This window comes from Bombina bombina, chromosome 7, assembly GCF_027579735.1.
Source record: "Bombina bombina isolate aBomBom1 chromosome 7, aBomBom1.pri, whole genome shotgun sequence".
Lineage (NCBI taxonomy): Eukaryota > Metazoa > Chordata > Amphibia > Anura > Bombinatoridae > Bombina > Bombina bombina.
In genome coordinates this window covers 294,337,110-294,409,198 of record NC_069505.1, presented here as the reverse complement: position 1 = coordinate 294,409,198, position 72,089 = coordinate 294,337,110, and positions in this window count along the sequence as shown.

The window sequence follows — 72,089 nt, the reverse complement described above, 5'->3', positions numbered from 1 at the left end:
AAACTTATGTTATTTTTATTTACAAAATTGAAAGGATGCTAAAGGGATATATTGGTCAAAACTGAAAAGTAAAAAAGTTTAAGCACTCACTCCCAAAATATATTATTACCATTAAATACCCCAAGCATGAACACATCCCTTTAAGAGTTTTCTTTTTGTGACTGGTAAGAGAGATATCTGAGAAGATATTGCTGATGGCCTGACCCAAACAGTTTTAATAATTGCACAATATCTCACTGTGGGCCGATGAAAGGTCTCTGGGCTAGCGAGATTCTTTAAGAATGCTCGACAGTACTTCTATTTCCCTGATGGAATTATCTAAACTCACTTTTTACATTGAAAACACTAAGGTAGAGGGCCCAGGCTACTGCTGCTCAGTTAAAGGGCGGCTTGCGTTTTGTGCCACCTCTCGTTATGAAAGGCATGCCAGGGTAGACTCTTTGTAACACTAGTTGATGAGTATGACCTTTGTGACCTCAGTCAGTGGCCATAAAAGCTCACAGCCATGAGCACAACAGACAGCACCTCCACCCTCAGAGAAGGACACTTGTCATTTGCTGCAAGACAGGGTAAACTCTGGCTTATAACATTTGCTGGGGATGGGGACTTTGTGACATCACTCAGTGATGATAATAAGAGACAGCTCTGGCCAGAGAAAAGTGCTGTGCTACACTTAGAAAGGCCTCTTGCCCTTCTAATGCATCACAATGCTAGGAGGTGATTTTTTTTACACCAGACAGTGATAGTCACCTTGGTGACATCTGTAAGGGGTCATAAAGGCCGCAGTTAGGGGCTTGGTAAACTGTCATGCCGCTATTGATGGGCTCTCCTTTTGCCTCCCCACCACCCAGCAGCAATGTTATATACTCAGAAAGCCAGTTTGAAACTATGGCCTAACTCTCCATCAATGCACCCTCTTAAACTTCACAAATTCCCCTTTTCCTCTTTCTGACCTCCATCTTCTCACTTGTTACATCACAGCACTTCCTACTATTCTCCCTCCTTCTAACCCTCACACCAAACTCCACAGAAGAATTAAGTCACTTGATCGGCAACACCAAACTCTCTCAAACCTGTGCTCTTTTAAATCATCTCCTTTTCCTGCCCTGACCAATCTATTTGTCACTATAATGCCACTCTTACAGCAGTCCTTGACAATTCGGCACCTCCTACCACAGCTCAAAAGTCATGCACTCATCCTCAGCCCTGGCATACTCCTCTGACAAGCTACAAACGTAGATGTTCCCGACTCCGCACTGCTGAGTGACATTGGAGAAAATCCTTGTGTTCAGCTGACTTTCTTCATTACAACTTCTCTACTCTGCCCTTAACCTCTACTCTTTCTTCAAACACAAAACGTCTGTTCTCCACTTTTAACACCCTTCTCCGCCCACCCCACCTCCTATTTCCACTTCTCTCTCAGCTCAAGATTTTGCCAACCACTTCACCAGCAAAATAGATTCCATCAGGAACTAAATCATCTCTCAACACACTACGAGTCTCCAACCCCCTCAACCATTCACTGATGTCCAAAACCAACAAAACCACAGATTCAGCTTTTTTGCTCCTGCTACTAAGGAAGAATTTTCTGCTCTTATATCCTCCTCTCACCTCATTACCTGTCCCCTTGATCCCATCCCCTCACAACTACTGCCCTCCCTCTCTCCTACTCTTACTCCAATCCTCACACATATTTTAATCTCTCCCTCAGCACCAGTATATTTCCCTCATCTCTAAAGGGATACTAAACCCAAATGTTTTCCTATTATCAGTTTTTCTTCGTTCTCTTGGTATCTGTATTTGAAAAAGCAAGAATGTAAGTTTAGGAACTGGCCCATTTTAGGTTCAGCACCATGGATAGTGCTTGCTTATTGGTGACTACATTCATCCAACCAATAAGCAAGCGAAACCCAGGTTCTGAACCAAAAATGGGCCAGCTCTTAAGCTTTACATTCCTGCAATTAAATAAAGATAGCAAGAGAATGAATAAAAATGGACAATAGGAGTAAATTAGAAAGTTGCTTAAAATTGCATGCTCTATCTGAATCATTAAAGAAAAGATTTGGGTTTAGTATCCCTTTAAACATGCACTAATAACACCTATCCTCAAGAAAACTTCTCTCGATCCATCATCCCCATCCAACTACCACCCTATTTCCCTACTCCCCTTGTCTCAAAACTTCTGGAAAAGCTTGTATATACACGTTTATCACATTTCCTCACATTAAACTTCCTCCTTGGTCCACTGCAATCTGGATTTCACCCTCAACACTCCACAGAAACTGCAATCATCAAGGTTACTAATGACCTAATTACAGCAAAATCAAAATGCCACTTTTCTCTGTTAATCCTTCTTCACCTGTCTGCAGCCATTGACACTGTTGACCACACTCTTGCTCCAAACCCTCCAATCCTTCGGCATCTGTGACATAACCTTTGTGTGGTTCTCCTTCTACCTGTCTAACCAGACCTTTAGTGTAACCTTCTCTGACACATACTCTGACCCTTTACCACTTTCTGTTGGGGTACCACAAGGCTCTGTCCTTGGTTCCCTTCTCTTCTCAATGTATACATCATCCTTAGGATCCTTAAAGGGACAGTCAACCCCAGATCAGATTTTTGTTGTTTTATAAGATAGATAGTCCCTTAATTACCCATTCCCCAGTTTTGCATAACCAGCAAAGTTATAATAATACACATTATACCTCTGTGATTACCTTGTATCTAAGCCTCTGCAGACTGCTCGTTTATTTCAGTTTTTTTTTACAGACTTGCATTTTAGCCAATCAGTGCTCACTTCTCGGTAAATTCACGTGCATGAGCTCAATGTTATCTATATGAAACACATGAACTAACGCTCCCTCTAGTTGTGAAAAATGTCACAATGCATTAAGATTAGAGGTGGCTTTCAAGGTCTAAGAAATTAGCATATGAACCTCCTAGGTTTAGCTTTCAACTAAGAATACCAAGGGAACAAAGCAAAATTGGTGATACAAGTAAATTGGAAAGTTATTTAAAATTACATTCCCTATTTAAATCATGAAAGTTTTGTTTTTACTTGACTATCCCTTTAACTGTCCTAATATTTCATCCTGGATGTCCTCTCACTCCCTTTAGCTCAATCTCTCCAAAACTGAGCTCCTTATTTCCCCCCTTCTTCCAAAATTTCTACCCCAACTTTTTCTAACTTTTTGATAATAACATTATTACCCCAACCCTGCATGCCCAATGTTTTGGGGGTCACACTTTACTCAGATCTCTCCCTCCCCACATCCAGTCTTTAGCCAATTCTTGCCGCCTCCACCTTAAAAACATCTCCAAAATTTGCCACTTCCTCACACAAGACACAACTAGGACTTTAATCCACTCTCTCATTATTTCCCGCCTTGACTATTGCAACTCAATCCTCTCCGGCCTCCCTAGCTGCCGTCTTCCTTACAATCCATTTTTTTTTTTTTTTTTAATATTTATTTTGAAACCCGTACAGTGTACAATCAATAACATCAAACCTTTTCTGCCTCACAGGGCAAGGTCAAACAAAATACAAAATAGAAACATAATATAGTACAAGACATGTTGTTATGTTAGGTGCAAGTATTTGATATCCTTAACTGTAGGACCACTCAGTCTCACACCAAACCTTTAGGTTCATTAGATGTAATCAAGAACCTAGTTTTTGCTCATAGATCTGAGGGTCACTGCTGCATGGATGCAGAGTGAAAGAATTGAGAATTAAAGGTATATTATCCCGATTGCAATAGCAGTTTGCAATATGCAGATAATTATGCAGAGAGGAGGAAATGAGATTTAAAGGTATATTATCCCGATTGCAATAGCAGTTTGCAATATGCAGATAATTATAGAGATAGTAGATAAAAGAAAGATAAATATAAGATTAAGTGTTAGTAGGTGAATGTCAGCCTCAAATAACACAGGTTGCAACCAGGAGGTGTTTCTATATAAATTAGGCAGGAGAGCTCTATAACAGGTTATGTTGTTTTTAGTTAACAGGCAGTCCTTAGTTAGTATATAACGTTGTTAGTATTCATGTAAACAGCAGGCAGTCCTTCACAACCAACAGTATGATATTTGATAAGGCACATAGAATATTTAAGCACAGTTCGTCAAGCTGAATCGATAGATATTACAAGCAATCAGATAGTTAAAGGTAGCTGTATTTGCATAAGCGTCACACTGTAAAACATGCAGGAAAGTCCTTTAAAGTAGTAAGTGAATTAAGGTATAATACGTTACCACCTTCAGAGAGTAAGAAATAGTAACGGTTACCGCAGCTTCAAGGTGAGTTGCTATTAAGCACAGGAGTTGGTTGTTTGCAGCCAGAGTGAGAGAGAGCTCCAGAGACTTATGGTGAGGTCAGACGCCGATACACGGCTTCAATGTAAAAGCCGGAAGAAACAGAATTAACAAGTAAAAGATACTTTGAGGATTCCGGTCAAAACAAGGAAACCTGAAATATGACGATCCAAAGTTGAAAAGCACACAGCAATTGTAGTTACTAAGAGTAAATTCCTTGGTTAGGAATATCAGCAAGGTGTCTTCGTTGTTGCTCAGCTTATAGCTAAGTGAATACAAATTACCAAGCATAGGTAGACTGGAGGAGGGGCCTTATACAGGAATGTGAATACTTGAACATCCTGATTTAAAGGGACAGGAACATAACAGGACGCCCCCCTAAAAAGAGCCGCTCCGCGGATCAAGGCTTGGGTCGGTCGGGATGTCTTCGATGAAAAATTGAAAGAAGACGGGGTGCCGACAAATTAGAGTATGGTTCCCAGGAGTCCTCATCAGCCCCAAAACCTTTCCATCGTACCAGGTACTGGAGTTGATTGCGGTATAAACGAGAGTCCAAAATAGAATCCACCTCATACTCAACATCATCCACAACTGGAGGGTTAGTCAACGAAGGATGAGGGGGATCCCTTATCGGAGAGAAAGGTTTCAGGAGGGACACATGGAATGTAGGATGTATCCTGAGAGAGGGAGGCAGCTGAAGAGTCACAGCATTTGGATTAACAACCTTAACTATGTCATAGGGACCTATGAAGAGACTTCCAAGCTTTTTACTTGGAATACAGAGTTTCAGGTGTTTGGTACTTAGCCAAACCTTATCCCCAGGTTTATAAGGAGGGGGTTTTGAGCGTCTTAAATCATAATGATGTTTCTGTGAAGCTTGAGCTTCTTGTAAGGTTGTTTTGAGAACAGAAAACCCCTCAGCAATAGTATTAACTGTCTGATCAACCGTAGGTAGCAAGGAATCGGTTCTGTGGAAAAGATGATATGAAGGGTGAAAACCATAATTAATATAGAATGGCGAAGTTTTTGTGGATGCGTTGGTCATGTTATTATGTGCAAATTCTGCAGTAGGCAGCAGAGCGAACCAGTTATCCTGTTGGTTGGTACAATAGCATCTCAGATACTGTTCAAGAGACTGGTTAGTCCTTTCGCACTGACCATTAGTCTGGGGATGATAAGCAGTACTTAATCTCCTAGTAATCTTGAGAATAGAACATAACTGAGTCCAGAACTTAAAGGTGAATTGAGATCCTCTATCAGACGTGATGGAGTCGGGTAGTCCATGTAACTTTACAACATGATTCAAGAACAGTATGGCTGTTTCGGATGCGGTTGGTAAACCCATATGTGGGATAAAGTGTGCCATTTTAGAAAACAGATCAACAATGACTAAAATTGTGTTATGGTTGGAGGATGGGGGTAGCTCCACTATATAGTCCATTGCTATGTCCTTCCAGGGTCTTTCAGGAACTGGTAATGAAAGTAGAAGTCCATAAGGACGAGTTCTAGTATGTTTGCAAGTAGCGCAGACAGAACAGGATCGAATGTAAGAAGAGACAGAACTTTTCATATTGGGCCACCAATAGTCTCTTTGAAGTATGCGTAGTGTTTTATGAAGTCCAGGATGTCCTGAAAGGAGAGAATCATGTGCAGAATGCATCAATTCATTACGTAGAGGTTCTGGAATGTATATCTGGTTTCCATGGTAATACAGATTATTACCATGTTTTTGTAGATCTGCTAATGGGAGTTTTGGATCTGCTCTCTGATACTCTTTTATAGAGGTTTCAGTGATTGAAGTCAATCCAATGAACTTATTTTGTGGAATGATAGAATCTGGAGGTATATAATGTTGAGGTTTTGGATCCTTCCTTGAAAGCGCATCTGCTTTTGTATTTTTGGAACCTGGGCGGTAAGTGATGGTAAAATCAAATCTTGAAAAGAAGAGGCTCCATCTAACTTGTCTAGATGTTAACGTTTTGCTGGTTTTTAAATATTCAAGGTTTCTATGATCCGTAAGTATAAGAATAGTATGTTTAGTACCCTCAAGGAGGTGTCTCCAAAACTCTAGTGCTGATTTTATAGCGAGAAGCTCTTTTTCACCAATAGCATAATTTAGCTCGGCTGAGCTCATTACCCTAGAGTAATATGATATTGGATGTAGTGCTTCCTTGGGTGAAACTCTTTGTGAGAGTACAGCTCCAAGAGCGTACTCAGAAGCATCAACCTCAAGCGTGTACTGTAAACTGGGATCTGGGAATTTGAGTATCGGTGCTGTTACAAACCTCTCCTTTAATATTTTAAATGCGTTCTCAGCATGTATATTCCAAGAGAAACCAGGTTTTTTCTGAGTTAATTTAGTCAAGGGTCTAGCAATCTAAGAAAAGCCCTTGATAAACTTCCTATAGAAGTTTGCAAACCCAAGAAAACTCTGAACATCTTTTTTTGTACGGGGGGTGCTCCAGTTAGTAATAGCTTCCACTTTGTTTGCTTCCATGGCGATACCAGAAGGGGAAACCTGGTATCCTAAGAAGGAGATAGTAGTGGTATTAAAAATGCATTTCTCTAACTTGGCATAGAGATGGTGTGTACGAAGTCTGGACAAAACAAGCTTGACATGGGTGTGATGGTTTGTTATATTGTCAGAATAGATTAAAATGTCATCTAAATAAATGACCATACAGACATCAAGTAAGTCATGAAATACGTCATTTATAAAACACTGGAACGTTGCAGGAGCGTTGCACAGCCCAAAAGGCATTACTGTATATTCATACAGTCCATAACGTGTGCGGAAAGCTGTTAGCCACTCATCGCCTTTCCTCATTCTTATCAAGTTATAAGCTCCTCTAAGATCTAATTTTGTGTAAATTTTAGCTCCTTGCAACCGTTCTATAAGTTCAGGGATAAGTGGGAGTGGGTACCTGTTTTTCTTGGTACATTTGTTAAGTTGTCTGTAGTCGATAATAGGACGAAGTGATCCGTCCTTATTTTTAACAAAAAACATTGCAGCACCCGCTGGAGAGGTGGAAGGTCTTATAAAACCTTTCTTAAGGTTATCCTCTAAGTACTGTTTCAAATGAACCAATTCAGGTTCTGACATAGGGTATATATGACCAAAGGGAATGGAACTGCCCGGTAGTAAGTCTATAGGACAGTCATATGACCTATGGGGGGGTAAGTTCTGAGCTTCTACTTTGTCAAACACATCAGAATATTCTTTATAACATTCAGGTAAAACATGATCAGTCATACAACACACAGAAGCTTTGGGAAAACAGACTTCCTTACAGTAAGTGGAATTAAAATTCACAACACCTTGCTTCCAAGAAATATCAGGATCATGCTTTATCAACCAATTGATACCAAAAATTAACGGGTATAAACTAGAGGGCAAAATGTCAAATGTACATGTCTCAGTATGGCCCTTCTGTGTGATAACTTGTAAGGGTGTAGTGTGATGGGTGATAGGCCCTGTATTCATAAGAAAACCATCAACCAATCTTATGGCTTGTGCACTATCTTTTTTTATTGTGGGTATTTTATGTTTTGTTACAAATGCTTGGTCAATGAAATTCCCAGATGCACCAGAGTCAATAACGGCCTGGGTTTTTGTCTTCTGTAGACGCCACTGCAAAAGAACAGAAATTGGTAAATGAGTGGTAAGCGCAGACAATTTATTAAGGCAATTTTGGTGTTGAAGATTCTTACCCCTCTTCTGTCGGATAAGCACAGGACAGTCTCTAACAGCATGGTCCTTTGCTGCGCAATATAAACACAAGTTATGTAGCTTCCTTCTGGCTTTTTCCTCTGGTTTTAGAGGACCCCTCATGACAGCAACTTCCATAGGTTCATCATTTGATTTAGATGGTGCAGGGACCACAGGATGGTATACCGGGATTTTCTTGACAACAGGATCAGATAGTGCCCTTTCAGATCTACGTTCTCTTATCCTTCTATCAACAGTGATACATAAGGTCATAAGATTCTCTAATTCCACAGGAACTGCACCACGGGCTAATTCATCTTTTAATGTTTCAGAAAGACCTGTTCTGAACTGATTTCTCAGAGCAGGTTCATTCCATTGGGTGTCTGGTGCCCATCTTTTAAAGTCCGTGATATATTCTTCTACTGCTCTTTTACCTTGTCGTAGGTTCCTAAGAGCAGTCTCAGCAGTATTCTGCTTATGATGGTCTTCATATAATAGGGACATGGCAGAGAAAAAGGCATCTAAGGAGTCCAATATGGGGTCATTGTTCTCATAGAAGGCGTTAGCCCATGATTTAGCCTCTCCTCTGAGATATGAGATGACCGTTAGAACTTTGACTCGATCAGATGCATAGGTTCGGGGTTTTAAAGAAAAATACAAAGTACAGGAGTTTTTAAATTCTCTAAACTGAGTCCTGTCACCAAAGAATTTTTCAGGTGGAGATACAATTGGTTCAGGTATTAAATCAATAGGAGCAGGTTTATCAGATAAATGCTCATTAATAAACTTCCTAATGTGATCATTTTCAATTTTAATTTCTCTGAGGCCTTGTAGCATATGGTCCATGCTTTGTGCAAGGGAACCAACACGGTTTGTAAGTTCACTGATATCCATGCTGTAGGATATATGTTTGGCTTGGTAATATGTTATGTTAGGTGCAAGTATTTGATATCCTTAACTGCAGGACCACTCAGTCTCACACCAAACCTTTAGGTTCATTAGATGTAATCAAGAACCTAGTTTTTGCTCATAGATCTGAGGGTCACTGCTGCATGGATGCAGAGTGAAAGAATTGAGAATTAAAGGTATATTATCCCGATTGCAATAGCAGTTTGCAATATGCAGATAATTATGCAGAGAGGAGGAAATGAGATTTAAAGGTATATTATCCCGATTGCAATAGCAGTTTGCAATATGCAGATAATTATAGAGATAGTAGATAAAAGAAAGATAAATATAAGATTAAGTGTTAGTAGGTGAATGTCAGCCTCAAATAACACAGGTTGCAACCAGGAGGTGTTTCTATATAAATTAGGCAGGAGAGCTCTATAACAGGTTATGTTGTTTTTAGTTAACAGGCAGTCCTTAGTTAGTATATAACGTTGTTAGTATTCATGTAAACAGCAGGCAGTCCTTCACAACCAACAGTATGATATTTGATAAGGCACATAGAATATTTAAGCACAGTTCGTCAAGCTGAATCGATAGATATTACAAGCAATCAGATAGTTAAAGGTAGCTGTATTTGCATAAGCGTCACACTGTAAAACATGCAGGAAAGTCCTTTAAAGTAGTAAGTGAATTAAGGTATAATACGTTACCACCTTCAGAGAGTAAGAAATAGTAACGGTTACCGCAGCTTCAAGGTGAGTTGCTATTAAGCACAGGAGTTGGTTGTTTGCAGCCAGAGTGAGAGAGAGCTCCAGAGACTTATGGTGAGGTCAGACGCCGATACACGGCTTCAATGTAAAAGCCGGAAGAAACAGAATTAACAAGTAAAAGATACTTTGAGGATTCCGGTCAAAACAAGGAAACCTGAAATATGACGATCCAAAGTTGAAAAGCACACAGCAATTGTAGTTACTAAGAGTAAATTCCTTGGTTAGGAATATCAGCAAGGTGTCTTCGTTGTTGCTCAGCTTATAGCTAAGTGAATACAAATTACCAAGCATAGGTAGACTGGAGGAGGGGCCTTATATAGGAATGTGAATACTTGAACATCCTGATTTAAAGGGACAGGAACATAACACATGTATACATTGTCACGTTTGATTCATCATCTCAATACGAACAAGACTTGTACACTGAGCTGGGTATTTTCCAATTTTCATACATCAGCAGAAAAAAGAAAAAGAAGAAAAAAGAAAAGAGAGAAAAAAAAAAAAAAAAAATTATTAATCTTCCCACTTCACCCCCTATCTCTGGACCAAAATTAATATTACATTTCTGTACTATTAGAAATCCATGTATGTGGAAAGAGATTTAATATGACCATTTCAGCGAAGCTTATTGAGGATGTAAAGGGCACTAAAATCTGTTTTTGTATAGGCCTGGGAAAGGAGTTAATAATGGGGTACCACCCTAGTAGAAACTTTTTAATTCTAACTTCAGAGGCCTCTTGTAAATGATATGATTCAAAAATAATTTGATCTTGAATGACATGAAAGATCTCAGATAGTACCGGGCCTTTTTTTACTTTCCATTTTTTAAAAATGCTTTGTCTAACAGCTAATATGGAGATATTTAGGGAACAGGTCCAATGCCGGTCCGCACCAGTCGCTGGAACAACCAGCAGGATAATGTCCCGAAACGTGAGAGAGACAGTAACACCATATAAATTATTAAACCAATATATAAATTTCAGCCAAAGCTGATTTATCTTAGGACAAGTCCATAACATATGTAGTAGGTCCGCTTCCTTATACATACACCTAGGGCAATGAGCAGATCTAGATGGATAGAATCAAGCTAATTTCGCTGGATAGAAATAAAAATTGTTTATTAATTTCATATGGGATTCTTTCCATGTTGAGGGCACTTTACAAATTTCCAAAGATTTAAAGCTTTGTGTAATTCTCTCAGGCTCTGTATCTCCGATTAACCTACTCCAGTGATCGCTGATTCTGCTGCGAAGACCTTGCGTTTGTTTAGAAAGCATTATGTCATACATTAGTGAAATCGAGGTGACTCCTGCCAAAACTTTCTGTATTAAACCTCTGATATCGGACCATGCAACCGATAAAGGGAACCTCCAACCCTGTGACCCAATAAAATGACGTACCTGAAAGAACGCAAATAGATCCGATCTTGGTAATTGAAAAAGGGAAAACAAGGTTTCACCTTCTTGTACTTTCTCATCTGCGCCAATTAATTGTAAGATTTTGTTTAGCCCTTTTTCAGCCCAATTTTTAAAAGTTTTCTGACGTAAACCGGGGGGGAAAAGCGGATTACCCCTAATTGGGAGAAACTCCGAAATTGAAAAATCTATTTCCAAAAATCTACAAAATTTATGCCATGCCAAGACTATATTTTTGATTGTAATTAATGAGGAAACATTGGACGGCAGTTGACCTGATTTACAGTGCAAAATCGCAGGTAATGCGAAAGGGTAAATCAGCAAGGACTCCTGTGCTAGAGAAACAAATGTATTTGTATTTGCCAGCCAATCAATGGCGATTTTTACCATCGCTGCAATATTATAAAGATTAATATTGGGCAATGATAGGCCACCAGCCCGTGGTTTCTGCATTAATCTAGCCGATGAGATGCGAGGTTTTTTATTTTGCCAGATAAATTTAGAGACAGAGGTATATAGGCTTCTACAATCCCTATTTGTTATGAACAAGGGCAAGTTTTGTATGGGGTAGAGAAGACGAGGGAATATGATAGTTTTGATTAGATTTACTCTGGCAGTGAGAGAGATCGGGAAAGAAATCCATAGCTTCAGATCTAGTTTAATTTTTTGAAATAATGAGAGATAATTATCTATATACCAAAATTTAGGGTTTTTATGTAGCGTAAGACCCAGATATTTAATAGAATCTACCACTTTAAACGGGTTACCCAAGTAGTTTGTAGCTATATTCCCAATATACATTAATTCACTTTTTTCTGTATTTACTTTGTAACCTGAGAAAGAACTAAATTCCTCCAATATCTGTCTCAAAATTGGAATGGCTTGTTGTGTATTTTCTAGAAAAACTAGGATATCATCAGCATATAATAATGTAGTTAGACGTAGAGAACCCATTGTGATCCCTGCTAGATTATTTCTTAGTCTTATTGCTAATGGTTCCAAAGCCACGTTGAAAAGCAGGGGAGACAACGGACATCCTTGCCTAGTGCCTCGCTGCAGAATTATTTTAGGCGAGATCATTCCGTTTACCAATATGTATGAAGTTGGCTTCGCATAGATTCTATATATAAATTGTAAGAAGTTTCCCTGTATCCCGAATTGTCGGAGTGAGGTAAAAAGATGATCCCATACAATAGAATCAAACGCTTTAACAGCGTCCAGGGTAAGGACTGCCCTGTCTTTATACATATCTGTACTGGGTTTTTGCTCCGTGTTCCACGCGTAGTCTATTAACGTGATTAGCTTGCGAATGTTTTTAGAGGAATTCCTTTTAAGCATAAAGCCTGTCTGATCTTCATGTATAAGTTTCTGTAAAACGAGAGAGAAACGATTAGCGATGATTGAAGCTAAGATCTTATAATCACAGTTTAAGACTGATATCGGCCTATACGATCCTGGATCCTCTGGATCCTTGCCCTTTTTCAATACCAGCGTGACATTAGCCATAGAAAAATAGGATGATATAGGGATATCTGAATTGTAATACTCATTAAAAAGTTTTTCCAGTACCGGTACTAGATCATCTTTGAGACATTTATAATATTCCGCGGGCAGTCCATCTGGACCAGGAGCTTTATTAGGTTTCAGTTTATCAATGGCCTTACTAATTTCAGATCTAGTTATTTGCTCATTTAGCAGTGTTAATTCATCCGACTGGATTTTGGGTACTACAATCTTAGACCAGAACCTCTCTTGCGCGTCAAGATTAATTTTAACTGAAGAGTAAACATCTTGATAATATGAGGCAAAAACCCCACATATCTCTGTGGTCTCAAAGTATCTGGACTTATTCTTTTTGATGACTGGTATTATATTCTTTCTTTTTCTAATTTTAGTAAGTTTGGCCAAATATTTAGCAGAGGAACCATGAAAGCCCTTATAATGCCTATTTATTCTTATCTCCTCAATTTGGGCTTGTTCTTTAAGAAAAAGATCTCTTTCCTTCCTGATCAGAAAATAATCATCCCAGTTCTCTAGTGATGGGGTATTTTGTACTAAAATAAAAGCCTGCTTCACTCTCTCAGCCAAAGTAACCTCCCGTAGTTTAATCTTTTTCCGACGTATATTAAGATAGGCTATAATGTCCCCTCTTAAGACCGTTTTGGAGGCCTCCCAAAAAATTTCAACTTTATTTCCAGATTCCCTATTATTAGAGACATATTCCGACCATTTGGATTGTAGCCACAAGCGAAACCTAGGATTAGAGCATAGATACCTGGGAAAACCGAATACTGGTCTCTGGCTCCTGTCCTCTTTACCTGATAAAAAAGATAATTCAATTATTGCATGATCCGATATCAAGATTTCCCCTATCGTCGTGTTATATTGTCGAGCAGACAGTGACTCAGAGATCAGGAATAGGTCAATCCTTGAAAATGTTTTATGACCTTTAGATTCACAGGAGAATGTCACACTATCGGGATTTTGCATCCTCCAGATATCTATTAGTTTTAATTTATGGCAAAGCCTCTGAAAATGTTTTGCACTTTGTCTGTTACTCACTATATTTTTACTTGAGAATCTATCAATTAAGGGATCGAGCGTCATATTGAAGTCTCCACACAAAATTAGGTTGTTCCCACTAAGAGGGAACAACATCTTCTGGATATTATCCCAGAAACAACGTGAAAATTTATTGGGCGCATAAATACTACAAATTATAAATTTTGTGTTTTTTATCATTATATGTAATAAAATAAATCTGGCCTCACTATCAATCTCAGTTTTTATAATCTTATAGTCTAATTGTTTGTGTAAGAGTATTGCAACTCCACATTTTTTATTAGAGCCATTAGTGGAGATTACTTCCCCAACCCATTTCATCTTAAGTTTAACTGCTTCTGATGCCCTAAGGTGAGTTTCTTGGAGACAGACCAAATCAGGGTGCCTCTGAGCTAATGTTCTAAGAATCAATTTACGTTTCATGGGTGAACTAATGCCTCCCACGTTCCAGGAGAACATCCTAATTTCTGCTGTCATTTCTTAAAAGGGGTCAGAGTCACAAAAGGGGGAAGGGACAACTAGAGAGAAGGGGGGAAGCGAGAGAACAAAAAAAAAAAAGAAAAAAAAAAAAAAGGAAAGAATGAATCCATTGACATGTTAAAGAACATTTTGGATATAACATTTTAAACAATACGCATCGCTATAATAATATTATCCTGTTTCCTTTAAAAATTTAATTACCTCAGATGTTTCACTAAAGACCTGCCTCTCACCATTCTTATTCACCATTCTTATTAATTATAATTCTTGCCGGGTAACTCAGCCAAGCATTAATACCTCTGTTTATTAATTGCGTGCAATACGGGGCCATAACTTTTCTTTTGGCGGATGTCTCACTAGAAAAATCTTGAAACAACATAATTTTGTTGTTCCCCATAAGTAATGGTTCCTTTCTCTTTTTATAGTGACTAAGGATCTCAGTCTTATCCTGAAATCTCAGGAGCTTGAGGATGACCATCCTAGGTCTGGTAGCCTGACTAGTGTTAGGCTTCTTGGGTCCCACTCTATGGACTCTCTCTATTACTAGTGGTATCATTTGTGTGGGAATGCCCAGAGCCTGTGGCAGAGTGGTTGATGCAAATCCCATCAGGTCCTCAAACTCCGGAGACTCCGCTAGACCAATAATTCTAATATTATTGCGCCTGGATCGATCTTCGAGATCCTCCAGACGCAATTGGATACTTTTTATTTTAGACTCATGTTCATGCAAGACAGTGTGTTGTGAATTTGCCTGATCTTCCAGTGTGGATATCCTATCTTCGGCTTCAGAGAGTCTAACTGCAAACTGTTTTATTTCTGACGAGAGTGTCCCTATGTCAGCTGAGATGACCCCTAGTTCTGTTTTTATAGAATCAAATTGAGGTGTAAATAAAACTACTAGCTGACTTGTAAGGGCCTGAGTATCAATTGTTAAGGGTGAAATTTCAGTTATATTTTCTGTACTATTGTCTGCCAGTTTGGCCTTTTTATCTTTTGCTTTGGCTGGCATTTTAGGGGAATTAACTTTGGTTTGTGTAACAAATTTTTCCATTTATATTGTGGGAAAAGAGTGAGAAAATCCAACAACAATGTGGTAAAAAGAGGGGAAAGCGGACGTGTAGTGAGGGGAAAGAAAGAAGGGGAAGGGAAAAGAAAAAAAAGGAAAAAAGAGTGTCAAGACAAACTAAATGCCAAAGAAAACCAAGCTAAGGGTTTCTAATGGAGGGCAGTGAAAGACAGTGATGAGTGTGAAAAATGGGAGTTCTTAATTAAGAATTAAAAGGTGTATCCTGTTAAGGAAAGAGTGAGAGTGTAAGTGAAATTAGTGTTTTGAAGTGAGTTCAGAGGAAAATAACTAAAAACTCCAATGCACTTAGTTAAATCCCTGCGGTAAGCCTATCCAATTTGTGCTACCTAATAAGAGTGGGCCTAGCCACTGTGATATAGCGGTGCTTCACCTGTAAAGACTTATGGTCTCAAATTATTCTAACACTTTGGATGTACAATGACTATAGTAACAAATTTTAAACACTCTTTGCACAATACAAAAGGTTTATCAGGCTTCCCTACTATTTCCAGAAAAAAACACTTGAGCTAGACACTTCCTAAGAATTTATATAACACTTGTATTAGGCCTGATGTATTAAGATTGCTAAACTGATGCATATAAATAGTATTTGAACAGACATAATTTTCAACCCAGATTACAGATCTGATCTGAAAAACAGGCAAGTATATCAAAGGGAAAAGCACATAGAATTATGTCTTATTACTTCAAATTTATACTTCTCGACCACAGAATATCCAGGTTCACTCTGTCTACAGGCCACTTGCTTAACTGCTACAGTATTTTTTAGTAGCCACCGGTCGCCCAAACTTAAATGATTCTAACTTGTGCCTATTCTTAAGCAGCAAATAAGAGATAAATACAGCGAAAATTTTAGTCAGTTCCTTGCACAAAGTATAAAGTAAGTCTGACTCGCCTGCTTTATTATATCTAACTTACTTAGGCCAAATGATTCCTAGTGCTTTTATTTTTATTTTATTTTTTTTAAATAATATTTTTATTGAAGAAGAAGAAAATGAAAGCACTACAATGTTGCTGCTTAAACAGCCAATAAAAAGCAAATAATAAAAATACAAATGTTCATTAGGATTACAGCATTGTAAGATGTTCAAATTATAGTAGTGCACATATAACAAAATATTGCTAAACAGCCTCAATTTTTCTAAACTTTAACAAATAAATTTAACCATCCATAAAGCTAAAGAAAAAAAAATACCAGATATAATATGCAGTGTAGGATGTAATGAATTCTGTGTAATATAGTAGGATAAGATATGAACTCCTCTAGTGGTAGGTAGGATCCATAGTATAGCCTTCAAACTAACAAATAGAGGCACATACAGGCTTTGCTCTATTCTCTGTGATCTTAAAGGAGGCCCCTGAAAAATGATTTAGTAATGGGAGCTTAGATGGTAAGTACTGTTGATCAGACCTGCTAATCCGAGTAAAAAGGATGGATCCCAGACTGTGGCGTTATGTAAAAAAGATTAAGTACTAAGGGAGTAGTAAAAGTTGCGGTATGGGCGAGAGAAACCGCATATTTAGTTCTCCTATTACTAGGGGACTCATTACTTTGGGGGGAGGAGGGGCTTTATATTAGTTGTGGTAATTTGTAGGGATAAAAGGAGGCATGGGCTAATTTTGCAGCTAGGGTAGGGTAAGACTTACTTGAGATTGAACTTATCAGTGTAACATACGCTTGAAGAGGAAGAGATACAGTTTTACAGGGCTGAGGTCCCACTCAAACAAAAGATACTGGTGGGTTTGTTGTATTATATCTGTGTACAGATTAATAAAATCATAATATGTATAATATCAGGAAATAATATAGGGCTAGAGTTTCCTTAGTACAAGGTTGTGTTGCCTCAATATAAAAAAACTTTGGTAGTCATCTCCACGACAGCCAATTTTTATTTTCTGTTGTAAAACAAGAGGGTGGGTTTGTTGTGTCCTATCTGCGGGCAGATTAATAAAACCAAAATATGTGTAATTTCAAGATGTAATATAGGACTAAAGCTCCCTCAAAACAGGGTAGTATTGTCTCAATATGAATTTGTTGGACCTGCTGTCAGGGTACGGGCCCTATACCCCACAACAGGTGCCTGTTCTAAACAGTAAGAGAGTGTTATTATGAGGGGCAACACTTAGGACACTTAGCCGAATAGCAATCCTCTAATTAAACCATAACACCTATAGTTGTGTTTATAACGTTAGGTAAATAGTTAAGAGTCCTAGGTATGCATAAGTAAATAAAATATAGGAGAACATAATATAGATCTATACTCTCTGTAATATAGCTAACTTAATATCCAAGGCAAGAAATGCTGCATGTAATTAGCACTCCAAAGCTCTCACATAAAACCTTAATAATGCATTAGGCAAAGGGTAGCATTAAAATAATAAAGCTGTGTATAGCTTGGTCTAACTAAAACTAACAATATAGGTGGTATAACAGTATGTTCAGCAAACATTCAATAGTGAGAGCCTAGGTATAATGTAATAAAATATAGGAGAACATAATATAGATCTATACTCTCTGAAATATAGCTAACTTAATATCCAAGGCAAAAAATGCTGCATGCAATTAGCACTCCAAAGCTCTCACATAAAACCTTAATAATGCATTAGGCAAAGGGTAGCATTAATATAATAAAGCTATGTATAGCTTGGTCTAACTAAAACTAACAATATAGGTGGTATAAAAGTATGTTAAGCTAACTTCTTTGTAAACATAAAAAAACTGTAAAAACATTTCAAACAAGTAGTGACTATACAACACAGTAAAGATCAAAAACAAGTTAGATGGCTTATATTGAGCTGCAGTCATACAATTGTCAAACTCATATCTCTAATACTTAACCGACTCCAGATCTATAGATCATAATGGTTAAATAGTAATTGGTCAGCCAAAAGTCATAGACGAGGTATGAGAACTCTCCACAATTCTCCACGTAGTAATAGTGTGCAAACACAGGTAAACAGGCCATAGACGATTGTTGCAGTTCTGTTTCTCCATGCTTAACACTGATCTGTCCACAAGCATGTTGCTTCAAGAAGATCCTATCCAGTGTACAGTCCGTTTCCACTTTGTGCTGCCACACAGGATTAAAAAACTTCTCCGGTCTAAGGCTCCTATCCGTGTTGTCAGAGGCAACAGGTTCCAGACCGGCCACAACCTCACCCAGTGGAATGGTAGCTGCCAGGCAGTAGGACTCCGACAGGGAAGAGCCGGGAAATCTCCGTGACTGAAGGTCCGGTAAGAAAAAAGATGGCGGCCGCTGGGGTCCCAAACCATCGCTCACATGGGGTTCACCGATATCGCCGTCTTTGGTAATCTTGGAAGGGAGGGTAGTAACGGATAAATAGTCTACTGATGTGAGCGATGATGTGAAGGCCTCTTGATACTGCTGTAACAGGGAGCCTATCTCCCGCAGCAATGCGATGGGTTCCATGATGCACATTAACCACCGGATCTAGATAGGAACAGATCAGTATCTTAGGGATCCAGCAGCTAGGTCTCCACTCACTGTGCTTGCCTTCCTACGTGCGATATAGGAAGCTAATGTTCAGGTTCCATAAATCCGAGCAAAAGCTTTGTGGATATGAAGGTTTATGTGCTCAGTCGCCTCGTGGCTTCAGAAAGTCACAAAAGTAATGGCTGTAATCTTAATCTAGTTTTAGAGCTCGGCAGAGCATGTCATAGACCGGTTTCTTCCGTTACATTAGGTATAATCTTAGGATAGTACACTTCTTTTATATGAAAAGCCTTAAAATCTGGAAAGTTTAGCAGGAGCTCTTACTCCATGCAACCTATCCCTTCCACGGTCAGCTCCGCCCCCTTCCTAGTGCTTTTATAAGGCCAATACTAGGCCAATTATAAAGATATTTCTAAGCTGTAATACACAGATAACCTTTTATCAGATACATACTCCTATCCCTATTGCATGTAGGATTGGAAAACTGTATAAAACAACATGAGGAGTAACAGCGAGTACTATATCTTATTGCTCCAAAATTATATGACTATTTACATTGCCATTATCCTTTAAGTAAACATTATTTAGCACAGAGTCACTATTACAGTTCTTTTCTTTCCTTTTATTTTCCTTTACAAGCCGGGCAATAATATCACATAACCGGAATTTGTATAACTTGACCAGTCTGCTTGAATAGATATTCTCCCAGCTGTGAATGATATGTAATACCCAAGAAAAGACTGTAATTGTTGCAAAAGAAGAGAGCCTTACAAAGGGCTTAAACAACAAAGAGTATACTTGCGGCAGGAATAGTCTGTTTTGTTACTTCATTAACGGCACAGATCCTCTCGATAAATGCGGTGGGGCTATCTGCCCTCTGCTTAATAGTCACCGGTTTTCTCCCAAGATGCCATTTCAAAGGTAGTTACTGCTGCATCAAACTCCAAAGCTTTTTGGGATACAATCCGGAGTCTCCTGACCGGGCACCGCGGATCTCCGGTACCCGACACTGCACTCGATCCGATCTCTAGCCGGGGCTCTCACGCTGTACGCCAACAGGCTGTGTACCACCTTCCGGCTCCTTACTCACGGAGAGTAACTACAGATCACTCCGCCGCCCCTTCGACCTCGATCCTCCTCCTCCGCTCAGGTAAGACCCGCTTGGGCTGCAAGGGACAGGCGTCTGCAATATTCTGGTGAGTGGTTTGACTGCCCCCAACTTCACACTTATACCAGGAACCAGGCCGGGTAATTTAGGTGAGGGAAACATATAACCAGGGGTACTACAACCAGGGTAGTCCACAACGGCTCTCACTGACAGGTGATTTAGAGGTGATAGTCAATGGCTCAAGATTTAGGAATAAAAAGATGCGGTAAAAAACGCTGACCTATTTGGCCTTAGAGCGTTCCTTCTTCGGCAAACTCAGGCTTGCCAAGGCTCCTCAATGCCACAGCAATCTGGGGCTATGGAGCAAGCAAGTTGGGTGAGGTGTTAGGAGCCGATCTGCACGCCGACATGAGACATGCTGCCATTAGTCTCCACCCATACAGGAAACGCCCACTGTCCATTCCGACCTTACAATCCATAATAAATGCCTCTGCCAGGCTAATCTTCCTTAAACGTCACTCCTCATCTGCTGGACCACTCTGCCAGTCCCATCACTGACTTCCTCTAACATCCAGAACAAAACACACAATCCTGACTCTAACTTTTAAAGCTCTTAATAACACTGCTCTACCCTATATCTGCGACCTCCTCTACAGATACTCTCCCTCCTGTCCCCTTCACTCTGCTCATGACCTCCTTCTCTCTGACTCTCTCATTACCTCCTCAAATTCCATTCTACAAGACTTCTCCAGACTGGCCCCAATTTTGTGGAACTCTCTGCCTCACTCCACAAGACTCTCCCCTAGTTTTTAAACTTTCAAGACTCTACTGTTCAGGGATGCATATAATATACACTAACATTTTCTTATCTTAGTTCCTCTCCTCCTTTAGTTATCCATTTGAACTCCCTTAACATGCAAGCCTAAGAGCCTAGCTGCTTGGTAGATCACCTTCATGAGAACTGATTTACAACAGTGAAACTCTTGGCAGGACCCTCTATCCCTTTCTCTCCCACAGTTCTTACCCTGCATATTAGACCCATGTTTTTAGTGCTGCAGAATCTGTTTTTGGCACTCTACAAATAACTGATATTAATAATAATACAGGGAGTGCAGAATTATTAGGCAAGTTGTATTTTTGAGGATTAATTTTATTATTGAACAACAACCATGTTCTCAATGAACCCAAAAAACTCATTAATATCAAAGCTGAATAGTTTTGGAAGTAGTTTTTAGTTTGTTTTTAGTTATAGCTATTTTAGGGGGATATCTGTGTGTGCAGGTGACTATTACTGTGCATAATTATTAGGCAACTTAACAAAAAACAAATATATACCCATTTCAATTATTTATTTTTACCAGTGAAACCAATATAACATCTCAACATTCACAAATATACATTTCTGACATTCAAAAACAAAACAAAAACAAATCAGTGACCAATATAGCCACCTTTCTTTGCAAGGACACTCAAAAGCCTGCCATCCATGGATTCTGTCAGTGTTTTGATCTGTTCACCATCAACATTGCGTGCAGCAGCAACCACAGCCTCCCAGACACTGTTCAGAGAGGTGTACTGTTTTCCCTCCTTGTAAATCTCACATTTGATGATGGACCACAGGTTCTCAATGGGGTTCAGATCAGGTGAACAAGGAGGCCATGTCATTAGATTTTCTTCTTTTATACCCTTTCTTGCCAGCCACGCTGTGGAGTACTTGGACGCGTGTGATGGAGCATTGTCCTGCATGAAAATCATGTTTTTCTTGAAGGATGCAGACTTCTTCCTGTACCACTGCTTGAAGAAGGTGTCTTCCAGAAACTGGCAGTAGGACTGGGAGTTGAGCTTGACTCCATCCTCAACCCGAAAAGGCCCCACAAGCTCATCTTTGATGATACCAGCCCAAACCAGTACTCCACCTCCACCTTGCTGGCGTCTGAGTCGGACTGGAGCTCTCTGCCCTTTACCAATCCAGCCACGGGCCCATCCATCTGGCCCATCAAGACTCACTCTCATTTCATCAGTCCATAAAACCTTAGAAAAATCAGTCTTGAGATATTTCTTGGCCCAGTCTTGATGTTTCAGTTTGTGTGTCTTGTTCAGTGGTGGTCGTATTGCACACCTTGTGCTTTTGGGCACTCCAGTGATGTTGCAGCTCTGAAATATGGCCAAACTGGTGGCAAGTGGCATCTTGGCAGCTGCACGCTTGACTTTTCTCAGTTCATGGGCAGTTATTGTGCGCCTTGGTTTTTCCACACGCTTCTTGCGACCCTGTTGACTATTTTGAATGAAACGCTTGATTGTTCAATGATCACGCTTCAGAAGCTTTGCAATTTTAAGAGTGCTGGATCCCTCTGCAAGATATCTCACTATTTTTGACTTTTCTGAGCCTGTCAAGTCCTTCTTTTGACCCATTTTGCCAAAGGAAAGGAAGTTGCCTAATAATTATGCACACCTGATATAGGGTGTTGATGTCATAAGACCACACCCCTTCTCATTACAGAGATGCACATCACCTAATATGCTTAATTGGTAGTAGGCTTTCGAGCCTATACAGCTTGGAGTAAGACAACATGCATAAAGAGGATGATGTGGTCAAAATACTCATTTGCCTAATAATTCTGCACTCCCTGTAATAATAGGGGTTAGTATATGCAACTTTCTCAGCCACTGCTGGGTTTTGATACCTGTCAGGGAAAAAAGCTTGTTTTGCTTGTCGGAAGCCAAAAGATAATAAAAGAGAATTCCATGTGTGTTGGCACAGATAGAGCATACTTACGTCAGCTGATAAGAAAAATGGAAGACTTGCTAGAACAAAGGGCCCTTAATACCAGTGGAACTGCTTTCAGTCCACTGCTACAAGTACTATGCACGTATGAATGAATACAAGTGAGCCAAAGCACAGTGCCCGCCTTTTATTTAAATCGCAGTAGACCAGCATCCATGCCTAGCATTATCTGCCTTTTTTGCGTTACCAGGCTGGAGGGAATATGAGATAGGGAAGCAGATTTTGAAATGTTTAACCTGCTTGCAAAGGGAGGATGTTGTTTCCCTGTCAGCCACTGTGTACAAATCTCTCTCCATAAGTTGAAGGGAGGTAACTCAGAGTTAACCCACAAGCTCTTCAACAACTGTCCAGTCCAATACTGTACACTGCCAACTCAGCGTATGCCTGCCCTTAGGGAGCGCATCTCAGTAAGCATGCATAGGTACCTGACGGAAGTCACATCAGTCAGTGATAACTGGCTCTGTCATGTCCCTCAGTGACCAATGAGGGCCCAGACTGTTGCCGCTCGGTTAAAGGGCAACACAACAAACAGCACCTCCACCATCAGAGGACACTTGTCATCTGCTGCTAGCCAGGAAAAGCTCTGGCTTATAACTTCTGTTGGGGATAGGGACCTTTGTGACATCACTCAGTAATGATAATAAGGCATAGCTCTGACCAGAGAAAAGTGATTTGCTACACTTAGAAGGTTCTCTTGCCCTTCTTATTCATGGTAATGTAGGGGGGTGAGTTTTTTTTACACCAGACAGTGATCGTCACCTTGGTGACATCTGTCAGGGGTCATAATGGCTTGAAAAACTACTATTATGCTGTTAAAGGGCTCTTCTTCTGCCTCGCCACCACCCAGCAGCAATGTTTTATAGTCAGAAAGCCTGTTTGAAACAGAGCTGGGTGACTGTGAAAATTGTGATATCTGACAGTTGCCGTCAATTGTTCAGTGTTTTTTAGCAACTGTGATCTGTTGCTCATTTTGAAAAGGTCCCCATTATATCTTTACTGGTGTTTTAGTGGTTTATATTTGCTACTTTCTCCGCCACTGTCTGGGTTTTGATACCTGTCAGGAAGAAAGCTTATTTTGCTTGTCAGAAGCCAAAACATGTTAAAAGAGAATTCCATGTGTCTTGGCACAAATAGAGCATACTCATGTAAGCTGATAAGAAAAATGAAAGTCTTGCTAGAACAATGGACCTTTTATACCAGTTAAACTGCTTTCAGTCTACTGCTACAAGGACAATATACTTATAAACAGATGCAGGTGAGCCAAAGCACAGTGCCTGCCTTTTATTTAAATCGGGTAAACACTAACAGGAGACCAGCATCCACGGCCTAGCCTTATCTGCCTTTTTGGCTTTCCCAGGCTGGAGGGGAGATGAGATGGTGAAGCAGGTTTGAAATATTTAAGCTGCTTGCAGACGGAGGATGCTGTTTCCCTGTCAGCAAATATACTTGGACCTCTCTCCATCAGTTGAAAGGAGAGAACTCAGAGTTTGCCTGAAAGATTGTTTTTTTTTCCCTTTCTTTCAGCTAAGCATTATTAACCAGGTTCCTAGCTAGGCTGCTGTCCTTGTCTCATAAGATATAGGCTGTAATCCAGCAGGCCTTTAAGATGTGCTGCAGACCTCTGTGGCAAACAAAAGGTTAACCCACAAGCTCTTCAACTACTGTCCAGTCCAATACTGTACACTGCCAACTTAGCATAGGCCAGTTCTTAGGTGTGCATCTCAGTAAGTCCCATCAGTCAGTGATATATGGCTCTGTTATGTCCCTCAGTGACCATGGAGGGCCCAGACTGCTGCTGCTCAGTTAAAGGGCAGCTTTCCTTGTCTACCACCTCTCGTTATGAATGGCACGCCAGGGTAGACTCTTTGTAACGCTAGTTGGTGAGTATGACTTATGTGACCTCAGTCAGTGGCCATAAAAGCTCCCAACCCTGAGTACAACAGACAGCACCTCCACCCACAGAGGTGGACACTTTTCCTCTGCTGCTACCCAGGGAAAGCTCTGGCTTATAATATTTGCTGGGGATGGGGACCTTTGTCACATCACTCAGAGATGATAATAAGGCCCAGCTCTAGCCAGAGAAAAGTGCTGTGCTACACATAGAAGATTCCCTTTCCCTTCGTATGCTTCACAATGCAGGGGGTGAGTTTTTTTCACACCAGACAGTGATCTTCACCTTGGTGACATCTGTCAGGGGTTATAACGGCTGCAGTTGGGGGCTTGGTAAACTGCCATGATGCTGTTAAAGGGCTCTCCTTTTGCACCACCACCACCCAGCAGCAGCAATATTTTATATTCAGAAAGACAGTTTGAAATAGAGCTGGGTCAGTGACTGTAAAGATGGTGACATCTGCCAGTTGCCGCCAATTGGTCAGTTTATTTTTAGCCACTTTAAACTGTTGCTCATTTCTAAAAGGGCCCAGCTTATCCTCCCTGGTGTTTAGTGGTTAGGTTTTGCTACTTTCTCCGCCACTGTCTGGGTTTTGATAACTGTCAGGGAAAAAGGTTGTTTTGCTTGTCAGAGACCAAAATATATTAAAAGTGAATTCCATGGCACAGATAGAGCATACTCATTTCAACGGATAAGAAAAATTAAAAACTTGCTAGAACTACAGAACCTTTATACCAGTGGAACTGCTTTATAGTGATAGGTGACTCTGTCATGTCCCTTACGGACCATGGAGTACCCAGTTAAAGGGCAACTTGCCTTTTTTGCCACCTCTCGTTATGAATGGCACGCCAGAGAAGACTCTTTGTAACGCTAGTTGGTGAATATGACCTTTGTAACCTCGGTCAGCGGCCATAAAAGCTCACAGCCCTGAGCACAACACACAACACCCTCAGAAGATGACACTTGTCTTCTGCTGCTAGCCAGGGAAAGCTCTGGCTTATTATATCTGTTGGGGATGGGGACCTTTGTGACATCACTCAGTGATGATAATAAGGTAAGGCACAGCTCTAGCCAGAAAAGTGCTGTGCTACACATATGGCTAGATTACAAGTTGAGATTACAAGGGGCTGAGAAACGCGTCGCTGTGTTAATAAAGACTTTTTATACTTTTATACACTTGCTATTGTGTGTGTTCTATCACCTCCTGTGATAAATTATATCATTGATCCTGGTTCCTGTTGAGGATTGCTGTTTTAAGTCTACTGGGCGACGCTTTGGCTCCAGTTTGCTGAGATTGCACCTGCAGGTGCCCACCATCTTGCACATATACATTGGAGTGTCAGAGGATACCTGACTGTCTCTGCGCTTTGGATACAGTGTGCTGAACCACTGAGAAGTGTCAGTCTGCTCTACTAGCACCAGTGGGGTGCTTTATGTTTGTGAGTATTCACATTCTCATATTGCTGCTCATTTTACCTGTACCAGCGATATTAGGCCATGGTGGCGCCTCTGTTTTTTATTCTTTTTTAGATTACAAGTTGCACACTATAGACTGCACAAGGTTTACGCACACGATCACAAGTTTGCAGTCGTTGTTTCAGCATCCACTTATACTACGAGTTCAGCAGTGGTTCGATTATCTCAAACTAAGCTTCACAAGCTGTTGAAAAATTATGCATCCAATTTTTTTAATGGACCACAAAAAACACTATTTCTATTTTTTAACTACAGCTCCCACCTCTGGTTAACTCATTGGACTTCTATGTTTTGAATACGTTTAAGCTATAGACAGTCAAGATTCATTACTAAGGTCCTCCTAAAGGTCTAGTGCACTATAAATTAAACAAACATCATAGCCAATATGTCCCAGCCAACCCCCAGCGTGTATCAGATTGCTTTTGCTGTTTAATCATTATTGTGTTTTAGTGCTGTTTTTGCTTTGCTAATTGATATTGATATTTGGATCTGCAAATATGGATCTTAAATTAACTTATTTTCTTGCTCTTGGACAAGTCAGTCTCAACAGAATCATATGGGCCAGGCACAGAGAAAAGAGGAACAGGTGAGACTGGAGAGGCGAAGGCACCACTGGTGAACAGGATAAGGCTCACCTTGGATTCAATTAGTGATGTTGAGGTATTTGACATGTGTAGGCTCAATAGGCAGCCACTTATTAGCATCTACAATGTCTTAAAGGATTCTTTAGAGCCACACAGGTGTATGTGCACTGCTATTCCTGGCATGTCCAAGATGCTGTGCTGCATTCATGTGTTGGCATCTGGAAATTTCCAGTCTACAGAGGGGTATTTGGGTGGTTTGGCTCAAGGAGCATTCTCTGTCATTTTTGGGAAATTTTTGAATGTCAACAAGAGTCACCTTTTCATAGGATTCTCTCAAAAAAAGACACCAGACTTCTATGCAATTGCTCGCATGCATGTGTTGGAGACAATAGATTGAACCCATATTGGATAGCGGGCTCAGCAGGACCAGGAAATGATTTATAGAAACAGCAAACAATTTCATACTCTCAATGTGCAGTTTAAGTGCGATGCCCATGTGCACACTATGAATGTGTTTGCAGAATTTCCTGGTTCTGCATTCGATGCACATATCCTCAGGCAGCCAGGTTATGGTGACAGTTTGAGGACAGAAGGTTTCCCCACGGATGGTTGGTTGGTGAGTACTAATGCACATACACATACAGCACTGCGGAATATGTTGGCGCTTTATAAATAAAGTATAATAATAATAATAATAATAATAATAAAAAAATGTGCTAGCCTTCAAGACACAACACAATATATTCAAAGGGACAGTGTATGCTTTGCAACATGGGATCAAGAAATCAATACTGTAGGATTGAGAATAACTCTATTAAAGTGAATGTCAACTTTCAAGAATGAGTGCCCGGTTTTAAAAAATACTATTAAAAACAAGGGCACTTTCATTCATAAAAAGTTTACATTTCACCTGTTTTGTTAAAATACTTACCTTTTGGGGGGCGTGTCCAAGCCGCGGCCATGCTAAGAAGCTAAACTGAAAAGCTCAGCTGAATCTGAGACTAATATGCCGATTATCTCAAACTTAACAATTTATATTATACACATACTGAGAATACCTATTTCGAAGTATAGCTGGAGCAAGGTGACACTACTGTCGTTGCAATATTATTCTTGGAGGATTCAATTTTGACCGATCAAGCTTGTTGGCGGCGGCCCACTACTATCATGCTAATAACCCCCCCCCCCCAGTTCTCAAGGAAACCGGGTAAAGCCTGCTGCAAATTATTAATAATATTGGCTAAACTCCTGAAAGCCTAACGTGAGTGAGGTACTTACACAGATAATAGTGAAGCCTGAAAACATCCCATAATGGAGACCGCTACTGCACTACTGCGTCTGGTGGCCAGCAAGATGGAGGATCACTTTGTCTCCCTCGTGGGGGCCTTGAAAGAGGAACAGAGCTTTGTTCTTGGAGAGGCAAAGGCTTGTGATCTAGCTCAAGAATACCCCGGACCGAGGGCCATGGGGAGAGATGTCAAGTGTTCCGCTGATGAAGCAAAGGCACAAGCAGTGCTAGCTGGGAGACAGGATAACTGTAAAACTTCAGACACAGTAGATACAATGTCTGATAGCCATGCAGTATCAATCTCAAACCTCAATTGTGACTTGGATCTAGAGAAGCTGTGCCCTGGTTCCCTGGCGATGCGGCCGGCCGTTGGGGGACACAAGGCTAGAGCTGACTTGCATACCATACCTTCCTATCCGGACATTCCGATCTGCAGTACGGGGAGAGGTCACACTACTACATCATTAAGCACAGATATGAACAGACATCTTTTAGAAAATGCCCTAATTTTTGTCTTAGATGCTGACTGCTGCCTCCCGATCTTCCAGCTTCCCTTGAGAGGAATCATATGGATTGTAGCAGTGGAGCCTGTCTTGTCTTCCCTACCATGTGGGGTGGGGTAAGGGAGGTAGTTGCCCTGTGAAGCTAGTTTGGAGAATTTACTTTTTTACCATCCCTAAGCAATTATTTCTGCTTGCTCTGAAAAGCCAGTTTTCTATTAAATATTGATCTTGTATAATTATTTATAATTATATCTATTTGTATAACTATTTTAGGTGAACTACCCTTACTGTGGCATCAGTTTTTATAATTTTATTAACAGGCCAAGCACACTTATAGGTTAGCTCAGATCTCAATACCACTTTGCATTGATCTAATTTCCCTTACAGAGATGTATTTCTACCTATTTCAATCTATCAGAATTTGTATGTGGATAAATTTGTATGATAATTTTTTTTGAAGGCTTTACAGATCTTCAAGGAAGCAAAACACTTGCCGCCAAATTCACGACTTGTTATATATGTTTCAATGTACTGAATGTGCGAGGAATTTCTCCTTTGGGTTTAATTCTTGTATTTGAAAGGGTTGGTGGTTTTCATTCAAACTATCATCCATTGTTCTCAAGAGCATGTTAATACAAAAGGACCGAGCCTACATGAAGAGCAGACCTGCTTATGCTATCATTCCCTGTACATAAATCCCAATAGTTAGTTATTGAATTGCTAAAGGGCCATTATAGTCATAAAGTTATGATCTCTAATCCATTGTATCATGTAATTTTAACACTAGGAATATTGTAATGCTAGGCACTATTACTGGTGCCAAGGTAGAAAGCGGTATATGTTTGATATTTTCTATGGGTTGGTTATGTAGTTTTAAAATGTATATCTCATAATATATATCTTCCTTTACCAGCTAAGTGCTGTGCACATTCAGACCCTACGCAAGGACCACTAAAGGTTTCTATCAATTCACATTATATTCTCTAACTAGTTTTCTACACTTTTAAAGGCATAACTTTGCATATAGCTCCCATATTCATAACCAAGCAGAGATCTCCATTATATATAAGGAGGGTCAAAAGAAGTCTGTTCTAGATTGACATCACACCTGTATCAATGGGAGTTTAGCCTTCCCCTTTCCCTAAACCTATATACCCCATTTATATAGTTTAAAGCTCATGGGATTCTTCTTAGCTACAATGCAGCATTGTATTCCAAACTAAGTGGTGCTCACCCGCTGAATACAAGATAATGTCTTACTACTACATTTACTCATAACTCGCACGTGACATGGGATCTAATAAGGTCCCCGAAATGGCTAACTTGCCATACTAGTATTTCCTGTATAAAAGGGTCCATGAGTGTCCAGCTCATTAGCCATTCATAAAAGGTTACAAAAATTAAAAAATAGAGGTTTCTAATGTTAATATTATGTTACTTATTTTGCTTTCAACTTGTACTACTGTACTGTATTTTGTTAAAACTTTACTACATTTGTCATATGACATTTATTCTATGTTATTGTCATGCGCAAAACCTCAATAAAAGATTATTTAAAAAGAAAAATACTTACCTTTTCTTCTTGAAGCTGGAGAAGCGATTCCCCCTCCTGCTGCTCATCACTTCATACATCAGCAATGACGAATCCGGCTTCCTCCAATCACGGTGTTGCCTCAGGCAATAATTCCCCTGGGGGGGAAGTATCAGGTGATACATTTTTGGATATCAACATAGTTTGGATTTACACAATGGTAGCTGTACTTTCTAAAATGTGGTTTATTACAGAAAGTCAGAATATAAATATAGGCTTACACAACCCAGATAGTACAAGATACAATTATAAATTAATTTAAATTAATGTGTCTTGATCGATAGCTGTACATCTATAACCCCTTCCTGCCATTAGGATGTTTCATGCCTTCCTAACTGTGCTGGGCTTTAGAGTCATTAGGATGGCATTGAACGTCCTAGGCATTTGGCTGTACTGAAGCCATAGGTGTTTCCTGAATGGTTTTATGGGCTGGAGGGGATGCCTAGCGTCATAGGCACTCCCCCCCAACACGATCCCATCATTGAAATCGCGCAATCCCATCAACGATTGCGTGATTTAAATTTTTACTTATTTGTTTACAAATAAGTACCATCTGAAAAGGGTTAAGTAATTTTGTTCGCATTCTTATTTTGTTTGCAGATTCAGCATATAGAAACAAGAATTGCAACAAAGAAAACATTTATGTTATTTAATATTTTGACAATATTTAATATTATTCACAAATAAACTAAAGTATATTTTTTCAGATAATGTGTGTTCTTTTTCTAAATAGTGTAAGTCTCCTAAGGCAGGAAAAACTTATACAAATACTTCTTACGTTCCATTAAAACATCTACAGATAAATATACATATGTGTTTGTTGTGCTAAATATAATAGCATATGTTACAATAACATATTAAAATGACTGTTTTATAAAAAATATGTATTACACAATATTACATAATATATTTTGACATTTCCTACCCTCTTAAATAAATCTATACATTGTCATATTTATTACAGTGACAAACAAATGTTTATTTTAAAGGTCAAATTATAATTTATGAAAGTACACCGTCCCTTTAAATACATAAAAATCAGTTCTCACTGTTGAATGCTAGGTATTTACTTAGTGCACACTTCTTAGTGTTATGTACATGTTATCTGAAAAGGAAGAATCAATAACACCCTGTGGAGTACTGAAATATTGTAGTTTGTGCACAATGATAATAGTTTTGGCACATTGTGTAAGTGCTCTATATATGTCAGCATATAAATGTGCAATTTCAGTTAATGTTTCTGCAACTGGAATATTGAACATTATAATGTAAAATATACTTTGTGCATCCACAATGGTAATATATTAGTATAAAATGAGGAAAAACGTAAGTGCTCTATAACCAGTGTTAGGTTAAAAACAAATGTTTATGATGTAATCACAATGCACGCAAACTAATTTTATTTTTTCAAACAACATGGCAATTGCTCTGTGTAATGTATTCAAAAGCAGCGTTTACCGAGCACAACATTAATATGTTTGTTTTAACCCTTTCACGTCGGGAGCTTATTTGTCTACATCGGAACAAAGATGTAAACAAATAAGTAAAAAATGAAATCACGCGATCGCATGATTTCAATGATTGGATCGGGTCGGGGGGAAAGCGCATGATGCTAGGCATGCCCTCCAGCCCACGATACCAGTTAGGAAGCCATTATGGCTTCAGTACAGCGAAACGAATAGGACATTTCCATGCCATCCTAACGGCGCTAAAGCCCAGCGCAGTTAGGATGGCATAGAACGTCCTAAAGGCCGGAAAGGGTTAAAGTAGCGAATTCGGCTTGCTATTTTTAACTTGAAACATAAAGTAATATAATTTTGGAGGATATAGTGAAACAATGTTTTAAGGAGGATATGTGACAAATACAGAGCACGTACACAATATTCTAAACTTCCTGATGTTTTAGTGTGTGCGAAAACATTCTAAGTTTGAGAAATAAACACATAGATAAAGGGCACCTTTCTATGTGTTTATCTTTAGATGCTTCCTGAATTGGTAACGGAAAGGAGCAGCCCGCCTTTGGATACAGTGCACTGCTGGGACATTGAGAGTTCTCAGCTCGCCCACCTAGGCATTACCTTTGCCTTCGGAGTATCCATTTTTCTTACCCTACCTCTCTCCCGGGTCCTATTGGCTACATTAGGAGGCAGCCTTCTTATCTCTCTTTTGTAATTTTGAGAACTGGTTGATGCAATGCGCATTTAAAAACTAAATACAGGGAGTGCAGAATTATTAGGCAAATTAGTATTTTGACCACATCATCCTCTTTATGCATGTTGTCTTACTCCAAGCTGTATAGGCTCGAAAGCCTACTACCAATTAAGCATATTAGGTGATGTGCATCTCTGTAATGAGAAGGGGTGTGGTCTAATGACATCAACACCCTGTATCAGGTGTGCATAATTATTAGGCAACTTCCTTTCCTTTGGCAAAATGGGTCAAAAGAAGGACTTGACAGGCTCAGAAAAGTCAAAAATAGTGAGATATCTTGCAGAGGGATGCAGCACTCTTAAAATTGCAAAGCTTCTGAAGCGTGATCATCGAACAATCAAGCGTTTCATTCAAAATAGTCAACAGGGTCGCAAGAAGCGTGTGGAAAAACCAAGGCGCAAAATAACTGCCCATAAACTGAGAAAAGTCAAGCGTGCAGCTGCCAAGATGCCACTTGCCACCAGTTTGGCCATATTTCAGAGCTGCAACATCACTGGAGTGCCCAAAAGCACAAGGTGTGCAATACTCAGAGACATGGCCAAGGTAAGAAAGGCTGAAAGACGACCACCACCGAACAAGACACACAAGCTGAAACGTCAAGACTGGGCCAAGAAATATCTCAAGACTGATTTTTCTAAGGTTTTATGGACTGATGAAATGAGAGTGAGTCTTGATGGGCCAGATGGATGGGCCCGTGGCTGGATTGGTAAAGGGCAGAGAGCTCCAGTCCGACTCAGACGCCAGCAAGGTGGAGGTGGAGTACTGGTTTCGGCTGGTATCATCAAAGATGAGCTTGTGGGGCCTTTTCGGGTTGAGGATGGAGTCAAGCTCAACTCCCAGTCCTACTGCCAGTTTCTGGAAGACACCTTCTTTAAGCAGTGGTACAGGAAGAAGTCTGCATCCTTCAAGAAAAACATGATTTTCATGCAGGACAATGCTCCATCACACGCGTCCAAGTACTCCACAGCGTGGCTGGCAAGAAAGGGTATAAAAAAAGAAAATCTAATGACATGGCCTCCTTGTTCACCTGATCTGAACCCCATTGAAAACCTGTGGTCCATCATCAAATGTGAGATTTACAAGGAGGGAAAACAGTACACCTCTCTGAACAGTGTCTGGGAGGCTGTGGTTGCTGCTGCACGCAATGTTGATGGTGAACAGATCAAAACACTGACAGAATCCATGGATGGCAGGCTTTTGAGTGTCCTTGCAAAGAAAGGTGGCTATATTGGTCACTGATTTGTTTTTGTTTTGTTTTTGAATGTCAGAAATGTATATTTGTGAATGTTGAGATGTTATATTGGTTTCACTGATAAAGATAAATAATTGAAATGGGTATATATTTGTTTTTTGTTAAGTTGCCTAATAATTATACACAGTAATAGTCACCTGCACACACAGATATCCCCCTAAAATAGCTATAACTAAAAACAAACTAAAAACTACTTCCAAAACTATTCAGCTTTGATATTAATGAGTTTTTTGGGTTCATTGAGAGCATGGTTGTTGTTCAATAATAAAATTAATCCTCAAAAATACAACTTGCCTAATAATTCTGCACTCCCTGTATATATGTAATTTAGTTATTTTGTTGGTGATATTAAAAAAAAGTATAAGTCGCTGAGTTGTGCAGAAACCTTAGTGTATTAGAAACTCTTCTCAAATCAGAGCAGCAATTAAAAAATGAAAAACTTGCTAGAACTATGGGTCCATAATACCAGTGGAACTGCTTTATAGTGATAGATGACTCTGTCATGTCCCTCAGTGACCATGGAGTACTCATACTGCTACAGCTCAGTTAAAGGGCAGCTTGCCTTTTTTGCCACCTCTCGTTATGAAAGGCATGCCAGGGTAGACTCTTTGTAACGCTAGTTGGTGAGTATGACCTTTGTAACCTCAGTCAGCAGCCATAAAAGCTCACAGCCATGAGCACAACAGACAGCACCTCCACACTCAGAAGACGACACTTGTCTTCTGCTGCTAGCCAGGGAAAGCACTGGTTTATAACATTTGCTGGGGATGGGGACCTTTGTGACATCACTCAGTGATGCTAATATGGACCAGGTTTTTTTTTTACATCCGTAATCATCACTTTGGTGACATCTGTTAGGCAGGGGCGAAATTGCATGGGGTGCAGAGGTCGCAACTGCGACTGGGCTCCTGAGTATGGGGGCCCAGCTTCAATAAAAAACATTGACCTGCCACTGCATGCACTGATATCATGTGAGTGTGACATGATGCCTCACTAGTGTCTCTGACTACAGGGGCTAGTGTTTCTGTTTTACCCATTGGTGTTTATGTGTGTGTGTGTGTGTGTGTATATGTATGTATGTGACTGTGTGTGTATTTATGCATGTATGTGTGTGTGTGTATGTTTGTGGAACTAGCAAATTACAGACCTTGTTACTACAGCATGGGGGGGGGCGTGGGGTAAGCAGTGTACTAGTTTCAGTAGCAGTGTTCTGAAATACCCATGTTTTAGGGTGTGCATATGATAACATGCATTGCGGATGAGGACAGCACACGTATATTGAGGCTGGAGATCACTATTCCTGTTCCCCTTTGCACACACCCTGCAGCATGTATAAGTCATAAGTGCCCATAAAAACATGGACAGCGATCATTGTAAACTTTGCTAAAGATGTAAATCAAATTAAATTAACCTTTGTCCTTTCTTGTGCTGACCCTATCATTACATTTTCTATATATCTGTTGGCGCTCTACAAATACCTGATAATAATAATAATAATATATGTATATGCACATGGTAGATGTGTTAATATGCAGTTGTTATAAGAGTTTTTTCAATACATTGTACACCATTTTAATTAATTAGTCTGTTTTAATTGAAAAAGTGTGTTCATATCCCCTCAATAAATGACGTCACAGAACAAGCAGGCCTTTGAGTGCATAAGTAGTGTAGTTGGAACGCTATACTGTAGAAAAAAATTCTACCATTTTGATGTTTTTGCTCCTTCTGGTAGGAAGTTGTCTCAGCTTGATCTATTTTTGCTTTATTGTTATTGGACTCTTACCACCTTGAAAGAAATTAATTTATGGGTAAGCATAAATAATATTTTTTTCATGCAGGTGATGAGAGTCCATGATCCATTACTCCTGGGAACTAATAGCCAAGTCTTCAAGTCTATGAGTAATGAGACACAAAGAGTGGGATTTAGAAACATATTTTTCCAAAGAAAAACTAAATCTACAACCCCACAAAAATTCCAAAAAGTACATTTGAGACAACTTCCTACCAGAAGGAGCAAAAACATCAAAATGGTAGAATTTAGAAAATGTATGCAAACAAGACCAAGTAGCTGCCCTGAAAATTCCGTCAACTAAAGCCTCATTCTTAAAAGCCCAAGAAATGGCAGCTGACCTAGTAGAATGAGCAGTAATCTGTTTTGGTAGAGGCTGACTTGCCTCCAAGTAAGCCTTATGAATCAAAAGTTTCAACCAAGAAACCAAAGAAACAGTAGAAACTTTCTGTCCTTTTCTAGAGCCAGAAAAGTGAACAAACAAACTAGAAGTTTGTCGGAAATCCTTAGTAGCATCAATACAATACTTTAATGCTCCAACAACATCCAAATTATGCAAAGATCTCTCTGAAGCATTCTTGGGATTAGGACACAAAGGGCTACATTACATTTGGAGCGTAAAATAGCGTTTATGAAAAGCCGTAAATTTGTGCTGGCGAGATTTTGCTATCATGAACCTTGCACATGGTGTTTTGGCGTGGCATTACAAATTGAAAGTAGAAACTGCTTGCTCGCGCCATTTATGGGTTAGGGCATATTATAGCGAGGGGATTTTCTACAGTATAGCGTTCCAACTACACTACTTATGCACTCAAAGGCCTGCTTGTTCTGTGACGTCATTTATTGAGGGGATATGAACACACTTTTTCAATTAAAACAGACTAATTAATTAAAATGGTGTAAAATGTATTGAAAAACTCTTATAACAACTGCATATTAACACATCTACCATGTGCATATACATATAGAAAATGTAATGATAGGGTCAGCACAAGAAAGGACAAAGGTTACTTTAATTTGATTTACATCTTTAGCAAAGTTTACAATGATCGCTGTCCATGTTTTTATGGGCACTTATGACTTATACATGCTGAAGGGTGTGTGCAGAGGGGAACAGGAATAGTGATCTCCAGCCTCAATATACAGTACGTGTGCTGTCCTCATCCGCAATGCATGTTACTATATGCACACCCTAAAACATGGGTATTTCAGAACACTGCTACTGAAACTAGTACACTGAGCAAATGTCTTGTTTAAGACTACTACGTAAACGTGTGTGCGCATTTTGATTACGCATTAAACATGGCGGAGGCATTATGTAGTTTGCATGTACACAACTGTTTAGACAGCAATTATGTGTGTAACACTAATTAGATTAATTTGATTACATTGAGGATGCGAATATTACAAAATTAACATCAATAAAATGCAGAAATTACAATGCACACATGAAAAAATATTACACATTTAAAAAGATTTCTTTCGAGCATGTAAAAAATGCTGCAAACATATTCACATTGCGCGCACACAAATACGTTTATGTAATCAACATACTAATCTTGAAAGGAGTTTTTACTCTTACATTTACTATATAGCACAAAGAAGTCACCTCTACGTAAATACATAGGCCACTACTTGGGACAGATGTGTTTAAAGTGACATTGTACTAGAATAATTGCCCACATCCTGCTATAAATGTTCCTTTTGTACTGTTACATTAAATTATATTATTTTAAATATTTAAACATTATCATAGTTTTATGAAAAGTGTTATGATAACTAAAAATCTTTTTATTTGATAAAAAAATAGATATACACTGCATCTGCTTTAAAATAAATTGCAAACACATAAAGGATGTACACTGCACTGTACCATAAGTTGTTAAGTTGTATTATCATTTGGAACATTTATTTAAATAATTGTAGCGCTGGCATATTTTAATTAATATACAGAAAAATAAGGTTACAGTGTTCACTTAGGAGTCCAAAGGGAATGTTGTGAGTTCCATGGTGGTAGCAGAGCAATATAAGTGCAATGTATTGTCCCCCACAGGTTAGGTATGGCCCCCATATTCTATTAGTCCCTCTTGAGATCAGGACAAGCGTCCTCTGTGTGAGGGAACCCTATGAAAGGTTGTCACTTGTTGAGGATAGCATTCTTAAACTTCCCGATGTGTAGTACCTGACTAAAAATAGATCATTTAAAATAAAATTACAATCTTAAAATAATAAAACATTTTATTATATCACATAAAATATATAAAAAAAAGTGAGGCAATAAAAATGATACAATTCAAATTCATCAATTGACATAAAATAACAAATTAAAAGAAGGCATACACAACAAATATATGCTTAATCCATACAACAACTTGTGGGATTGATACAGGTGAGCCCGCAATGCTCCACAGTGGAATTACATGAATCGGATCGGCACAGATAGGTCACTGCTACACAACGGTGACCAAAAAGGCAAGAACAGCCTGAAAGGACAGTTTTGTCATCTGTCACATATTGGCTGTGATGTTTGTTTAATTTCTGATACACTAGACCGATGTGAGCATATTACTAATGATTCTTGACCATATGCAGATGAAAAATATTGAAAACATAGAAGCCCAATTATTTAACCAGAGGTTGGAGCGGTAGTTAAAAAATCTGGAAATGTTCTCAAAAGCGCAGTGTTTTTTGTGGCCCATTGAAAAGATAGGACGTGTAATTTTTCAAAAGCTCACAAAGTTTAGTTCACAAACTGCTGAATTCGTAATATGGGTAGATGCCAAAACCACGACTACGAGCTTGCAAACGCATGCGTAAACCTCACACAGTTGATAGAGCGCCACTTGTAATCTAGCTCATATTGTATATTGTGTATTGAAGATATCAATTAAATATAACAAGAAGCTTGTGCTCACTGTTTTGCAAATGTATTAGATTGGTTCTTGTATACACAAATAGTGATGTCGCGAACCTAAAATTTTCGCCAATAGGCAGGCGAACTTTAAAACCTACAAGGACTCATTCTGGCCACAATAGTGATGGAAAAGTTGTTTCAAGGGTACTAACACCTGGACTGTCGCATGCTGGAGGGGGATCCCTGGCAAAACTCCCATGGAAAATTACATAGTTTATGCAGAGTCTGCTTTTAAGCCATAATGGGCCTAAATCAACTAACATTCCCAAAGTGGCTGTCTCAAAACATCCCGGACAGAAGATAGATTGATAGATAGGATAGATAGATATACATAGATTGATAGTTAGATAGAATCGATAGAAGAGAAATAGATAGATTTGTTAGATATATAATTACCCTAATAAAGTCTAATAATTAAACATGCGTTCTTGGACCCAACTAGGTTGTGTTAAGTAGTACTGTTCTTCGCACTTTCAGCCCTGTATGAGCACGAGCAAACTGAGGATTAAGATCAACAATCAAATTTTTTTAATTTTAATTAGTAACTATACTGTCTGTGACAACAATTATGATTGGTGTAAATAGTTGGCTAGACGGCCTGGCACAAAAGGCTGGCAGGCAGGAGGTAAATGCAATTCAAGGACACTAGGAGACTGAATACTGACAGTCAAAACAGTGATGACTGACAATTTTTGCAATACTGTTTAAAGAAATATGATTGCTGGCAATAATTGGCTAGGTGGGCCTGGCACACAGGCTGCAAGGCAGGAGGAAAGTGCAATTCAATGGCACGATCAAACTGAGGATTCACAACAACTATTACCAAAAATTTTAATTTTTAATTATTAAGAATACTGTGACAACAAATATGATTGGTGTAAATATTTTTCAAGTAGGCCTGGCACACAGGCTTGGAAAGCAGTAGAAAAGTATAATTCTAGGGCACGAGCAAACTGAGGATTAAGATCAACAATCAAGATTTTTTTAATTTTAATTAGTAACTGTACTGTGACAACAATTATGATTGGTGTAAATAGTTGGCAAGATGGCCTGGCACAAAAGGCTGGCAGGCAGGAGGTAAATGCAATTCAAGGACACTAGGAGACTGATTACTGACAGTCAAAACAGTGATGATTGACAATTTTTGCAATACTGTTAAAAGAAATATGATTGCTGGCAATAATTGGCTAGGTGGGCCTAGCACACAGCAGGCTGCAAGGCAGGAGGAAAGTGCAATTCAATGGCACCAGCAAACTGAGGATTCACAACAACTATTACCAAACATTTTAATTTTTAATTATTAAGAATACTGTGACAACAAATATGATTGGTGTAAATATTTTTCAAGTAGGCCTGGCACACAGGCTTGGAAGGCAGTAGAAAAGTGCAATTCTAGGGCACGAGCAAACTGAGGATTAAGATCAACAATCAAAATTTTTTTAATTTTAATTAGTAACTATACTGTCTGTGACAACAATTATGATTGGTGTAAATAGTTGGCTAGACTGCCTGGCACAAAAGGCTGGCAGTGGCAGGCAGGAGGTAAATGCAATTCAATGGCACTAGGAGACTGAATATTTGCAGTCCAAAAAATTATGATTTTTATATTTTTATATACTGTTACAAGAATTATGATTGGTGCCACTAATTGGCTAGTTGGGCCTGGCACACAGGCTGGCAGATATGAGTCGTGGATGGTAGGTAGGGCAGCAATTTAACACAGTATGCTGTGTAAGTGACAAAAACACAGGCCTGATAGAAAATTAAGTTAGATTACACTAGCAAAATATTTTAAAATTTTAGATTTTAATATTAAAATTATGTTAAGAAGTGCAATGCACATATGACTATGAGTGGTCGCAATGGCTGGCTGCTACGTAGGGCAGCAATTACCAACAGTATGCTGTGTAAGTCAGATAGACAGTTAGACACAGGCCTGATAGAAAATAAAATTAGATTACACTAGCATAATGATTTAAAGACTTTTTTTTGGCAATTTAAAGAAAAAGGTTAAGCACATACATATGAGTCGTGGCTGATAGCCTTGGAAGGGCAGCTATTAAAAACAGTAGGCTCTGTAAGTCAGATACACACATGCCTGATAGAAAATACTATTAGATTACACTAGAAAAATGATTTAAATTATTTTTTGGGGGGGGGGAATTAAAAAAAGATTAAACACATATGAGTCGTGGCTCATAGACTAGGGAGAAAAACACGGGAGTATAGCGCTAATAGCTAAAAGAGAACAAGGCCACTCTAAAACAGTCACCCCAGGACTGTTACGAAGAAAACAAAATTAGGAGAAAAAAAGAGGGCGCTAAGAGCTGAGTTCTCACCACACTTGGTCAAATAACAGGAGATGCAAATAAAATTGAAATGAATACCTTTACTCACATTAAAATACAATTACAACATTACACATTAAAATAAAGTAGAAGGGACGTCTCCCTTTAAAAATTGGATTACCACCTTAAAAAATATAAAAATATGGAAAAAAATATATTTTTAGTTAAAATGTTTGAGCTTTGTAAAAAGATGCAGCAAGATTGTTACAATGTTAATATAGTTCTGCAGTGAGATCTTCACAGTCTTTGTAACAAAGTTTCTTGTGTTGACTGATCGAAAAAAATGTTACAGTTCAGCAAATAATGTCAGCGTGGAGTTAATATAGTAGGATTTTTCATAAAAGTTAAGCGATCATGTTGAACACCTTATTCAGGTTATACTCACACTCTTCCAAATGATTGCAATAGCGGCTTGATAGCTTACACTTTTGGAGATTATCAAAAGTAAACAATATCTCCAAAGTGTTAGTAACTTTTCTTACTTTCTTGAGTCGGCTGAACCAGGTCAGCGTGATTGGAAACTGCTTTCTTTGCTCCAAAATTCCTAAGCTTGAATCGGCTGAACCCGGTCAGCGTGATTGGAGACAGCTTGTTTTTTCAAACCTCTATATGTCAGATATTGCAGGATTTCCAAGGGGATAATGAAAGTCCACAGACCCGCACTTAGCGTGAATCACGCGCGGGTTACAGAGTTAAAATAGGTACCTAGATTTAAAGATAGAATAAAGTCTTTTTGTTGGGAACAACACAAGTAAGTCTACGCGTTTCACCCGATAGGGCTTTTTCTTGAAAAAGCCCTATCGGGTGAAACGCGTAGACTTACTTGTGTTGTTCCCAACAAAAAGACTTTATTCTATCTTTAAATCTAGGTACCTAGTTTAACTCTGTTGTCTCCAATCACGCTGACCGGGTTCAGCCGATTCAAGCTTAGGAATTTTGGAGCAAAGAAAGCAGTTTCCAATCATGCTGACCTGGTTCAGCCGACTCAAGAAAGTAAGAAAAGTTACTAACACTTTGGAGATATTGTTTACTTTTGATAATCTCCAAAAGTGTAAGCTATCAAGCCGCTATTGCAATCATTTGGAAGAGTGTGAGTATAACCTGAATAAGGTGTTCAACATGATCGCTTAACTTTTATGAAAAATCCTACTATATTAACTCCACGCTGACATTATTTGCTGAACTGTAACATTTTTTTCGATCAGTCAACACAAGAAACTTTGTTACAAAGACTGTGAAGATCTCACTGCAGAACTATATTAACATTGTAACAATCTTGCTGCATCTTTTTACAAAGCTCAAACATTTTAACTAAAAATATATTTTTTTCCATATTTTTATATTTTTTAAGGTGGTAATCCAATTTTTAAAGGGAGACGTCCCTTCTACTTTATTTTAATGTGTAATGTTGTAATTGTATTTTAATGTGAGTAAAGGTATTCATTTCAATTTTATTTGCATCTCCTGTTATTTGACCAAGTGTGGTGAGAACTCAGCTCTTAGCGCCCTCTTTTTTTCTCCTAATTTCATAGACTAGGGAGGGCAGCAAGTAAACACAGTAGGCTCTGTATGTCAGCAAAACACACAGGCCAGATAGAAAATTATATTAGATTACACTATCAAACAAATTTAAACTTTTTTTTTTATATTAAAATTAAGGTGAAGAAGAATAGATATGAGTGCTGGGTGGCTGCCTGGCACAGACCAATTAACCAAAAGACTGAAAAAAAATGAGGTATATTAATGCTGAGTGAGCCTGACAGACACAGGCCTGATAGTAAATGTAATTAGATTACACTAGCAAAATATTTTTATTTATTTTTTTTAAATTTAAAATAATGTTATAAACGGATATTAACACTGGTGGCTGCTGGCTGGCACAGAGCAATGAACCAGAGTATATGCTGTGTGACACTGGCCTGATAGAAAATGAAAAAAAATTACACTAGCAAAATAATTAAATTTTTTGGTTAGTTAAATTTAAACTAATGTTGTTAAGGAGATATCAGTGGTGGCAGTAATCACAGCATATGCTGTGAGCCTTAAACACACAGCCTGAAAGCCAGGCAAATGCTAATAAAAAAAACGAAAAAAAAAAAATGGCACGAAATATAGCCCTAAAAAGGGCTTTTTGGGGTGCTGTGCTTGCAGCAGAGATGAGTGGAGTCCTTCTGGACTGTAAATACACTAGCCTAGCTATGTTTTTCCTATTCATGTCAGGAGCAAAAACACAACACGTCCTCTCATTAAGAAAGCAAGGTCGTTATGAGTCTAAAATGGCGGATTCCAAGTAGCTGGGAGGGTCTGTGAGGGAGTGTCTGATGTTGATTGGCTCTAATGTGTCAGGCGGCTGTGACATAAAGGGTCAAAGTTTCCTGAATGATGACACATAGGGGCGGATTGAACATCGCCATGTGTTCGCCCACAAACGCGAACAAGCTATGTTCGCTGTGAACCGTTCGCGGGCGAACAGTTCGGGACATCACTATACACAAATTAACAATTTCATAAATACTAGCGAATATAAAAATAACTTATTAAGACCTTTGACTAAATTTGAGAGTTTATGCTCCTCACCATTAAATAAGAAACATTTACAATATTTTAGTAATTTACCTAAGTGACCGAGTTATGTAAATAGTTGGCATAAAGAATTGGGTTCCATCTTTAATTTGGATGTTTGGTAATTGGTATCACATATTTTAAAATACAGCCAAATTTCAATGAAATACAATGAGCAAAATTTCAAATTATAAACTAGATGGTACTGAACTCCTGTAAGAATTAAAAATATTTATTCACATTCTAATGGTTTATGTTGGAGAGGTTGTGGAGAAAGAGGTAACCTTGAACATATCTTATGGTCTTGTCCACTTATGAAAGATTTTTGGTCTAAAATGAATTACAGGGAGTGCAGAATTATTAGGCAAATGAGTATTTTGACCACATCATCCTCTTCATGCATGTTGTCTTACTCCAAGCTGTATAGGCTCGAAAGCCTACTACCAATTAAGCATATTAGGTGATGTGCATCTCTGTAATGAGAAGGGGTGTGGTCTAATGACATCAACACCCTATATCAGGTGTGCATAATTATTAGGCAACTTCCTTTCCTTTGGCAAAATGGGTCAAAAGAAGGACTTGACAGGCTCAGAAAAGTCAAAAATAGTGAGATATCTTGCAGAGGGATGCAGCACTCTTAAAATTGCAAAGCTTCTGAAGCGTGATCATCGAACAATCAAGCGTTTCATTCAAAATAGTCAACAGGGTTGCAAGAAGCGTGTGGAAAAACCAAGGCGCAAAATAACTGCCCATGAACTGAGAAAAGTCAAGCGTGCAGCTGCCAAGATGCCACTTGCCACCAGTTTGGCCATATTTCAGAGCTGCAACATCACTGGAGTGCCCAAAAGCACAAGGTGTGCAATACTCAGAGACATGGCCAAGGTAAGAAAGGCTGAAAGACGACCACCACTGAACAAGACACACAAGCTGAAACGTCAAGACTGGGCCAAGAAATATCTCAAGACTGATTTTTCTAAGGTTTTATGGACTGATGAAATGAGAGTGAGTCTTGATGGGCCAGATGGATGGGCCCGTGGCTGGATTGGTAAAGGGCAGAGAGCTCCAGTCCGACTCAGACACCAGCAAGGTGGAGGTGGAGTACTGGATTGGGCTGGTATCATCAAAGATGAGCTTGTGGGGCCTTTTCGGGTTGAGGATGGAGTCAAGCTCAACTCCCAGTCCTACTGCCAGTTTCTGGAAGACACCTTCTTCAAGCAGTGGTACAGGAAGAAGTCTGCATCCTTCAAGAAAAACATGATTTTCATGCAGGACAATGCTCCATCACACGCGTCCAAGTACTCCACAGCGTGGCTGGCAAGAAAGGGTATAAAAGAAGAAAATCCAATGACATGGCCTCCTTGTTCACCTGATCTGAACCCCATTGAGAACCTGTGGTCCATCATCAAATGTGAGATTTACAAGGAGGGAAAACAGTACACCTCTCTGAACAGTGTCTGGGAGGCTGTGGTTGCTGCTGCACGCAATGTTGATGGTGAACAGATCAAAACACTGACAGAATCCATGGATGGCAGGCTTTTGAGTGTCCTTGCAAAGAAAGGTGGCTATATTGGTCACTGACTTGTTTTTGTTTTGTTTTTGAATGTCAGAAATGTATATTTGTGAATGTTGAGATGTTATATTGGTTTCACTGGTAAAAATAAATAATTGAAATGGGTACATATTTGTTTTTTTTTTTAAGTTGCCTAATAATTATGCACAGTAATAGTCACCTGCACACACAGATATCCCCCTAAAATAGCTATAACTAAAAACAAACTAAAAACTACTTCCAAAACTATTCAGCTTTGATATTAATGAGTTTTTTGGGTTCATTGAGAACATGGTTGATGTTCAATAATAAAATTAATCCTCAAAAATACAACTTGCCTAATAATTCTGCACTCCCTGTACGTTATTGATAATTGTACAGATAGATAAGAAATTAAGTAATCATTTTCTGTCTGAAATTTTGAATTATCCCTGTAGGAAATTGGGTAGACATATTTCATATTTATTACAAATAATGTTTAATAGCACTAAAAATGGTAATGTGAAACAGTGGGAAAAAAACCTTCATCTTCAGAGTTTGATCTATAGGTATTAAAAGTTAAAGAAGATCTCTTAAATGAATAGTTATTAGAAATAGGAATTTAAAGGTATATAAGAAGCAAAAAGAAAGATGGGAATCAATTATTCAAAACCTTAATCAACCCTTAACATTGTCTGATATTTGATTTAGTACATTTATGATCATATCATCATATGTAATAAATATGCTATGCACTAAGTTAAATGTTGTTTTTTTTTCATAAAAGGGGCTATTTATACATTATCTATATGCCTAAATTGTGGCTTGTCTATCGATATGGTAAGGATTTATTTTTTCCCCCCTTACCTTCATTTTTATGTAAGAAGGGAGACTATATTTTAAATATGGTTTCACGGGACAGTCTAGTCAAAATTAACTTTCATGATTCAGACAGGGCATGCAATTTTACAATTTACTTTTATCATCAAATGTGCTTTGTTCTCTTGGGATTCTTTGCTGAAAGCTAAACCTAGGTAAGCTCAAACTGATTTCTAAGCTGTTGAGAACCGCCTCTTATTTCAGTGTGTTTTTACAGTTTTTTTCCACAGCTAGACAGTGCTAGTTCATGTGTGCCATATAGATAACATTGTGCTTACTCCTGTGGAGTTATTTAAGAGTCATCAGCGACTGGCTAAAATGCATTTCTGTCAAAAGAACTGAGATAAGGGGCAGTCTGCCCAGGCTTAGATACAAGGTAATCACAAAGGTAAAAAGTGTATTAATATAACAGTGTTGGTTATACAAAACTGGGGAATGGGTAATAAAGGGATTATCAATATTTTTAAGCAATAACATTTTCAAGTAGACTGTCCCTTTAAGTTTGATTTTTTTAATTATAAAAATATGTGACAGCTGTTTATTTTGGTAATTGTTTGGGATATATAGTTTTTTTGTTTGTTTTTTTTAGTTTAAAATATTTTATTGAAAACTGTAATCGACTAATACAAAAGTTTTTGAGATAACGACATAGAAAGGAAAGGGGACACGCAGGTTCCCCAATCTGTAGATATTTGAATATAAGCTTTGGACACATTGGTCTAGGTTGAGTACACTAACAATGTAAAAGGTTATGTCAGCCGCTTTGGAATCAGTCCGGGATGCAACCCAACTGCTAGCGTGAAATAGAAAGCACACGCTAGCACACTGAGAAATATCCAGGACGTGACCCACTCAGGAAACAGATGAGAAAGGTTAAAAAAATAATATTTGCTCCAGAATGCAGGGAAGCCACAAAGGAAAAAACGTCCCTTTAAGCAGGTCAAAGAATATAAAGGAAATGCTCTTATTTGCAGCTTAGAAATAAGGTCCTTATTAGCAGGCTTGTAACAAAGTTCCCTTTTGCAGCTTTGTAAAAGTAAATGTCCCTTTAAGCAGGCTTATAACAAAACAGAAAGTCAAAGTTCTCCTTTGCAACTTGTAAAAGTAAATGTCCCTTTAAGCAGGTTTATAACAAAACAGAAAGTCAAAGTTCTCCTTTGCAGCTTTATAAAAGAAAATGTCCCTTTAAGCAGGTTATTATTAATCAACGAAAAGATTGTGGAATAAGGCAAAAAGCAAGGTCAGGCAGGCAGAAGTCGGTATCCAAATATCAGCAAAAGGGTTAAGGCAAAAGGCTTGGTCAGGCAGGCAGAAGTCGGTATCCAGATATCAGCAAATGGGTTAAGGCAAAAGGCTTGGTCAGGCAGGCAGAAGTCGGTATCCAAATATCAGCAAAAGGGTTAAGGCAAAAGGCTTGGTCAGGCAGGCAGAAGTCGGTATCAAGAAAACAGATATTGACAAGGTACTCACAAACTCCAGGGGATCAAACAAACAGGCCCCGATTCAGATCTCCCGCCGTGGTTTAAAGGCAGGAGCGTCAACGTCATCAGAGGGGTGTGAGAGAAAGCGTCACGTTGCTAAGCAACGTGACGTCAGTTACACAGAGAAGATCCGGGAGCCGCGGCGACACGGCAATGAACGGAGGAAATCATGACAGCACCCCCCTCCTCAAGGACCCCTCCGGGGGACAGGACCAGGCCTATCAGGATGAGTCTTGTGGAAGGTCTTGATCAAAGTAGGAGCATGTACTTGATGAGCCGGTTCCCAAGAACGTTCCGTGACTGGATAACCTTTCCAATGAATGAGATAATACAATTTCTTGCCACGCAACTTGGAATCTAGAATATGGCTGATCTCAAACTCAGGGTGTCCATGCACAAATAACGGTGGAGGTTTAGAAAAAGGCTTAGAATACCTGTTAGTCATCACAGGTTTTAAAAGAGAAACATGGAATACCGGATGGACTTTGAGAGTCTTGGGTAAAGCCACCCTATAAGCAGTGGAACACACCTGACCCAGTATTCGGAAAGGACCCACGTATCGTGGTCCCAATTTGTTAGAAGGTTGTTTCAGGCGAAGAAATCGAGAGGAAATCCAAACTTTATCACCAGGGCGATATTTGGGAGCCTTCTTCCGTCGAAGGTCTGAAAAGAACTTGTAACGTTTAGAAATTACAGAAAGAATACGATGTATTTTCCGCCAATGTCGAGTTAATCTTCGGGCTGTAAGATCAGAAGCAGGATTCACTGTGGAGGAAGTATGCAAAGGGAATGTTCTGGGCTGATATCCGTAAGCTGCATGAAAAGGAGAAGTCTGAAGGGAGGAATTGTACCGGGCATTATGAGCCAATTCAGCCAAAGGAAGGTAAGAAGTCCAGTTAGAGTGATAATGATCCACATAATGTCTAAGAAATGTTTCAAGACACTGGTTTACTCTTTCAGTCTGACCATTCGATTGTGGGTGGTGAGAAGTAGAGAGAGATATAGTAGTTCCAAAATGTTTACAAAGTGACCTCCAAAATCGAGAGACAAACTGTACCCCTCTATCTGAAACAATATCTAGAGGAAATCCATGGATTCTTACAATATGTGAAATAAAAAGTTCAGAGAGTCTTTTGGCAGATGGTAATCCTGGTAAGGGTACAAAATGGGCAGTCTTAGTGAACCTGTCGACCACCACCCAGATAGTATTGTTTCCAGCGGACAAGGGAAGGTCAGTAATGAAGTCCATGGATACATGAGTCCAAGGCTGGTGAGGTATAGGCAATGGTTGGAGCAATCCTGAAGGAAGTTGGCGTGGAGTTTTGTTCATGGCACATTGTGTGCATACTGAGACGTAATCCTTCACATCTTGAGAGAGAGTAGGCCACCAGACATGTTGTTTGAGGTTTCGAGTGGTAATACTGATGCCAGGATGTCCAGAAAGGGGACTATCATGAGCCCAAAATAAAATCTTGGAACGAAGGCGTTCAGGAACAAAGAGTAAACCATCGGGAGGTTTACAGGACAAAGGAAGATTCTCTTGAGCAGACTGTAATTCTTGTAACCAGGAAGTTGTTAACTGGGCTATGACTTCATGAGGTTGGAGAATGGTACCAGACTCAGGAACTGGGGTATCTTGAAATTGTCTGGAAAGGGCGTCTGCTTTAATATTTTTTGAACCAGGTATGTAAGACAAATTATAGTGAAACCGGGAGAAGAATAATGACCAGCGTGCTTGCCTGGAATTCAATCGTTTGGCTGTTTGGAGATACAGAAGGTTCTTATGATCAGTGAGTATAGTAAATGGCAAAGAAGTACCTTCCAGCCAATGTCTCCATTCATCCAATGCCATTTTGATGGCAAGCAACTCTTTATTCCCTACGTCATAGTTAAATTCAGAAGGAGTGAATTTTTTAGAGAAGAAAGCAACAGGATGAATCTTTCCAGTCTCTGGTATTCGTTGAGACAGAACAGCTCCAGCAGCAACAGAGGAAGCATCAACTTCCAAGATAAATTGAAACTCAGGATTTGGATGACGGAGAATAGGTGCTGAGGAAAAAGCTTCTTTGAGAGACTCAAAAGCTTCTATAGCCTCAGGAGGCCATCTTTTACAGTTTTGTCCTTTTCTAGTGAGAGAAGTAAGAGGAGAAGTAATAGTAGCAAAATTCTTGATGAACTTCCTGTAGTAGTTGGCAAATCCTAAAAAACGTTGTAAAGCCTTCAAAGAATCAGGTCTAGGCCAATCCAAAATGGCAGAAAGTTTAGTAGGGTCCATTTCAAATCCAGATGCCGATATTACATAACCCAGAAAGGGTATGGATTTTTGATGGAAAGAACATTTCTCCAGTTTAGCAAACAGATGGAATTCTCTTAGACGTTGAAGTACTTTCTTGACGTGGTGCACATGATCTTGGTGGTTCTGAGAAAAAATTAAGATGTCGTCAAGGTATATGATGACAAAGATATTCAAAAAATCACGAAAGATCTCGTTTACAAAATGTTGGAAAACCGCCGGAGCATTGCATAGCCCGAAGGGCATGACCAAATATTCATAATGCCCAAATCGAGTGTTAAAGGCAGTCTTCCACTCATTTCCTTTGCGTATACGGATCAAATTGTATGCACCACGTAGGTCGAGTTTGGTGAAAATGGTGGCTCCCTGAAGATAAGTAAAAAGTTCAGGAATAAGGGGCAGAGGATAACTGTTCTTGATGGTAATCTGATTTAATCCTCGGTAATCAATACAGGGTCGTAATCCACCATCCTTTTTTCCTACAAAAAAGAAACCAGCCCCTACAGGGGAAGAGGAGGGTCGAATAAATCCTCTAGCCAGATTGTCTTTAATATATTCTTCCAAAGCCATGTTTTCTGGTTTAGAAAGTGGATATGTCTTGCCTCGAGGATAGGCAGCCCCGGGAAGGAGATCAATGGGACAATCAAAAGGGCGGTGAGGAGGAAGTCGTTCAGCTTCTTTTTTGGAGAAAACATCCACAAAGTCATGATAAGGCATAGGTAAGGAGTCCGGAGTTTCGACTGTGAGAGCAATAGTGAGTGGTAACTTGGTAATCTTTTGAAGACATTTAGTCTGGCATGTAGATCCCCAGGAAGTGAGTTCACCGAAAGTCCAAGAAAAAATGAGATTGTGAATCTGGAGCCAGGGTAATCCCAAGATAATGGGAAATTGCGGAGTGGGGATGACATCAAAACAAATTGTCTCGGAATGAAGTATTCCTACGGTGAGGAGTAAGGGTTGAGTAGAAAATTGAATATATCCAGAACCCAAAGGATCTCCACTGACCGTAGAGACTGAAATGGAATACTCTTTTTTTAATAAAGGTATAGAGTGAGTAGAGACGAATGTAGAGTCAATGAACACTCCTCCAGCACCAGAATCGATTAGAGCTTGAGTATAAATCTTCTTATGTCCAATTAGAAGGGTTACTGGAACAAAGAGTTTCTTGTATAGGGAATGACCACTGTTTTGGCTTAACTCAGTTCCCTGGACTAGAGTTAAGCCCTGGCTTTTACTGGTCTAGTAGGACAATCCCTTAATAAATGCCCTTTAAGGCCACAGTACAGACATAAGCCAAGAGTCCGTCTTCTCAAGCGTTCAGTCTCAGTTAATTTTATACTTCCCACTTCCATGGGTTCAGCCTGATCAGTAGTAGGAGAGACTGGAGTGACTGGATTAGAAAAACGAGGAGCCAAACGAAAAGGAGTTCGAGTTGAAGACCTCTGTGTTCTATCCTTTTCTTGTTGGCGTTCACGAAACCTGGCGTCGAGACTGATACAGAGATTTATTAAGGCTTCTAAGGACTCTGGAAGTTCACGATACACCAATTCATCCTTGAGACGCTCAGAAAGTCCTTTACGGAAAGCGGCTCTGAGTGCTCCCTGATTCCAAGTGGTTTCAGAGGCAAGGGTGCGGAACTCAATAGCGTATTGAGAGACTGGTTGATTACCTTGACGTAAATCCAGGAGAGTGGCTTCAGCAGCGGATGACCTTCCAGGTTTATCGAATACATTTGAGAACATAGATAAAAATGTATCAACATCCAAAAGTATAGGATCATTCTTTTCTAGCAAAGGTGATACCCAAGCCAAGGCTTTTCCTTTCATTAAGGAAATAAGAAATGTGATTCTAGAAGAGGGAGTAGCAAAAAGAGTAGGGCTATTTCGGAAATGAAGACGGCATTGATTCAGAAAGCCTCTACATTCTTCAGGATTCCCATCATATTTATCCGGAAGAGGTATCCTGGGGCTTAGTTGTACCTGAGACTGATTGTTAGGAATCGTAGGAGGTAATGCCTCAATAGGATTAGGATTGGGATTAGGATTGGGAGGTGCGGTAGCAACCAAATTTTGTAATAGAGCAGTTATTTGATCAAGTTTAGTGTCCAGAGACTGCAAGTGAGTGGCATGAGATCCCAAAAGCTGTCCCTGGTGAGCCACGGCCATGGATAATTCAGTGGGGTCCATTTTTATGGCCTGTTTGTAATGTCAGCCGCTTTGGAATCAGTCCGGGATGCAACCCAACTGCTAGCGTGAAATAGAAAGCACACGCTAGCACACTGAGAAATATCCAGGACGTGACCCACTCAGGAAACAGATGAGAAAGGTTAAAAAAATAATATTTGCTCCAGAATGCAGGGAAGCCACAAAGGAAAAAACGTCCCTTTAAGCAGGTCAAAGAATATAAAGGAAATGCTCTTATTTGCAGCTTAGAAATAAGGTCCTTATTAGCAGGCTTGTAACAAAGTTCCCTTTTGCAGCTTTGTAAAAGTAAATGTCCCTTTAAGCAGGCTTATAACAAAACAGAAAGTCAAAGTTCTCCTTTGCAACTTGTAAAAGTAAATGTCCCTTTAAGCAGGTTTATAACAAAACAGAAAGTCAAAGTTCTCCTTTGCAGCTTTATAAAAGAAAATGTCCCTTTAAGCAGGTTATTATTAATCAACGAAAAGATTGTGGAATAAGGCAAAAAGCAAGGTCAGGCAGGCAGAAGTCGGTATCCAAATATCAGCAAAAGGGTTAAGGCAAAAGGCTTGGTCAGGCAGGCAGAAGTCGGTATCCAGATATCAGCAAATGGGTTAAGGCAAAAGGCTTGGTCAGGCAGGCAGAAGTCGGTATCCAAATATCAGCAAAAGGGTTAAGGCAAAAGGCTTGGTCAGGCAGGCAGAAGTCGGTATCAAGAAAACAGATATTGACAAGGTACTCACAAACTCCAGGGGATCAAACAAACAGGCCCCGATTCAGATCTCCCGCCGTGGTTTAAAGGCAGGAGCGTCAACGTCATCAGAGGGGTGTGAGAGAAAGCGTCACGTTGCTAAGCAACGTGACGTCAGTTACACAGAGAAGATCCGGGAGCCGCGGCGACACGGCAATGAACGGAGGAAATCATGACAGGTTATTAACATTCTTTTGACCATAGCAAGTGTTACAATGAAGTAATACAAATATCAGCCCTTTAACATTGGTACATTCCGTTCCAAACAGGGAGGGAAAGGGGGGGGGGGGGGGTAGGGGATTGTTAGGGGTAATATGAACCTGATGGCAGCCATCTTGTTCCTCGCAGCCATCTTGTGATGATTAGTATCCATTTTGTAATGATTAGACTTTTATTATACTGGGTTATTATGTAGTGAGAACTATGTGCATGTTATGATAGTTTCCTTAGCCGGTTAGCCTTGTAGAAAGTCCCTGGCCGCACGCCCAGAAGAATGTTCTATCAATAAGATGGTCCAGCGACCTTGGTGTCTCTGCAGATGCATGGTTTATTATGACTATAGAATATTGTTTATGAGCTAGTGAATTTCCAGAATCACACTGTGTGTAACTCAGTATAACTGTGTAAGATGACGCAGTCCTAACGTGTCATCCCCTTAACCCTGTATGCTGTTATAAGAAAGGCTTGCACTGTGCAATAAACAGAATTGGCTTTCGATCATAATGCTGCGTGGTCTGAGTCATTCTAAGGGGCCCTTATCAGGTAATCTACATATGCCTCAGGTGGTACACTGGCCCCCGTGGCTTCGGCCTGACCTGACACTTACCCCCCTGGGGGGACACCTAACAATTTTGGCGTCAGTTTGTGGGATTCGCAGTGAGTAAGTATGAGTGCTTTTACCTTGCTTTCCTTCTGTGAATCTGAACCTAAATTTAGTCTGGTAATAGGTGTTGATAATATATGATAAAGGGTTAAAGGGGTTCCTGTGGTTGAAGCACAGGTTTGCGGAGGTTATAGTCCTGCCGGCAGTTGTGATACCCCTCCAGACAGGTGTAGAGTCCTGTGCTGGGATACGACAGGTATTGTGAGTCCTGTCTGTGATAAGCGCGCAAGAAATATATGAATGCCAGTTGACGGGAGAATATTTTAAGATAAGCTCCCCCGGGCAAAGGTGGCAGTGAGTGAGTCTCACGTATGTTAAAGTTTCCCATATTCATTCCCATAATAGAGTTTTGTTACCCACCTGAAGCTCATGTTGATATCTGATGCTTGCTTTTGCTGCTATAGAAAATGATGCTGTGCGTAGAAAATATTAAGTGGCTGTGCATGTTATTATTGTGGCTATTATTGTGTTGAGAAATGGGAACTGCTTATAGATAAGATTGCACAGAGAAAATTACATGTATAAGGTAAAAGAAAAGAAGAGTTAATAGTTTCTGCAAAAGACAGAAATATTTTTAAAACACTGTCAGTGAGTACTGCTGTGTGATAAATAGAGAAATCTCTGTGTTAAAGAATGTAGCAGGCAAAGAAGCCGCGCACATAGATTAAAAAAAAAAAAAGAAAAAAAAAAGAGAGAAGAAACTGGTACAGCAGCTCTGTTTGTAAGACTTTTTTTGTTTGTTTGCAGTAAGGAAAATTTGTATATTGAGATGCATAATGTGTGATGGTCTGTAGGTTCTCACTGTGGTATGCGTGTAACAGATTTGCTTTAAACCAAAAGCAGAATGTATTATTTGAAAATGATTGTCCCAAGCCGTGCAAAAATGGCCATTTTGGACGTGGTGAAAAGTTAATCTAGTGTTTTTTTTTATATATATATATATATATATATATATATATATATATATATATATATATATATATATATATATGTCGTACGCTATGAAATAGATGCTTTTCTGAGAAAGGAAAAAAGGGAGTGAATCTCTGGTATGCGAGATGAAATGAGCTTGTCTGTATTGCTGTAAAAATGTTTCTTTCTGTTTCCCTGCTGGGAAATCAGACGTTTTAAGAAGATATTTGGTAATGTTATTTTATGTAACTGTATTTCAAAGTCACCAGCATGTTTTTAGTATGTGGTATTCATATGCAGTTTTAGTTTTAAGGGATAATTGTTTTTCGGCATGTAAAGATATGATATTGTTTTTGCAAGTGAAGTAACGGCTTTGAAAGTGGCTTTGAAAGTGCAATGGTGTGTAATTTTTTGTCACGCTCTGGTAAATATGAAACTGTTTCTGGTATGATTAATGGGTTAACATATGTTGTATTTGTAAGGTCTGTGCACAGAGTTGGTGCACCCAATGACATATAGTTATAAGCTGTAATTGAAAGTTTTTCTAAAAGTGCGTCCGTTTTTGTTGCAAGTAAATTAATCTGCAGGTCATGCTACAGTACAGAGGTGAAATTTGTGTGGTAAATCATACAAGCAGCCTAAATTATGGTTGGGATATACATAGGAGATTTACGTGATTAATGGTTAGTCCTTAAAGGGACAGTCCACTGTGACAAGGTGTTGCTATTAATGTATTGTCCATGACTTGTTATACAAGCTGCATACTATAACATATAGGAGAAATTGCATTTTCAAGTTTATTTGTATATATATGAAGTAGCTGGTTTTATGCTTTCAAAACACAGTTGATTGCAATGGGTTGAATTTTAGATAATAAGAATATCTCATTATCTTATATTTGTCTGTAAAATCAGAGCTCAGTACGTAGACGGAGCAATAGAAAATTGACATTTTCTTATTTAAAGGACCAGTGCAATAACACTGTATTAGTAGTTTGCTAAATATATTTTAAGAGACCTTTCTTTGTATATGTTTATTTTAAATTTGCTGTTCAGATAGCAGATATTTCTTTTTGCAGCATAACTTAATTCTCTCTGTAATGCAAACTGAAGTGATAAGTTATCTACAATTTTAGTGTAGGGATCCGTGAGACTAGCGGACAGAAAAGAAAAAAAAAGAGAAAGTGAAGAGAAGTGAAAATATTTACAGTCAAACTGATATAACATCTGTGAATTTAAGGGAATATTTACATAAAAGACGATGAGGTTTACTGTAAGCCTAACACTAGTATATTTCACTGTGTTAACAGTTTCAATTAAAGATTATTTTTAGTTTGGGTAAAATGTCCCTTTAATTAGCCTGCATCCCACTGTGAGTGCGTTCTTATGCTGCTTATGCTTGTTTAGGCTATTTAATGAACGTCAGTATGCATTTTTTATTATTAGGATCATTGGGAATAATTTAAAAGGGGAAATTGTATTAGTATTCTTTTGTAGAAAGCTTATTTTTTGTGTTATATATGGTTGTTATATTTGGCTGGACAACTGCAGAATGGTGAATATCAATTTATACACAATATTAAATCCAATAATTTTGTTGTGGTTAAACTAATTAGCATTTATCAAGTTTTAGTGTGAATTTTATATTTTTAAGCAGTAAACAGTGTTTCTCCTTTATGTAAAAATGAAACTTTGAGCTTGCCTCACTATCCTTGAGAAGAATGATAACACTGTGCATGTTTTGCTTTTCTTTAAAAAAAAAAAAAAAAAGTTTCTCTGTTTGGCTTTGTTGCAGAGAGAACGATTTGCACTTTACATTTAAAGCGGCAGTACTGGTGTTCTATGTTATAAAAAATGATAACTATAAATTGCTCACTACAAAGAAACAAGTATTTATATTATATTCTGTCACAGAATATAGCTTAAAAATGATAATTTTATTTCTGTGGCTGTCAAACTGTATCTCACAGATATTTCAGAACTCTTTGTTATTTAAAATAACCCCCACTGCGTTCCATAAATAAATGAGATATTATTTAATGAAGTGATTTCAGTGACACTTTAAAATATATAGTTATTTGGTTATTAACTAGTCTACCACTATTATTGCAATGACTTTGATTGCTGCTTAACAGCTAAGCCGTGGTCTATAAGGTGTCTACAAATAAACACCCCTAAAACAAATGATGCACATTTTATCTGATTCTACTGCATTTATATAACTTGCTAATTTATCTGATCACAGTTTTAGTTTTATTTATATGGCTTATGTGTATTTTGTCTCTTGGTGTTGTAATGAGATTTATTCAGCCTGTGATAAGAGGCAGCCCTCAAAGGCTTAAAAATTAGCATATGAGCCTACCCATGTTTGGTTTAATCTAGGAAGGCTGGTTAACATTAAAAGTCCTATCTGAATAATGAAATTTTCATTTATCCTACAATATCCCTTTAACAGTGGCTACCGTGGTTATCTGATCGTTCCCAGATAAGCGCAATTTTATTTGTAACTGAAGTTTCTTGGGCATCTGCTGTGATTGTTTTCTTTGTGTGATATCAAGGTTTTGTACATAGTGGATGTTTTTAATTGTTTGTAGTGTTCTGAGAGTGTTGCATTCCAGTGAATGTCAGAATATGTGTTGCATTTTAAGTTAATTGTGGTTGTTTGAAATTTGTGTCAGCAGCTAATGTTTTGTTTTGTGGAAGACAAGAACGATTGGTTTTCACTGTTTGTTATGTTTTTCTCTTTTGTGACTACGTGTGGAAGCGTGCTGTATGGACAGCATAGTGAATAGTGAAGTGTATTTCATTTTTGCTTGCTATTGAGAATTGTCTCTGCATGAGTGGAGTGCATGATTTGTCGTTTAGTTTCTTGTTATCTTGTGTTTGCGTGTCACATGAGATGATTCACGCAAACATGGGGGAAGTATTGATGAGTATTGATGAATATCTTTATGTAATGGGGGTGATTGTTTTTAGGAGGTGAACCTAAAACGTTTTGAATCTCCTCGTACAATGTTATTGTCTAACCACCAGCTGTGCCCTAAATTTCCTTGTCTTACCCCTATGCAGGATGCACTACGTCCCTAGGATTGTCTAGAACTTTCCTTCATTGGGAATCTGGCCGCGGAAAAGCATCTACCTTGCTGGCCACCCCGGTCGTAGCCTGTACACCCACACCCCACTCCTTTTTTTCCCCTCCCTGGTGGATTAGATCTTTTTATTGTCTTTCTGTGTTAATTTTAGATGCCTAAAATGTTTTATTTTTCTATGTGGTTCTTAACACTATATTTGTATTTGCAGGATGAGAGTATGCTGTCTTCAGAGATTGAAACACACTAACTGAATTATTTTTGAGTTTCCATATTTAGGTCAAATCTGTACAGGCAAAATTCCATAAGTGCACTCTTCAAAAGATTAAAGATTGAAAGCAAGTAAACCTTTAAAGAAAGAAAAGATAAAGATGAAAGACCTTTTGTCAAGCTTGTTTTAACCACCATACTGCAGTAAAAAAAGTTGCTGAACTATCTTTGGATCCATTCTTTGCTTTGCATGCTGGTATCAGCCCCAGAACTGGACTCTGGGTAATCCATGACTGTTTCCTCTGATGTGTGTCTTCAGGACATAAAGACTATCCTTCTCTGGACTGTGCCTTACCGCTCGATATGGAGGACCTGTTATGCTGTTACAGGGTCAACCAAGTAAATTAGGGGAGTATTGTTTTAACTCCATTCCTTATATTGCTTGTTTTGTATTCTCTTGTATTTGTTTTATTTTTATTGATCATATTGGGTATAAGACATCATATGCTTCATTGGTATTAGTGCACATGGTAGTTTATGTGCTTAACAAAGTAACCCTTTAGATAAAGGTAACTGTGAACTTCGCAGTATTGTACTCTATTGAATGGCCCACTGAGTATAAGAAAATGTGTTTAAGGAAAATGCTGCAACATAGCATAATATTTTAGACCCTTCACCCTCTAGAACATAAGGAGGACACGTCTATGCTAGAAGTTTATAGTAAATATACAGAGAAATGTTTGTTCAGGGAATAGCATAATTATAGTTTATGAAAGCAAATGTATTTTTCCCTTTTTATTAATTAGTATGGTATCTGCAAAGTGAATTTGGTAATTCCTGATGTTTGTCAAAGAGAGTAATTCTTACCATAAAGATGTGTTTACCTTTAAAAGAACTTGTAGTTTTAAATGATGTTCTGTTTGTATGCTTTCCTCATACAGGAGGGTGAGAGAATTTAGGTTGGAGAATTATAAACATTATAGATAGCAGCCATCCAGAATAAAGCAACATGAGGTTCTTTTATTTTTAGAAGTTCAAAGTGACAGTGTAAAGAAATTCATTTATTTTTATTGACTGTTTTCTTTTTTCCATTCTTACCACAGGGCAGGCCTTAGCATAAGTTTTAGCATAACCATTCAGACCCTTGATGAAGTCTGACAGGTTTTCACTTGCTTAGTATTCATGAAGTATCATTTAAAAGTGTATAGAGAAGTTGTAAATTATTCTCTGAGAAATGTCAATGTATTTAGTTTGTATTATATATCAACAATGTTTTGTTTGATTTTAAATGACATAGGATGACAGTGACGTTTTATTGGGATATAATTGTGATTGTATTGCGGTGTGTACTCATCCTGTACTGTTTCTGTTTGCTTCCTAGACTCCCTGTGACTCGAGTGTTTGCTTGCCATGGGTATCCACTGGTTGCCTTGTCTACCCCATGAACAAACCATCAGATTTCCAGTATCTCCCTGCAGAAGAACCGTGGATAAGCACCCCTACTGCAAATGAACTGTTGGAGAACTGTATTATAGCAAAGTGTCAAGGTGCAGCGCTCTCAAATGGACAAAGACTGTTCTTAAAGTGTTCAGAGGCCACCTAGAGACAGTTGTGCTGTTGCTATGTCATGCTTTACTGTGGAAAAGGAACTGTTGGACATATTGGGGGGTGCTAGCAATGCAGGTGGAGAGATAGAAGATGCAGCGTTGTTTGGGGGTAGATGGGGGGCTGGTTGGGTCTCTGTGCCGGTGGACCGGTAGTTTTGGGAAGGCTGGAAGATAGATGGAAGGTATTGGAGGGACTGTACCTATATGCAGTGACAATTAGCCTATAAGAGTATATCACGACATAGGAATATTTTTCTCTTTAGTATTCTCACAGAGTTCTGTTACCATAATATAAGGCTTTACTAACTTTCTATGCCTGTCTATTTTTATGTTATTCTGTTAGAATAAAAGGATGGTATGTTAGGGGTAATATGAACCTGATGGCAGCCATCTTGTGATGATTAGTATCCATTTTGTAATGATTAGACTTTTATTATACTGGGTTATTATGTAGTGAGAACTATGTACATGTTATGATAGTTTCCTTAGCCGGTTAGCCTTGTAGAAAGTCCCTGGCCGCACGCCCAGAAGAATGTTCTATCAATAAGATGGTCCAGCGACCTTGGTGTCTCTGCAGATGCATGGTTTATTATGACTATAGAATATTGTTTATGAACTAGTGAATTTCCAGAATCACACTCTGTATAACTGTGTAAGATGACGCGGTCCTAACGTGTCATCCCCTTAACCCTGTATGCTGTTATAAGAAAGGCTTGCACTGTGCAATAAACAGAATTGGCTTTCGATCATAATGCTGCGTGGTCTGAGTCATTCTAAGGGGCCCTTATCAGGTAATCTACATATGCCTCAGGTGGTACACTGGCCCCGTGGCTTCGGCCTGACCTGACACTTACCCCCCTGGGGGGACACCTAACAGGGATGTTGAGAGGGAGAATTTGAGAGGGGCATAGGTTGATTCTTTATTTTGTTTCAATGATAATATTATTGTTTTAAGTAGGAGGCTGATAGATTGTGTTATTAGTTGTAGCATTTGGGGCTCACAAGGTGTTGTATTTGTCCTTCCAATCTGCCCAGGCTAGTTCAAATAGATCAGATTTGTTAAGTGAATGGAAGCTGTCTCTTTCTATGTTGCATAGATATGCCATGGTGTTTAAGATTTCGGACCATTTCTGTGGGAGTTCCTTTTTCCAGGATCTAGCTATACTTGTTTTAACTGCTGAGAATAAGAATATGCAGAGAAGGCTGTGGTGTTTGGGAAGTATGTGCGTGCCTATGAGTAGAAGGGCTATGGCCGGTGTTTTTGGGGTGTAAATCTTTAATTTAGAGAGTGTGAGGATACAGCTGTTCCATGTTGGTTTGACTTTTGGGCATTCCCACCAGATATAGAGTAGATCACCTAAGAAACCGCAATTATGCCAACATAAGGGAGAGGATCCCTGGTACATTCTAGCTAGTCTTGTAGGGACATAGTACCAGTGTGAAATCACTTTGTAATATGCCTCGAATATTGTTATGCAGTTATGTGTTTTCTTAGTGGGTGTAAGAGTACGTTGTGAGTGTAAGAGTATGTTGTGAGTGTAAGAGTATGTTGTGAATGTAAGAGTATGATGTGAGTGTAAGAGTATGATGTGAGTGTAAGAGTATGTTGTGAGTGTAAGAGTATGATGTGAGTGTAAGAGTACGTTGTGAGTGTAAGAGTATGTTGTGAGTGTAAGAGTATGTTGTGAGTGTAAGAGTATGTTGTGAGTATGAGTATGATGTGAGTGTAAGAGTATGTTGTGAGTGTAAGAGTATGCTGTGAGTGTAAGAGTATGATGTGAGTGTAAGAGTACGTTGTGAGTGTAAGAGTATGATGTGAGTGTAAGAGTATGTTGTGAGTGTAAGAGTATGTTGTGAGTGTAAGAGTATGTTGTGAGTGTAAGAGTATGATGTGAGTGTAAGAGTATGTTGTGAGTGTAAGAGTATGATGTGAGTGTAAGAGTATGTTGTGAGTGTAAGAGTATGTTGTGAGTGCAAGAGTATGATGTGAGTGTAAGAGTACGTTGTGAGTGTAAGAGTATGTTGTGAGTGTAAGAGTACGTTGTGAGTGTAAGAGTATGTTGCCATGTTTCAGGTGGAATGGTAATGCTCAGTAAGGATTCCCATCTGTCTAAATGGGGGTACCGGTTCAGGTTATGTGGTGTCTTCCAAGAGGCTGTAGTGGCATATATAGTTTATATAGTTTAATTTCTCCTAGGGTTGATTGTAATAAATTTGTTTGTATTTAGCTTTCAACTAAGAATACCAACAGAACAAAGCAAATTTATGATAAAAGTAAATTGGAAAGTTGTTTAAAATGACATGCTCTCTCTGAATCATGAAAGTTTAATTTTGACTAGACTGTCCCTTTAATCTATATTTAAAATATAATTTCCCTCCTTACATCCAAAATGAAGGTGAGGGGGAAAAAAAATTAAATCCTTACCCTATCAATAGACAAGACACAATTTAGGCACATCAATAATATATATATATATCGCCCCTGTAATGAAAAAAATGTTTTAATATAAGACAATGTTAGGGGTTAATTAAGGTTTTGAATAATTAATTCCCATCTTTTTTTTTTTGCTATATTAAAAAGCAGGGGGTCGATCCGATAAAAATCGTCGCCCGCAAAAGCCGGCGACGCCAATAATTGCGCGGATTTGGTATCCTATATACGGCGTAAGCTAGAAGTTACGCGCGTATATTTCTGCCGTCGCCCGCAGTTTTTTGGGCCATAGGCAGGTATACCAAACCCGCGCAGTTTGGTATCCAATATGCAGCGTAAGGACTTACGTGGCGAAAATGGAGAAAACTTACTCCATTTTCACCTCGCCACAAAAAGCAGCCGTAAGAAGCCTTACGCTGACTATTGGAGCCCCGTAACTCCCTAAACTAACTAGAAAATAAACCTAACACCTAACGCATGCGCAATGTCTATCTCCCTGTCAACCGCGATCTGCTAAAATAAACCTAACACCTAACGCATGCGCAATGTCTATCTCCCTGTCAACCGCGATCCCCCCCCCCCCCCCGAAATCCCTAATAAAGTTATTACCCCCTAAACCGCCGCTCCCGGACCCCGCCGCCATCTACATAAACTAACCCCCTACTGTGAGCCTCTAAAACCGCCGCCATCTACCTTATCTATCCCCTAATCTGACCCCTTACACCGCCGCCACCTATATAAAAATTATTAACCCCTAATCTAATCCCCCTATACCGCCGCCAGCTATATTAATATTATTAACCCCTAATGTAAGCCCCTTACACCGCCGCCATCTCTATTAAAATGATTAACCCCTAATTTAATCTACCTACCCCGCCGCCAGCTATATTATCTATATTAACCCTAAGTATATTATAGTTAATATAGTTATTACATTATATATATTAACTATATTAACCCTAATTATATTAGGGTTAATATAGTTACTATAGTATTTATATTAACTATATTAACTCTATCTAACCCTAACTAAATTTATATTAAATTAATCTAATTAATTTATAAACTAAAATATTCCTATTTAAATCTAAATACTTACCTATAAAATAAACCCTAAGATAGCTACAATATAATTAATAATTACATTGTAGCTATGTTAGGGTTAATATTTATTTTACAGGTAAATTGTTAATTATTTTAACTAGGTATAATAGATATTAAATAGTTATTAACTATTTAATATCTACCTAGTTAAAATAATTACCCAATTACCTGTAAAATAAATCCTAACCTAAGTTATAAATACACCTACACTATCAATAAATTAAATAAAGTACAAACATTTATCTAAAAATACAATTAAATTAACTAAACTAAATTACAAAAAAAAACAAACACTAAATTACAAAAAATAAAAAAAAGATTACAAGATTTTTAAGCTAATTACACCTATTCTAAGCCCCCTAATAAAATAATAAACCCCCAAAATAAAAAAAATTCCCTGCCCTATTCTAAATTAAACATATTTCAAAGCTCTTTACCTTACCGGCCCTTAAAAGGGCCTTTTGTGGGGCATGCCCCAAAGAATTCAGCTCTTTTGCATTCAACAAATACAATCCCCCCCCCCCATTACAACCCACCACCCACATACCCCTATTCTAAACCCACCCAAACCCCCCTTAAAAAAGCCTAACACTACCCCCCTGAAGATCTCCCTACCTTGTCTTCACCACACCGGGCCGAACTCCTGATCCGATCCGGGCGATGTCGTCCTCCAAGCGGCAAAGAAGAATTCTTCCTCCGGCGATGTCATCCTCCAAGCGGCAAAGAAGAATTCTTCCTCCGGCGACGTCTTCCTCCAAGCGGCAGCAAAGTCTTCATTCTTCCGGCGGCATCTTCAATCTTCTTTCTTCGCTCCGCCGCCGCGGAGCATCCATCCCGGCCGACTGCTAAACTTGGAATGAGGTACCTTTAAATGACGTCATCCAAGATGGCGTCCGCCGAATTCCGATTGGCTGATAGGATTCTATCAGCCAATCGGAATTAAGTTAAAAAAATCTGATTGGCTGATTGAATCAGCCAATCAGATTCAAGTTCAATCCGATTGGCTGATCCAATCAGCCAATCAGATTGAGCTCGCATTCTATTGGCTGTTCCGATCAGCCAATAGAATGCTAGCTCAATCTGATTGGCTGATTGGATCAGCCAATCGGATTGAACTTGAATCTGATTGGCTGATTCAATCAGCCAATCAGATTTTTTTAACTTAATTCCGATTGGCTGATAGAATCCTATCAGCCAATCGGAATTCGGCGGACGCCATCTTGGATGACGTCATTTAAAGGTACCTCATTCCAAGTTTAGCAGTCGGCCGGGATGGATGCTCCGCGGCGGCGGAGCGAAGAAAGAAGATTGAAGATGCCGCCGGAAGAATGAAGACTTTGCTGCCGCTTGGAGGAAGACGTCGCCGGAGGAAGAATTCTTCTTTGCCGCTTGGAGGATGACATCGCCGGAGGAAGAATTCTTCTTTGCCGCTTGGAGGACGACATCGCCCGGATCGGATCAGGAGTTCGGCCCGGTGTGGTGAAGACAAGGTAGGGAGATCTTCAGGGGGGTAGTGTTAGGCTTTTTTAAGGGGGGTTTGGGTGGGTTTAGAATAGGGGTATGTGGGTGGTGGGTTGTAATGGGGGGGGGGGGATTGTATTTGTTGAATGCAAAAGAGCTGAATTCTTTGGGGCATGCCCCACAAAAGGCCCTTTTAAGGGCTGGTAAGGTAAAGAGCTTTGAAATATGTTTAATTTAGAATAGGGCAGGGAATTTTTTTTATTTTGGGGGTTTATTATTTTATTAGGGGGCTTAGAATAGGTGTAATTAGCTTAAAAATCTTGTAATCTTTTTTTTATTTTTTGTAATTTAGTGTTTGTTTTTTTTTGTAATTTAGTTTAGTTAATTTAATTGTATTTTTAGATAGATGTTTGTACTTTATTTAATTTATTGATAGTGTAGGTGTATTTATAACTTAGGTTAGGATTTATTTTACAGGTAATTGGGTAATTATTTTAACTAGGTAGATATTAAATAGTTAATAACTATTTAATATCTATTATACCTAGTTAAAATAATTAACAATTTACCTGTAAAATAAATATTAACCCTAACATAGCTACAATGTAATTATTAATTATATTGTAGCTATCTTAGGGTTTATTTTATAGGTAAGTATTTAGATTTAAATAGGAATATTTTAGTTTATAAATTAATTAGATTAATTTAATATAAATTTAGTTAGGGTTAGATAGAGTTAATATAGTTAATATAAATACTATAGTAACTATATTAACCCTAATATAATTAGGGTTAATATAGTTAATATATATAATGTAATACCTATATTAACTATAATATACTTAGGGTTAATATAGATAATATAGCTGGCGGCGGGGTAGGTAGATTAAATTAGGGGTTAATCATTTTAATAGAGATGGCGGCGGTGTAAGGGGCTTACATTAGGGGGTTAATAATTTTAATATAGATGGCGGCGGTGTTAGGGGCTCACTTTAGGGGGTTATAGATATAATATAGCTGGCGGCGGGGTACGGGAGCGGCGGTTTAGGGGTTAATAACTTTATTAGGTTGCGGCGGGGTACGGGAGCGGCGGTTTAGGGGTTAATAGCTTTTTTATTGTTAGGCTAGTGAGGGGGGATAGCGGATAGAGGGTTAGACAGTGCGGGCTATGTTAGGGAGGCGTGTTAGACAGTGCGGGTGTTTTAGACTTTAGTCAGGTTTTATAGGCGCCGGCAGTTTCTAACGTGGCGCAAGTCACTGGCGACGCCAGAAATTTGTACTTACGCAGATTTCTGGACATCGCTGGTTTGTCAGACTTACGGCACGTTAGCATCTGACGGCGACCTATATGGGATAGCTCGAGTTGCGAGCTGAAACTGCGGGCGACGCCGGTTCCCTCGCTTGCGCCGCAAACTGCGATCGATATCGGATCGCGCCCCAAGTTATAGCCTATCTTCATTAGAATGGATTAATTAAAGTCTATTTAAAAATTTGTTACCATTTCAGAACTTATTATAGGAAATTTTACCATCACTTTAAGTTTCATACATAGAGCTGTGATCTTATTGGTTGTTAATGTTTTTCCTGCTATGATGTCACTTTGTCTTTGCTGCTGTTGGGATTCAGTAAACAATTGAATGCAAAATATGAAGCCTCCTGTCTTGCAATAAAATTTACATTATAAGTGAGTTGATTGTAAGTTCAAGGATACTTTTAACAAAATACTGATACATAAGTAAAGTTTATAGAAAAATAGCAAAATACAGATGACTAAAAACATAACCAATTATGCAAAGGGAAGGAAACAACCAACAAGCTTATAATAATCACAGAATGTTCCTCTTTATCTCAATTACGGATTCCTTTGACTCGTTAAATAGATGTGAAACAGTCTGTTTCATTCTTGTACTAAAAAAGGACTAAGCACAGCAGTGGGTTATATTTAAAGGGACAGTATACACCAATTTTAATTTAATTGCATGTAATAGAAATAGACACTACTATAAAGACGAATATGCACAGATACTGATATAAAAATCCAGTATAAAACTGTTTAAAAACTTACTTAGAAGCTCCCAGTTTAGCTCTGTTGAAAAGGTTGGCTGGAATACCCACTGAAAGTGGCTGTATAGGAAATAGCAGACACTCCCCCCCCCACTTCCTCTGCATATGAAAAGACCCTTTACACAAACAGGAGCAAGCTGGAGTAAGTATACATCAGTATTCTCCTAAAACTTTGGGGCTTGGTTAGGAGTCTGAAAATCCGAACAATGTTTAAAAATAAGCAAAACTATACTTTTAAAACAAACAAACTGTATGAGCTATATAAATGGATCATCTACAAAACATGTATGCAAATAAAAATCTAGTGTATAATGTCCCTTTAACAGAAATTATTGTAATATGTATTATTCATCAATTTAAAAGGATTTACCTTTTATTTATTTCTTTTTATTCATATGTGAGATTTGATAAGGTTATTAGCCCATCAAACAGAAAACAATGCAGTTCGCCGAAAAGAAAGGAAAGTTTAATTGTATGATATAGCTTTAGTTTACTTATGAGGAAAGAACAACCACCACTGTATCTTGAAGCTTTGGAAATGTATATGTTGCAGGTAAAGTCAGATATTGGTTAATCCTAGGATTACCGGGTAAAACTGACATTTCCCAAGCAGTTATGGGTAAAGCCCAATATAAGATCATAAATCCCCTCAGAGTGCGTAGTCACCGCATCAAACATATATATCATGCACTGCAATTCCTCCATCTTCACTGTCTTTTTTGCCTCTGCCTGGGGGGTTCAAAGCCCCCCTTTTAAACCTCATTCCCCAAGGTTTACTTAGAGTGGATGCCAAAGGATCGTCGGGGCTCCCCCTTCAACCCCCAGGCGAAGGCCAAAAAAATTGTGTAGATGGGGGAGTTACAGGACATCAGGCTTTACCCACAGCCACTTGGGTAATGTCCATTTTACCTGGGTAATCCTAGGATTACCCGGATATCTGACTTTACCCATGTAAATAAAATCAAGCTTCTTCCAAAAATGTCATTGGTAATAATAATGCTTCAAAATATGTAAGGACAAAGGCAAAAACAAACCAGTTAATTTGGGTTATCAGATAGATTAGAAATAGATTTAATTTTAAATCCCCTCCAAAAAAAATGCTATTCATTTGATATTTCTTAGGGATTACAAATCAACCTTATGTCAGAAAAGTGAAGCAGGTGTGTCAAAAAATTTTGATCAACAGTTGTGTTCTATTTTGGCCACAAGAGGGCAGTGTCTCATTTTAATTGTCAGGTAAATCAGAAATTACACCTTGACATTCAAGATCTTTCTTTCTCTCTTTCTTTTCTTTCTTTCTCTCTTTCTTTCTTTCTTTCTTTCTTTCTTTCTTTCTTTCTTTCTTTCTGTTTTTCTTTTCTTTCTTTCCTGATATATAGTTACTTCAGGATTATATGCTCCATCTGAATCATAAAAGAAAACATTTGGTTTTAAATGTTTTAAGTATGTGTTGCATTCATCTGAAAACAATAAACAAATTTGCACTATTTCGATAGGAAAATCTTCAAAAGTTCAAATTTACATTATACAAAAACAATTTAGATTCTCTTGAAAAGCCAATAAGTATAATCTTTACTTTTACTCTTGGCCAGTCCCCACCCCATTTAAAAAAATGTTGACAATTATTTCCTTCACCTTTATTTTTCCATTTGAAATAGATGGTTATGCCTGTTTTCCTGAGTAAAAGTGAGTGATTCAATGTAATAGCAGCTTTATATAATACTTTTTGTTAGCTATTTCATGCCAGAGGTATGCTTATTCACTATATAGTTGCTTCATATCTCAATCACAAATGTGTGGCTTTGTCTAATTTTTCCTTCTCTCCCACTTTGTCCAGGCAAACTGCTCCGGCAATGGGACTAGGCACAGAAGAAGCTGTGTTCCCTTAGTATTTAGAGGTTGTTTGAGAAGAAAAAGTGTTTAGAAAAAATTTATAGGGCTTAATTTATCAAGCGGTTCGCCCGTCTACGACCGCTGCTTCCTAGCCTCTTTTCCACCTCTTAGGTGGAGAATTTAAATCTCCCCGGTATCGTCCGAACCAGGAGATTGTAATTTCCTGCCTGTGCATGATTGGCTGTGTGTGGGCAAGGGGCATTGTTGCACACAAATGCAAAATAGCTCTGGTGTGTAATGCTGAATTCCGGGCAGCGGATTGCGGCCCGCCAAAGGTGAGCTGGGGCGCTACATTTAGCCACCAATCAGCAAGCGCTACCCAAGTGCTGAACCAAAAATGGTCCGGCTCCTATGCTTAGATTCCTGCTTTTCAATTAAAGATAGGAAGAGAACGAAGAAAAAAATGATAATAGGAATACATTAGAAAGTTGCTTAAATTACATGCTCTCTCTGAATCAGTATCCCTTTAATATAACAGTGTTGGTTATGCAAAACTGAGGAATGGGTAATAAAGGGATTATCTATCTTTTTAATCAATACAAATCTGGAGTAGAATGACCCTTCAAAAAATAAAAAGATTTATTAATAACAGGATTGTTCCCCTGCAGTATATTTTGTTATTGTATGTATGCTTTCCTGAGTACACTGTCCCTTTAATTTTATAATTTTAGATGCAATAAAGAAAAAATGCCTTCCCTATACCTTTAAATGAAAGACTACATACCAGTTGGGAACTTCTAACTCACTATAGACCAGGGGTCAGCAACCTTGGCTCCCCAGATGTTTTGGAACTACATTTCCCATGATACTTAGCCAGCCTAAAGTGTGTCTGAGCATCATGGGAAATGTAGTTCTAAAACATCTGGGGAGCCAAGGTTGCTGACCTCTGCTCTAGACCATGGTTCTTCAAACCACGGGTAGGAACAAAATGTGTGTTGTATGAGAGAGTGTTTGTGTGTGTTGTATGGTGTGTGGTGTGTGACTGTGTTGTATGATAGTGTGTGTGGGATGCAGTGGTGTAGCGTGGGTTGTCAGCGCCCAGGGCAAGGCAAGTATTGCGCCCCCCCTAACCCATTAGCAGTGACGGAGTCTCTTCCACCAGTACAGTAGGGAATGGGATTGGCAAATTTGCTTTGAATCTAGGAGCCTGCAGCTCTCCAGAGCTGGGCAAATATATACAATATTACATTTGAAGATTTATTCTAGTTTTACACATGGGGGAAAGCCCCCCTTAACCCCCATCTGGTGGTGACGCCCTTATCTGTGAAACTTCATGGTACAAATACTGCAGACCACAGGGTGCACCCACCCCCACATTTCAGCACCCCATATTGTATATGTGGTGCAATAGGTTTTTGGTAAGTCGTTAAAAAGAGGAAAAGGGGACACACAGGTTGGCAGCTGTTACATAAGGTTGTCCCTGCTGGGCAGACTGTCTTTTGGGTGCCAATGACATATAAAAGTGGGGTATATATTCTACCTTAATAAATATAACAATTGTAAGTAATCAATATAAATGGGGCATGGGACAGACAACCCAGCATTACATACATATATGGGGGGAGGGTGTATGGTATTTAGGGGGTGCTGTTAAATTTATTTACCAACACAAATTATAGTTATTTTTTTTACTTTAAATGCAGTAAGGGAGGGTTCTCCTGAGGTGTGGACCGATTTTTACGGTGTGGGTGCTCATTGCCTTTTTTATATACATTAAACTAGATTCAAGATGGTGAATTCATAGGACTCCTATGATAGGAGACAAACACAGTGAAATGCCTGGTGAGCAGCACAATCCTGGTGCCAGACAGCACACAAATCCCTAAATCTACTTCTGCCTTGGGAAGATCATGGAGGGGAAAAATCAAATACAGGAAACAAGGTCTCATTTTTGTCACAAATATACTTTTTTTTTGTGCAAGGACAAGATGGCGTAAGTTGTAAACCGGTCAAACATGAAAGTATGGTCTCTGATCCCCCCACCATCCCACATTCCCACTAACTAGGTAACTGGGGTTAACAGAAAGGCAGAGCCCAGCCATGCTGCCACCAGTGCCACGGGTAGGTGGATTTGAAAGAGATTTATTGCAATTTTTAAGGATTCCTCCCCCTCCCTCTGCTTAAAGATCCTTAAAAAGTGCCCCGGCCAATGCATGGCATTCTAGCTCGCTCTGGGTCCTTTGTTGGAAGGGAACTTACTTGTTGGGTAATAATATAACCATAATTAAGCTGCATTTTGCGCGTTGCTAGTATCAGGCAAAAGCAGAGCTATAAGTAAGTCTGGTCCTGATACCTTACCTTAGTCGCGGCGCGCTTGACAGTCTTACTCTGCTGCTCTTCTTCTTCTTCCCTCCTGACCTGCGCGCTAGGAATGGGATGGACAAAGTGATGTAGCAGGTAATGGTCCGGATAACACTTCAGTTCACACTTCACAGTCACTTCAAATTCCTCAGTCTCTCGAGACATCAAAATCTGCAACCCGACGGAATGTACGACCGTGACGTGACATCACCACATTCCTGACGGGTCGCAGAACAGAGTTGGGCACCTGTCAGATTTTTTAGCCTCTCTTCTTCCCTTTGCTAAGTTGAGGCTGGAAGCGCCCCTCAGAATTATGCACCCGGGGCAACCGCCCCTGTGGCCCCCCCCACGCTACGCCACTGGTGGGATGAGAGTGTGTTTGTGTGTGTTGTATGATAGTGTGTGTGTGGTATGAGAGTGTGTTTGTGTGTGTTGTATGATAGTGTGTGTGTGGTATGAGAGTGTGTTTGTGTATGTTATATGATAGTGTGTGTGTTGTATGAGAGAGTGTTTGTGTTTGTTGTATGGTGTGTGGTGTGTGTTGTATGATAGTGTGTGTGGTATGAGAGTGTGTTTGTGTGTGTTGTATGATAGTGTGTGTGTGGTATGAGAGTGTGTTTGGGTGTGTTGTATGATAGTGTGTGTGTGGTATGAGAGTGTGTTTGTGTGTGTTGTATGATAGTGTGTGTGTGGTATGAGAGTGTGTTTGTGTGTGTTGTATGATAGTGTGTGTGTGGTATGAGAGTGTGTTTGTGTGTGTTGTATGATAGTGTGTGTGTGGTATGAGAGTGTGTTTGTGTGTGTTGTATGATAGTGTGTGTGTGGTATGAGAGTGTGATTGTGTGTGTTGTATGATAGTGTGTGTGTGGTATGAGAGTGTGTTTGTGTGTGTTGTATGATAGTGTGTGTGTGGTATGAGAGTGTGTTTGTGTGTGTTGTATGATAGTGTGTGTGTGGTATGAGAGTGTGTTTGTGTGTGTTGTATGATAGTGTGTGTGGTATATATGAGTGTGGTGTGTGTGTTGTATGAGAGTGTGTGTGTGGTATGAGAGTGTGTTTGTGTGTGTTGTATGATAGTGTGTGTGTGGTATGAGAGTGTGTTGGTGTGTGTTGTATGATAGTGTGTGTGTGGTATGAGAGTGTGTTTGTGTGTGTTGTATGATAGTGTGCGTGGTATATATGAGTGTGGTGTGTGTGTTGTATGAGAGTGTGTGTGTGTTATTACCTTTTATAACACTTTTGAATTAGACTTCAATCATGATTAAGTACACACACATTTTAGTCTCTTTGACAAAATTTGCAGTTATCCTGTTGTATATTACTTAAGACATCTTCAGACCAAGTATAAAAATAGGGTTGGCAAGGTATGTGCTATCATGGCACTGGGTCTTGGGGAAAAAAACATTTGAAGAACCCTGCTCTAGACTGACATTTTTATAAGGAAAGTAAATTTTCATCAGATTGTATGCTTTCCTGAGTACACTGTCCCTTTAATTTTATAATTTTAGATGCAATAAAGAAAAAATGCCTTCCCTATACCTTTAAATGAAAGACTACATACCAGTTGGGAACTTCTAACTCACTATAGACCAGGGGTCAGCAACCTTGGCTCCCCAGATGTTTTGGAACTACATTTCCCATGATACTTAGCCAGCCTAAAGTGTGTCTGAGCATCATGGGAAATGTAGTTCTAAAACATCTGGGGAGCCAAGGTTGCTGACCTCTGCTCTAGACCATGGTTCTTCAAACCACGGGTAGGAACAAAATGTGTGTTGTATGAGAGAGTGTTTGTGTGTGTTGTATGGTGTGTGGTGTGTGACTGTGTTGTATGATAGTGTGTGTGGGATGAGAGTGTGTTTGTGTGTGTTGTATGATAGTGTGTGTGTGGTATGAGAGTGTGTTTGTGTGTGTTGTATGATAGTGTGTGTGTGGTATGAGAGTGTGTTTGTGTATGTTATATGATAGTGTGTGTGTTGTATGAGAGAGTGTTTGTTGTATGGTGTGTGGTGTGTGTTGTATGATAGTGTGTGTGGTATGA